At 42.7% G+C, this 71,441-nt stretch overlaps 3 protein-coding genes and 1 long non-coding RNA gene across 9 annotated transcripts in view; 3 read left to right on the top strand and 1 right to left on the bottom strand.

Moving 5' to 3' along the window:
• znf395a (zinc finger protein 395a) overlaps window positions 1–8,952 on the top strand; it is a 10,423-nt gene extending 1,471 nt beyond the window's left edge. The window contains exons 2-11 of one of the 4 annotated variants that reach the window (XM_026176687.1): window positions 576–652; window positions 3,272–3,432; window positions 3,582–3,679; window positions 3,771–3,880; window positions 3,985–4,178; window positions 4,282–4,382; window positions 4,732–4,996; window positions 5,077–5,166; window positions 7,243–7,313; window positions 7,574–8,952. In XM_026176687.1, coding sequence (XP_026032472.1) covers window positions 3,274–3,432; window positions 3,582–3,679; window positions 3,771–3,880; window positions 3,985–4,178; window positions 4,282–4,382; window positions 4,732–4,996; window positions 5,077–5,166; window positions 7,243–7,313; window positions 7,574–7,685 — 1,200 coding nt within the window. In that variant the 5' untranslated portion in view covers window positions 576–652; window positions 3,272–3,273 and the 3' untranslated portion in view covers window positions 7,686–8,952. The remainder of the gene's footprint in view (window positions 1–575; window positions 653–3,271; window positions 3,433–3,581; window positions 3,680–3,770; window positions 3,881–3,984; window positions 4,179–4,281; window positions 4,383–4,731; window positions 4,997–5,076; window positions 5,167–7,242; window positions 7,314–7,573) is intronic. The other 3 variants (XM_026176682.1, XM_026176672.1, XM_026176663.1) reach the window with 3 other exon arrangements.
• A 382-nt stretch (window positions 8,953–9,334) lies between these two features.
• On the bottom strand, window positions 9,335–11,677 carry gtf2a2 (general transcription factor IIA, 2). The gene is made up of 4 exons (XM_026176699.1): window positions 11,453–11,677; window positions 10,268–10,372; window positions 10,024–10,181; window positions 9,335–9,472 (listed from the first exon to the last, which is right to left on the bottom strand). Coding segments are annotated over exons 1-4 (336 nt in total). The 5' UTR covers window positions 11,525–11,677; the 3' UTR covers window positions 9,335–9,471.
• A 20,167-nt stretch (window positions 11,678–31,844) lies between these two features.
• LOC113027115 (uncharacterized) lies at window positions 31,845–61,953 on the top strand. Of its 3 annotated transcripts, none has more exons than XR_003272988.1 (4): window positions 31,845–31,866; window positions 39,258–39,357; window positions 40,657–40,741; window positions 41,442–42,702. It is a non-coding gene; the product is annotated as an uncharacterized LOC113027115 (long non-coding RNA). The 3 variants fall into 3 exon arrangements; XR_003272987.1 differs by lacking the exons at window positions 31,845–31,866; window positions 41,442–42,702 and adding exons at window positions 33,074–33,470; window positions 61,140–61,953; XR_003272986.1 differs by lacking the exon at window positions 31,845–31,866 and adding an exon at window positions 33,074–33,470.
• LOC113027109 (forkhead box protein B1-like) lies at window positions 45,895–48,575 on the top strand. Its single transcript, XM_026176633.1, has one exon. The coding sequence runs from the start codon at window positions 46,619–46,621 to the stop codon at window positions 47,540–47,542; it is 924 nt and encodes a 307-aa protein (XP_026032418.1). The 5' UTR covers window positions 45,895–46,618; the 3' UTR covers window positions 47,543–48,575.
• Window positions 61,954–71,441: the final 9,488 nt, after the last annotated feature.

The following is a 71,441-nucleotide window of genomic DNA, read 5'->3' as shown; positions in this document are numbered from 1 at the left end:
CCGTCAGCTACGTAGAAAAAGATCCTGGTGTAGAAAGTAATAATAAATAAATTCTAACAACAGCTGATCAAGCTTAAACGTGCTGCTGTTGTTCAGCCGCTGGTTTCCTCTTTCTGGTGCAAAGTGGGCCAAAAGCAAACTAGAGACACGGACTCGCACAGAAAAGCCGATCAGCTGATCGTTAAGCAGTTTCATGATTGAAGTAGCAGCAAGAAGAGGCAGTCGCTTGTTAAGCTTAACGCAGGAATGCTTTACATTCAGAGATGGACTTACACACTTGCTTTACTTCTCTCGGGGATAACTTTGTCGGAGATGAAATGCCAGGTTGCTAGCGAAGCTCCACATGCTATCCAGACCACCGACAGGTCCCGCATGCCACAGCCGCTCTATCACGTGATGCATTCTGCTCCGACGTGCTAACGTTCTGAGGTGAGTTACGGCAAGTTTTGTGAGGTGCTTTCGTGATATTTAATGGATCGGATTACATTTTTTATTTTTCTCCGATATCCGATCCAGTAATTTAGGTCAGTATCGGACCGATACCGATACGTAATATCGGATCGGTCCATCTCTAGTTTGCACTTCCTGTTAATTCCATTTTACAGAAACTGGCTGCAGTTCAGCCAGAGGAGAAACAGAGCACGCTCTCACGGTAAAACTCGGTGAATATAGGCAGACAACTTCTAATATGATCAGTAACTCTATGGAGACGCAGGACAGAAATCGAAATACCACATTCATGAGTGGCGTGTTTCTGAGACCGATAAAAATTTACTGATTTAAACTAGAACTAGAAAAAATTGCATTTCCTGCGAAAATGCTGTGTGGATGCCTTAACGCGTAAGATGTCTGCTGAAAAAAGCTGAAAAAGTTAAAAAATTGCAAAACGTTGTATGGCAGTGAAGAAACTGAAAATTTTGCAGAAAACAGGTGAAGAAGCAGAAATTGTTTGCTGAAATGTGGTGAAAAAAAAATGTTGCCCTGAGCAGGATTTGAACCTGACCCTCCTGGTCTCAAGGCAGCCACTTGTCTCACTGAGCCAAACTCATTCTGACAAAGAGCATGTGGAGAGACTGACAATTTTGCTGAAATGAGCAGAAGCTGCTGAGAATTGTGCTGATATGAGGTGAAAAGGCTGAAATATTTGCAGAAAAGAGGTCAATCAGCAGAATTTCTGCTGAAAACAGGTGAAGAAGAAGAAAGTTGCGCTGAAAAGAGATGAATAACCAGAATTTCTGCTCAAGAGTTTTTTTCTGAAAACAGCTGAGATTTGTGCTGATAAGAGGTGAAAAGGCTGAAAATTTTGCAGAAGAGGTGAATAAGCAGAATTTGGGCTGAAAAGAGTTTTTTTCTGAAAACAGCAGGAAAAACTGAAAACTCTGCTGAAAATGGGTGAAAAAGCTGAAATTTGTGTTGAAAAGAGTTAAAAAAGTTTTACTGTTAACTGAAAGAAATTTTGCCATAAGCGGGATTTGAACCCCGGCCTCCCAGTCTGAGAACGGATGCTCATCTCACTGAGCTAAAACACAGGTCAACCCGGCAAGGAAAATCAGTGAGGCCACTGATAATATGGCAGAAATGGGCAAAAAATATTGCAAAAAAAAATTCAATATCTCAAAAAGTATAGAAGTTATGAGCACCAAAAGTCATAGCACGCATTAGCAGAAAGAGCAGAATTTTTTAAAGAAGAATAATTTGAGGGCATCCACACAATAAAATAGAATAGCCCTTTATTGTGATTGCACATGTAGATAACCTCCAGCTGGGTGTTAGTGACGCTCCTGACCTCTGCTGGAGACATTGTTTGGAAACAGCTGACGTCCTGTCCCAAGTCATTAAAGGTACTTCATGTGAAACAGCCGTGCAGCCGAAACCACTTTCAAACCTTCTAAAGTCAGTGAAACGTGTGTTTGTGCTGCAGAGAGGTCGCCTGAAGCTAAAACACGGGCGGACTGCGCTCTCGTGTAATACCACTGTGAGCCACAAGGTGTGTAAGACAAGAACACGCCAACAATATTTAACCGCGTGTTAGCGCAATATGTGTGTGTGATTCGTATTTCCACCACGCTTGATCTCCGTGTTTGACCGCTGCACTGAAACATTGTTGCAAAGAGCTGCAGCGTTCTGGGGAAAGTTTTCATTGGAGAGTTTTTACAAAAAGCGTCTTTAATACTATAATACTGTGTAGATGTGTGTGTGTGTGTGTGTTTGAACTTTAAGGGACACTCTGGTGCTTTGGTCACTGACATCACCAAATAGGACACCATTTAAAGAAGTCAGCATCAGAAAAGTGTGCAGGGAAGAGTTCAGGATTGCCTTAAACTCCAACATCTGAAAGCCTGAAGTGAAGCTAAAGTATGTGGACGCCACCCCTGACAGCGCTTCCCTGACTGCTCGCTCTGAATGACGGGAAATGGAGAAATTGTTTATGCTGCAGCTTGTAATGATCATCAGCCATGGCCTTCCAGCTTTCTACCAGCTGTTTTTCTCTGCTCATTCAAGATGACAATCACCCCCCACCTCCACCCCACCCCACCCGAGGAAAGAAATACACAGAGGAACATGTCCACATACTTTTGGTCACACATGTTAACAGATGTAAACTGATAAAAAGAGGCTGATGGACAGTTACACCCATTTGCTCTCTTCATGTTAATCCTCTACGCTGTTAGTGACAGTGATAGTGAGCTGGTAATGACACACACACACACACACACACACACACACACACACACACAGCCTGACTGTAAATGACTCTGCAGCCTGTGACTCACTCAGATTTAATCCACAGCCAACGTTTTCCCAGCAGAACGATTCAGATCCTCCAGTAAACTAAAAAACAACAACGATAAAAGTACACAACGTGTTTGTGTACTCGGAGTGGATATCTGCAGACTCACAGTTAGATAGGTAGTCCACTGGTGCCCAACCTGTGGGATGGGCCTCTCAGAGGGTCAGCAGATAAATCTTAGCCGTGAGTTTGTGCACAGATGCAGTGTTTACACAAAGGCGGAGGTGTGGCGTTGGTCCTAATCCAACACGGCGTGGGCGGGGCATGCACGGTCCCTTCAGGTTTTCTTATCTGAATCATTAAACACCGTTTATAAATTTCTCCTCTGCTAATATCTGTGACCGAAGCAGACAGTGATGTCCTGCTGACGAGCTGCTGGACAGCCACAGCCCTGCAGGTGTTTTTCTTCCAGCCACATGGTGGTTTCCTTCACCTGCAGCTTCCTGGCTGTGCTTACAGAGACTCCTTTGTTTCTTGCAGACATGATACCAAAGGCTCGTCTGGGGAAGCGTTCTCCTCTTGGGGCACTTGTGACCTCTACCTGTCCGGGGGTCAACCTGGAGACTGGTGAGACTGTGGTGACGATGGTGGCAGCGGGACAGCAAGCGACAAGCAGAGCAGACGGCCATCTTGGATTAAAGGTGAGTGCTGGTCCTGGATGTTGAGCTGAGCAATAATGTGGGGAAAACGCAGCGTCTGTCCAAATTAAGAGTATTTCTGTTCGTGGAGGTTTGTGTTGACTGGCAGCTTTCTGAGCCAATCACAGTGAGCCGTGTCTGTCTGATCTCAGATGTATTTCCAGTGTGGAGGAGCAGGTGAATCTTCAGTCGACAGCTCGCCTTCATCCTGCAGCAGATCCGTGTCCTCCAGCATCGATGTCCCGAAAAGGTCAGACGCGTCCCGCCTCTGGTGTTTATTTATCGTTTACTCTGTGTTTACCTGTAAACGTGTTTAAACGCCGCTTCCTGTCGTCCTGCAGTCAGAGGAGTCCTCATGAGGTGGACATGAACGAGCTGATGGCAGCGATGGTTCTCAGCAGTTTGTCCTGCAGCCCGCTGCTGCACAGCCCCGCCCAGCCTGACCTCGCAGGTACACAACATCAAACAAACAAACAAGCAACACGTTTTTCCTCCACGAAGCGAGGCTGGAGGTGTTTCTCCCTCTGATGGTTTTTGTTGTTTTTGCTGTTTCAGCAGCTTCGATGGAATGTGGCGGCGGCGAGCTCTCCGACAGCGGCTACTGGAGCGTCGGCCACGCTCACCGAAGCCCGGCTCCTTCCCCGCCAATCAAAGAGTCCGATGCCAGCCCGGCCACGCCTCCTGATGAGGGTGTTGACATGGAGCTGGACCAGGTGCTGTTTGATGAGCCAGCACCACGGAAACGCAGGGTAAGTGGCGGTTTACAGCAGTCACGGAAAAACGATTTATTGATTGTCGAAGTGTCGAAGACCACGAAAGCTGCCGGTGGTGATGATGCGTTTCCTCCTGCAGAACTCGGTGAAGGTGGCGTACAGGTGTCTGTGGCCGAGCTGCGGTAAAGTGCTGACGTCTGTGGTGGGAATTAAACGCCATATCAGGACGACACACCTGTGGTAAGCCTCACCGGACGGCGGCTCCATTCTCTGGCGTTGCTCAGCCTCAGGACGAGCTAAATATGGAAGCTCGTTACTGCCAGAAACATTTGAAAACTTCAGATTTATATCTTTACATTTTTATATCAAGTCTGACCGCAGCTGCTCCCACACAGATATGCAATGTGTTCATATTTACATTTATTTTTTAAATCCTGAAATTTCAGCATTTTAATGAAATTTCTGACATCAATGGGCTTCCATATATTTTTAAAAACTGTATTTATATAAAATTGTTCTTCAGAAAGTTTTTCTGACAGTAAGGAAGGAATTTGTTTAATAATAACCTCTGACCTCTGACCTCTTACAGCCGTGGTGGCGAACATGAGCGCTGTTCCCGCAGTGAGGAGGATTTTTACTACACTGAGATCAACCAATGGGAGCATCCGCAGCAACGGTCTCCTCCCCATTCTGGACACAGCGGCTCCTCCCCCGCCTCACCGGCTTCCTCCCCGTCCTCGCCTTCCAGCCCACCAACACCGTCTCCACCGTCTCCCTCCTGTGCCGCCCTGAGTTGCTCCGCCCCCTCGTCTTCTGGCAGCTTCTGGCAGGTCCAATCAGAGCACTCCTACCAGGTGTGTTGATGTTTTTTCGGCTGTAAAATATTAATGATTACTTTTATTGTTATAGCTAACTCGTATTTTTTTGTTTTTAGGCTCCTCCTCCGAGTCAACACGTGGTGTCAGCGGCAGCAGCCACACCATCCTGCCGTTGGACAGCCCCGCCCACCACCTGCCACAAACAGGTAAATCTTCAGAGCAACTAAGATCTGTATTTATAGGAACCTGAGAGAACTCGTTATTAACGGGTCGCTCCCGCACATCTGGGATCTCCATGTTTGATTTGATGTGGTTTCCACGTTTTTACGCCATCACGGGTACATTTATCCGGGCTTATGATGCCGCGAGGAGCACGCTAACTTGCGATCAGGGATCTGAACCTTTGTTATCTGTGAAAACATAAACACAGAAGTATCTAAATAGTCTCTGCTGCGGGCTCAGCACGCCCACAGAGGATAAACAGCGGAGCTCAGCAGGCGTGGGTGCTGCCCGTCTGCAGGCTCAGCTGATATCGCCCCCAACACGACGCGGATACCTGGATGTAAAGTCAGAGCAGTTGTTGATAAGCTGAGTTAATAATAGAACTTTGGCTGTTTTTAATCACACGGCTCTGCAGTAGGTGTCTGTGTCGCTGTAGTTGAAGCAGGATGCAGCTGCTGCTGGGGGAGGTGTGAGCTTAAAGGTCGAAAAACAAAAAACAGTTCGATCAGAAAGTTTCCCCAAAATTCAGACTTCAGTTTTTTAATAATCAGGTTTTATTGTGAAGGTGTGCTGAGCTCACACTTTGTGTCCTCGAAGCTACCGAGGAGCAGCGTGGACAGTTAGACACTACAGCTGCGTCGAATGGGCTAAAAAAAACAGTATCCGGTTACCATGACGTCTGGCACGAGATGTATCCTTCAGTGAGACCCACAGTGTAATTGGTTGGGTCCACGATGAGACCAGCTCACCTGTCCCCCCCCCCCCCAATTCAGAAAAAGGATCGTGAAGCAAACTTGTTTCATCCCTTTAATCCGACAGAATGAGTCAGACTCATCATTACTGCACCACAGAAGTTGTTGCTTCCCTGCTGGAGCGTTCGTAGGTATTTCAGGATCCATCAGAGAAAAAAGCTTCAATTAAAGCAGGAAAAGTTTGCTGCTGCTACCATGGCAGCACCCGGACACCGAACGTCTCTCAGTCTGAGGTGGAACCGACATAAAAACTAAAAGCGTCCCGCAGCAGGGTGTCAGAGGTGTAAGGTGAAATTTTGGCTCACTTGTGCTTTGGGCACAAAAACTCGGCGTGACAGAGCTCTAACGAAGCTGCTGCCCTCGGCCGGGTCTTTACGGCGGAAAGTCCACAATTAACCCAAAGTTATCCTTAAAGAAGAGTGAAGGTTTTGTCCTAACAGTGTGTGTGTGTGTGTGTGTGTGTGTGTGTGTGTGTGTGTGTGTGTGTGTGTGTGTGTGTGTGTGTGTGTGTGTGTGTGTGTGTGTGCACAGTGAGGCTCTGTCTTCATTAAAAACAGACTTTTCTGTCCCCGATCTGCAGAGGAAGCAGCACGGAGGACTTTCCCTGAGAATTTTAGGTTCTATCCAAGTTTTTAAAGCTAATTACGGTGCATCCCCCCCACAGCCGGCTCTCTGCCCTCACTTCTCCAATTCGGTGTTTTCTCGGTGAGTGTGCACAGCAGCCGATTGTTTGCTTCCTGCCACCGCAGCCTGTTCAAACTGGTTTCATTCTGGAGAAAGGAGGGTGCGTACTCCTCCCTCATGGTTTCATTCAGGCAGGAAAATCCCCTCACATCATTTGTGATTAATTCTCCATGAGCTGTGCGCTGCAGAGCAGCGCTGCCACCTGCAGGCCGGCAGAGGACACTGCTCAGCGGTGATGGCTGTAAACAGCTGCTTCATGCACGACTGCACGACTGAAAACAGGCAGCTGGGCCTGAAAATAAAAACAAAACACCTCCTGACGACGAGCCAGACACACAATAACATGAACGTGTGGAGGCGTCTTGTCTTTTTCATCCTTCTGTGGCGATTTTATCTCATGTCTTCGATTCTTTGTCTCTGCTTTGGTCATTTTATGTTTGTTTTTTGAATTATCGTGCTTCTCTTTGACTTTCCAACGTGGAATATGAACACTTTAATCAAGGCTCCGTCCCCGAGAACGGGTCACGGCGCCCTGCTTCTGTGTTTTTTTGTTCGTGCTTCAGAAAGCAACAGAGAAACAATGAAAAGCTCCAATCTGACCTCCTCTTCCTCTCTCTTCTTCAGAGTCTGTCATTCCGGGTGCGTTCGGTCAGTGTGGGAGAGCAGTGGCTGCAGCATCAGAGCGCCCCCTCCAGGTCAGTGCTTCTCTTTTGTTGAACAAAGACTGTATATATGAGATGGCTGTAGTCTATGAGATCCTCCCATTCAGCTGATCGCTGAGCTCAGTGCACACGTCCCTGATAACGAAGCCACGGGAGGAAAACTCGATGACACAGTGGCGTCTGATTGGCCAGCTGCTGTCCTATGTTGACTCGAGCTTACAGCTTCCTTTCATGTGCGTGAAGCTTTAATCTTGAAGTCATTCGCTGACCCTTTTGTCTCCGTGTTTTTTCAGAAGGATTCGCGGCGAGGCCAAAAAGTGTCGTAAGGTTTACGGCATCGAGCACAGAGACCAGTGGTGCACAGCCTGCCGCTGGAAGAAAGCCTGCCAGCGCTTCCTCGACTGAGGCGATGGGAAGAGGCAGGAAGACTAGGTGGAAGAACAGAGGCTGGACTTTACTGGTGGATGTTTCTTTTAATGTTTTTACATCTGGAACCAGAAACGGTCCCAAACCTGTGCGATGAACATTTGGCAGCTCTGAAGCAGCTTTACACGTCCGCGTCACTTCCAGCTGAGCGCTCTGCGACTAAAGGAGCATTTCACGGTTTCTGCCGCTCACAGCAGCTGCTCTTATCTCTCTGTAAACACTTTGACTCTACTGATCTGAAGTAACTACACTCGGAGGTCAGTTTATTAGGAACACAGCAGCAAATCTGCCATCATAGAGGTTTCAACACGTCGGAGCTGCTTCACACGTATCCTGCTCAGCGATGTCGACCAAATAACAGAAACGGACGCCTGAAGTGAAGCAAAGGTTGAAGGTTACGTTTTTAATGAGTCAGATTTACAGACTGTCCAAGTCTGGTTTGGTGCTAAAAATCCAAATTTAAAAGAAAAGCAGCACACGTGAGATCCTGGAAGTCAGATTTTAGTTTGAAATCTCAAGCTCAGCGTCTCGCTGTGAGAGGGTGAAGAGAATATTTACAGGCAGTTTCTACAGTTTTTTCTTTTTTAACAAAAATTTTAAGCAGAAAATTCAGTGCTGCTTCCATTTTTTAAACTTGCTGCTCCTAATAAACTGGTGACAGAGTACGTAACATGTGCGTGCATATATACAAATAGAGCTATAATGAAAGAGTTCCTCTTGGAGCTAACACCTGGCACCTATTTTTTTGTTTCTTTTTGATATGTTGTATAAAGAGCAGAACTGACCGTCAGCAGCTTCTGATCGCTGAGACGTCGGCGAGTTTCTGAGAGGCTGAAAACACTTAAAACGAGACTTTTCTCGAGCAGGTTCTGCTGAAACGCGGCCGCTAACGTCCCGTTTCTCAACATCTCGTCTGGATTAAGTCTTTTTTTTGTAATGTTTGGAAGCTGAAGCCATTTCCGTCTCTGTGCAGTATTGATCCGTTTACACAGAGTTATAATATCTATATTTTATATCTGCTCTTTTCTGAGATGTACATACAGATGATGTATTATGGGTCCAAATATGACGTCAATAATCAGTCTCACCGCAGCGAATACGAGACAAAGATGTGTTGATATTCTGCTTGTTTATGAGGCAAACGAGGAAGCTGAGGAGCGAAATCGTGTCGTTTTTACCGTGATTTCTTTTCTACATGATGTCAGTCCTGATGTTGTAGTAAATAAAGCAGAAAAAACTCTGGAAACGTCTTCGGTCCTTTTATAATCTGAACAAATCGCTGTTTAAGACTCATTTAATTTTGTGTTTCTCACAATCTTATTTTCACAGATCCGAAGCTTTTTATGAATCTCAGTTTTTGTCTCTTGGTTTAAGGTTTTTAATTCTCGCAAATCTGAAATTTTTTCTTGTAAATTTGAGCTTTTTCTCACAAATTTGAGGGGGGGGGGATTTGCTTTTCTTTTGAATTTAAAGCTCAGAATATCAACCCCCACCCCACCTCTTTTTTTAAAACCTTTGTCCGTCATGATACCTGATGGAACAGAAGATCTCGAATGCTCAGAGGTTCTTTGTGTTTTAAATAAAGTTTTTATTCATGACTCAGTAATCACAACAAACTGAACAAAAACTTCCGTAAACAATAAAAAACAAAGCAAACTGCCGCACACACCCACACAGGTGACCGCTGTAATAAATTATATGTACAGTCCAGGTCCATCCGGGACTTTGTCCCACAGAGGAACTCCCAGAGAGCCGGCCGCCCAAATCTAAAGAGAAGAAAAGACGACATTAACGACGAATAACACCGGCACAGAAGAAGAAAATGTGAGAATCTGCTGGAGCAACTTTATGTTGACTGCATCTTTATGCTGTGGTATCAGCATCTACTTTCACAAATCAGATCTTAAAGCCTTTTTTACTTATTAAACAGCATATTTATCTGTGGATTTTATTGTGAAAGGTCAAGGTAGGAAGTAGCTGCACTTCTGCATGTGTGTAAATGAAGAGACAGCAAAGTGTTTTTGAACGTTAAAACACGCACGCTGAGATAAAGGATTATTCTGAACAATCATGCAAAGCTCCTCTCAGAGTCCAAGCATTAAAAAAAGAATAAAGCTGAAGCACAGAAACACAGCAGAACGTCTGCCGCAGAGCACGAGGAGCTCGTCCCTGCTGCTGCGTCGTGTCGGCAGAAAATGTTTTAATGAACAAAAACGATTTTAGTACAATTGATTTTTAAGAGCTGCACTCAAATAAAGTAAACAAGGAGGGCCGATTCTGATGGACATGCGCACGTGTGTGTGTGTGTTGTACTTGCCATTTATCAGTTTTGTTGTGGGTCGACTCGCTCTTTCCATCACAGGCGACAATCTTGACCTTGTCGACCTTCACGAGCTCGGTGACCTCTCTGAACTCAACGTCATTCAGAACGAACGTCCACACGTTGTCGCAGAACCTGTATGTGTTCAGAGATCCCTGAGAGGTGGAGACAGAGACAGAGGCGGGGTTGGATGATTTTTTTTTTTAGGAGGCGGAGCTTGAGAAAATACAGATGGACTCACCCTGAAATTGACCCTGTTGCGGACTCGGTTGGCGAGCGCTGTGTTGATGGCTTTATCGAACTGGAGGAGGACCTGAAGAGCGAGCTGAGGAGTTATCTGCTGAGTCTGAACACACACACACACATTTATTAGTTTAAATTTAAGATTTTTAAATAATAAACAGCTCAAAGAAATGGTGGGAACACGCGATCATTGTAGTAAAACACAAAGTCAGGTGAACATTCGAAGAAGAACCCACTGAATCTATTTCACCTGCACAGGTGCAAATGAAATGAGATGAACTCGAGGGCAACAACAAGACAACACTCACAAACAGGAATGTTGTAACAGCTGATGGCACACGGAACAAAAACAGAGAATTACTTTTGTTTGTGTAGTTACTCTCCTAATTTTATACCCAGTTCCTAAAATTATAGCCCAGCAGTGTGCTGCCACCATCTGGTAGAACTCGGTACAACAGTGAAGTGCAGCCATTCAAACTTGTGTTGGCATCTTTGCCAACACGAATTGTTTTTGAACTAAAGTCTTAACGCTTTGTTAGTTCTAAAAGGTTTAAGACTTTTTTGAAACAAGACTTTACAGAAAAATCAGAAGCACAATTTACATTTTCAAGACAATTTTTTTCTGAAGTGATTTAAACAGATGTGCTGTACTCAGGTCATCTGCCACTTTGCACTAAAGTGGTTTGGTCTTTGAGCACACAGGACTTTCCTCTGCCTCTGGAGGGAGCACTGATTGGTCTACGTGTAGTTAAAGAGTCAGATGTTTCCTCGTATTTCTCACCACCTGAAGAACAAACTATACTCTCCCACAGTGCGGCACACCTGAGAGGGCGAGTGTCAGAGCATGATGTGAGGTTCAGACGTGAAAAAGAAGCGTCAACTCGTTTAATTAAAAGGCTTTCTCACCCTTGAACCAGGTAAACAGAACCTTCATCACTGTTACAGAACAGTAACTTGTACGTCTGTGAACTTTGACCTCCCCGCTTTTATTCATCTCCTACAGCTCACACCTGCAAAATTGTAACCCCTCTCTGGTAAAAACTTGATTTTTTTTGCTTGTTTTCTGGAGTCTGAAACATGGTACAGCTAGCAGGCTACTGTTAGCTCATCCGGCTAACAGGCTAGCGGGGAGCTGAATGCCACCAACTGGCAGCACTGGCTCCGTGTCCGCGGGCAGTGTTACCTGTATAAGCTCGTCCAGACTCTCCTGCAGGCTGTTTCCCAGCGTCGTGTTCCTGTACAGCTGATACGCCATTATGGAAACTCCGAATGAGCGAAAACCAGCAGCGAACTATCCTCCAAACACAGGACGAGCAAACGGAGCTAACTGCTTCCCTCCACAACAACAGCCTGAAGGACCACAAGCTAAAAAGCTAACAACACACTTCCGCTAAGATTTTTCGAAATAATTGTCATTCTGACTACGTAAAATAATTTATGCTTTTAAAATATCAAGTTGTTAGTCGTTGACATTTTAATTTAATATTTTAAATTCATTTTATTAATTTAGTTCAAAAGGTATTTTGAATATGTCAACAAATTTACTTTTATTAGTTTATAATCAATAAAATATTTCCTTTATGATTTTGTTAAAAGTTATGTATATAATTTAAGTAATTTTTATTATTTGTTTAAATATTTTATTAAACATTTTCATCTATTTTTAATATTTTAAGAGATTGTGTTACTTTATTCACCTTTTTAAAAAATAATTTCATGTTATTATGTTACAGTATTTTCAGGACTTCCGACGAGTGGATGTGATGATGTTGTGTTTTTGTCAATACTCATGTTTGCTCAGAAAGGATTTTTTATTTTGGAGTTTTATTTTGGAGGTGGCCTCTTCCTAGTGTGTATTGCTTACTTGATGCAGAAAAAGTCTGTCTTTTTCCTTCGAGTTTTCGTCCTTTTAAAAAATGATTTCATCCACGTTCGATTTCTACTTTGTTTGTACCAGTTTTATAGGGTTTCTGGTTATTTTTCAGTTTTTTGCTCGTCTTGTTTTTAAAGTGAAGCTGATGAGATATCACAGCTGTGATTGTAATAGGAAGCACTAGATGGCAGCAAAGCTTCAAACTGTAGAAACACTAACCTTCCTCTGCAGCTCCTTCATTTATGACAGCGGTTCCCAAACTGTTTTTGCTAGGCCCCCCTTTTGTTTTACAAGAAAAATGTTGTCCCCCACCCCCCGGGCGCGCGCGCACGCACGCACAAACACATCCTCCAACCACACGCGCCCATTTTTTGCTCCATTGCGGTTTATTTCACAGCTCAAACATTTAGTAAACAATTAAGCAAATACAAGTAATCTGCAATAAATCACAGGCAGTAATAAAATAAACTTCTAACTCTTTCACGCTGCGTCCGCACCTACACGGGTATTTGTGAACACGCAGCTGTTTCGTCCACGTAAACGGCGAATCACCGAAAACGGAGATTTTTTTAAAACTCCTTTTTGCATTTATGTGTGGACGAGGAATACAGAGTTCTTCATGCAACGTCAAAGGTATATATGCGCCTTTTTCACGTCACGCTGTGCGCCACATTATTGTTTACATGAGATGAATGGCAGATGGAGACAAACTACTGTTAATCTGACTGTCTGCAGGTTTTACACGCAGTTACTGTCCCTCCATTTAGAAAGGCAGAGGCGTCACGCTGTGATTATTTTATGTGTAGTTGGGTTTTTCCTGTGTAATAATATTCAACATTGCATCAATACATTTTTCAAAAAAAATGCCTCTCTGTGCAAAATGGGTTTAAAAACATAAACAGCTGTGGGATCCTGTTTGTCCGTGATTTGAACCGGGGGGGACAAATCATGTCAGGATCAGCCTGATGTTATTTGTATCCCGCTGTGACTTTACTGTATAAAGAGCAAACATCTCCAAAATGTTACAACAAGTGTTTGTGAACTAAAGATCAAGAATGTGGGATCCTGTTTGTCCGTGATTTGAACAACCCAGCGCTGCTCCTGATGCAGGGAAAACCAATCCTGCAGGGAGACCTACCTCTGTACCTGTGCAGGTGAAGCCAAAGGGAAGATTTGCTTCACCATATTTTCTAGTCTTTGGCTTAGAATGAAGTTGGTTTGGAAACGTATTCAGCGATGCTTCATCTCCTGCTTTGTGTTTGTGTGGGCGCCCCAAAGCGTTTGTTTTTTTTTTTCCCCTTTTCACACCGCCCCCCTGCAATGGCTGTTCGCCCCCCCAGGGGGCGGGCCCCAGACTTTGGGAAGCTTTGATTTATGAGTTTCTCTGTTATGTTGCCCTGAGACACTGGCCCCACCCATCAATGCCAGTGGAGGTGCTGGAGCCTATTCCAGCTGCCACAGAGTGAGAGGCAGCGTGTATCCTGGACAGGTCACAGGTCTGCAGCCTCTTGGTGTCAAATTGCAACCAAAGTAAAAAACTTTGTGAAAAGTGTGGAAAAAGCAGTGTGGCTTACCCCATCACTGCCCCTCCTGCCTCCGAGAGAGGAGGCACACAGCACTGCTGCAGTGCATCATGGGACCAACACCAAAGAGTGTGTGATCTGGAGACAGTGCATCAAACTGTTCTGAAATAATTTCTCACAGATGCCTCAGCAGTGTCGAATTATGACCTTTATTTACTTTTGTTCCTTTCCAGCGACTGCAGAGGCGTCTCGTATCTCCTTTAGCTCGCTCTTCATGTGGTCCAATCACAGCTGAGGACACCAGTGTGAGCGACGCCCACATTTAACCTGCAGGTGGAGGCCATCGTCGGCCTCAGCTGCTGTCACAGAGGAGGTTATGATGGGATGTCATCACTGAACAGATCTGTTTGGCCAGCCGTTCTAGTGACCTCTGACCTTGCTGCAGGTAAATGATAAAAATGGCGTGTTAATCTGGAGCCGTCTGTCGCTGCTCCAGATGATAACACATCAGGTTTCACGTACCCCTCACTGAGCATGCCCAGTGACTCCCACCCAGAACAGCTGAGTAGGCTGGTCTCAGAGAAGGTAACGACCAAGATAAACAAGTTAGAGGAAGTACCTGATGATGTCAGCACAGGTGAGAGCTGCAAACAGCCACTGATGTCCGAGTCTGAGCCATCCCTTACCTCGCACTTCAAACAAATATGTAGAACTGATTTTTGTCATCCGATTAATTAAATCATTAAAACGTCTCAGTGATGCTGAACAACTACTTCATGCTTTATTACTTCTGGACCACAGTAATACATCATCAGCCTGTTCACTCTATACATATACATATTTTAATAATGATCTCGTCTGTGTGTGTTTATTTTGTAATGTTTATATTTTTCTTTAGTTTTTATTTTAATACTTTTGTGGTTTATTTTTCAGTATTTTGACAAATTTTATTTGAATCGCAGATATGAATTTTTTAGTGTAATTTAGGTAGTATTGTAGGAACCTCTTAATATCATTTAGCATATTTTTGGTCTTATTGTAATTTTGCATTTTATTTATTTTTATTTATTTATTTATTTTGCATACTCCTCCCATACTGACTTCTCTTCACTGGCTTCCTGTTAAATCCACAATTAAAGTTCAAAATCTTTCTCCTCACATACAAAGTCCTGAATGATCAGCTTCCACGTTCTCCTAAAACACCTGAACTGAAGGCAGCAGGACTCCTTCCTGGTTCCTGAAGATGCTCCACCTCTCACTCAGGTGTTCAGTTTTAAAAAGACTTAGGTGTTTTCTCTTAGGTGTAAAACCTGGGACCGATTGGTGAATGTGAAACATCTTCACAAACCAAAATCCCTTCGTTGTTGGGATGTTCTCTGTGACGTCACAGTCGTCTTACACAGCACTCGTGTGAGCAGCAATAAAACTGAAGTCAGTCACAGGATAGGAGACTCTTCCACAGAGGAAACGAGTCTGATCGTAGTCACTGCTTTGCCTCAATTGTTTCCATTACAGCAATGATTCCCATTGGGTCCCCCTAGTGGGCCACAGAGGTACTGCAGGTTGAAATCCTGCACAAGTATGTACAGATCCATTTTCATATAAATAGGAGATGGTTAGTTTGATATATATTAGATATTGCTCATTACTCTTGTGTACCAGTGGCAGATGGGTCGCACACTGACTTTAACAGCAGTAGTAGTTATTTAAAGCCAACAGCCTGTTTGGTTTATGTTTAAAGGAAATCTCTTCCTGTTCTGTTTCAGTTAGGGTGAAGATTTCAGATGCGTGGACCCCTGTGGGATTTTCTGGTCTTTAAGTTGTCCACAGTGCTCTTGACTTTGGAAATCTGTTCTCTATATTTGCTCTATCGACTTTAGGACAACAGAGAACTGTAGCACTTTGTAAAACTCTAATCTGGTAGAAAAATACAATAACAATAATGTATGATAGAGTGTCTGTTTGTTCATTTAATCCTTTGAGCTCGTGTTGTGTGTTTGTCATAGTTTCTGTCTCCTCCGTGTTGTCGCCTTCACTGAAGCGAATCAGCCTTCGCTCTCTGTCTGACCACACATGCGTCACATGGACGGAGACTTGACAGATGGTTCAGGTGGAGATTTAACAGCTGATAGTTTAATTGTGGAGCGTTTGCTGTGGGTGCGAGGAGGTTAAACAGCTGATTAATGCGAGGCTAACAGCGAGCGGCTCCTGCAGTGGCTCCTCCGTCTCTCGCCGCTGTGATAATGAGCTCATTCGATATGCAGATTCGATCCCCAGAGGCCTCGTACAATTAATTGTTCTCGTTGACTCGAGTAATTGTTTGTTTGCAGGTTTAATTTGGAGATTTAGAAAGCGTCACATGACGAGCGCGAGCCGAGCTTGATGTAATGAGCGGCAGCTGATCTGTGACGTCATGTTATGGCCCAAATGATGGCCAGCGCGGTTCAGTTACAGCCTCAGCTGAGCTTTGGATCACATGTGTCACAAAGCAGGGGTGTGTCTACAAGGGGGGCAGTGGTGGCACCAGCCAAGCCATCAGACTCGGGTACTGTTAATCTTACAAAGTAGCTGAGTACATTTACTCAAGTACTTCTCTTAGGTTTAATGTTCTTGTACTTCAAGTATTTCTATGCTGCGTTCTGCTTTTATATACACCAGGTAATGAGGGAGAGGAAACAGGTGGGGGCACAGCTGGAACTAATGACAGAAGAGGGGCTGTTGTGATTTGGCACTTGATGAGACAAGGGAAGCAGAATTGAGAGACCAGAGACCATCAAAATAAAACAGGAAATGACTAACAGATATGACTAAATCTCATATCCCGATATAAAACATCTATCGTCCGATAACGATATAAATCACAAAAATGTAACATTTTCTGTAAATTCTGTGAATCTCGGGCAGCTGAAGTGTTTCCAGCTGGGCGTCGTGTATCTGGAGTCGAGTGTTTTACCGATGCATGAAACTACACATTTTTAGACGTTTTCTTTGCGGCGTGCTGCAGGGAACAGCCTGTTCTAACGTTTGAGTCTAAGGTTTATTTTTTAGCACCTGACGCCTCTTTTTTGCTTCTCATCGGTAAATAGTCTGCATACTATTTCACATGATTCAGTTTATTTTGAAAAGTCTCAACAGGATCTTGAGCTTTATTGTGAAAGGTTTATGTGGAAAATAAACAAGCAGACACGCGATGGTTTTACCATTGTTGTTGCTAACGACAACACATAAAAACAGGTGTTTGTCCGTCCATAGTGTGTGTGTGTGTGTGTGTGTGTGTGTGTGTGTGTGTGTGTGTGTGTGTGTGTGTGTGTGTGTGTGTGTGATCTGCTTTGCTAATAGTTTATTTGAAGGAAAGGCTGAATATCAGACATGGGAGAATCTGATGAATTGTAAATATGAAAATCATGAATACGTATATTTCTTCAGGAAAACAAAATAAACTAGTGATAAAAAATATTTTCACTTGATATTTATTGTTAAAAGTTTAAAGAAATGTAACTAAATAATAAAATAAATAAAATGTGCTAAATCCACAAAAATAAACAGTAACAAATGATAATTATATTAATTGATGTTAAGTATATTAAAATGGGTTTTAAAAAACTGCACTTTGTACTTGTTTTTGTTGCAAACTTCTGAAAGTATATTTACACTACAACACCATAACCTGAAAAGTAAATCCTGCCCAGAGACCGAGAGGTGCGCTGGCGGAGGCTCGACCCTCTGAGTGCGTCTTGTTCTCAGACCTGATTGGTCAGTAGGCGGTGATTTCATACCTGCCCTCTTATCTGGAAGATAACCCTGAACAGGAGGAAATACCACAGCATCTCCAGGCTCCACATGCTCAGTGTGAACCTGTGAAAAGGACAGGGCACCATGATTGGTCCTGCCAGATCAGGTGTTCTCAGGTGAATGCTAGTTAAGCTGCATGGCACTGGTCTGTGAGCACAGGTCCTATTAAAGGTCATCAAGCCCCAGTGCTACTCTCGTGAAGTCCCTGATAGCTCGATCAGACACATGCAGTGCTTCTCCTCTTCCTCCTCGCACAGATACCTGTCCTGCTAACAGCCCCTCTCCTGGTATCTCCTCCACACTGAGCCTGTGCTTGGAATCACAGCAACCTTACTGTGACGGCACATACAGATGTTTCATCCTCCATGAGCTGGACTACCTGTGACACAGTTACACACTGCCAGCTGCGAGGACACCAGCAAAAAGCAAAAGTAGAAGATCCATCAGGGCGATCGGAGTCGATGTCTCTCCGGTGCACCTGTGGTCACTTCAGTTTCCACTAAAGCAGGTGAAACGTTCTCAACGGAAGTGCATCCAAAACAACTCTGACTCCGAATTAAAAGAAAAAAACTTCTGAGTTTAAAATCAGATCATGAACACAGACAGTATCGATAGATTTTTAACAACTTTTCTAGAACAAAAATGTGTGGAGATCAAATAAAGATTTGCAGGTTAATAAGGATCCACATAAAGAGCTCTCACTTCAAAGGGAAGCTGGTTGTTGCTAAATCTGATTATGAATGTAATGTTCAGTATCCCAGGGCGTGTGTGTGTGTGTGTGTGTTAGTGGTCCAATATTTCCTCAGACAAAGGCAAACACTTTGTGGTCTGTGTCATTTTGGTGGCTTACTCCTTTAATCAGGCGGCGCTCTGATCTGGCAGAGCAAACATGGCTGCTCTAATTAACAGCATTAGTATTAATTAGCTCCCGGTAATCTGAAGTCAAACACACTGAACTGTGTCTGTGTTTGGTTTGTTCATGAGATTCATCCACACGCTGATTTCATTCACATAATATTTAATGACGAGTAAACGCCGCGATAGAGCGATTTACGTCAGGAAAATCAGAACAGACCACGAGCAGCGAACGCATCAGAAATTCTTCGACTCTTCCAGAGCAGCTTTGCATGATTCACAGTTCAAAATAAGCTTTCTTTATCTGACACTGGGTCACTCAGTTCATCTCTGTCTGAAACAAGCTGTTGTTTCTCGTGTCTTTAAGGTCATCCCCCCTTTAAAGCCTGATTGGCTGGTTTCCAGAAGCAGAAAACCAATCGACCAAACTGACCAATCAGCACGCGTTAACTGAAAATCAGCTTCACTTCCGACATGTTACTGATGTTTGACTGAACTAAAACAAAATGTGAAGACCTGACAATTTACCTCTTTGTGCAAAGTGAGGAAGTTTTTGTGCGTTCCTCACACGGACGGGGTCTCACGGGGTCTGAGGGTTCAAGGCTGGAGGTCTCCATCGGCGATGGTCCCCAGAGAGATGGTAATACAAGCACGTGTGTTTCCTGTGCCACAGCTGTCCCCAAAAAATTAATTACTGTGATCCAACTTTTTATAAAACGTGTCGCTTAATAAGAGCTGAGACATAATTAAATTTGCAGTCGAGTGACCTTGAGAGTTAAAACATAAAAACATGATGGATGGGTAGACCACACACACACACACACACACACACACACACACACACACACACACACACACACAGAGAGAGAAAATATAGTATGAAATTATAAAAATGTCAAAATTAAAATATCTCCTTTATATTTATATTCTGACTGAGCGGCCCATGTAAAAACAGACACAGTGGAGAGGTCAAAGGTCACAGATGCTGAAAGTAAAATTTTGAAATTTTACTTCCTTCAAAAACCAAAAGAACAAATGTTACAGTTTAATAGGAGAAAAGCTTCCTGTTGAAGCATCAGAACTTGAATATGGTCATAAAATGACGATGAAGACTTTCAGTGAAATGCTGCTTCAGGTTGTTTTGGGACTTTTTTTTACCTTTTTAAAGGTTTCATCTTCACCTTTTTTTTGCTTTGCTCTGAGGTTTAAACCCACTTTCTAACTGGAATCGTGCGTTTTTCTTTGAAAAACAGTGCTTTCAGCATTCTGACATGATGAAATACCCTTTAACTATCCCTCAGTGTCTTCTTTGAGTTTGGTCGCCTAACAAACCGCAGCAAATTACATATTAACTTTCTTTTCCGCTGCTCTCTGGCTTTGTCTCATCGACTCGGCCGCTGTAAGTCATCTCTTCATACATGACGCGACCGACCTCCTCTCGGGGACTGTGTGAATGTAATCGGACCCATCGATCACAGTGAGACAGTGCGTTTGGAGTTAAATGGTCCTAAAGACTAATGACAGAGTGGGTCGAGTGTTCCTCCTAAAGTTGGATGAATTAATCTCCTCTGTCACTGCTCAGTCAGAGTTCAGCAGATAGAGCCATTATTCAGCTAAAATTCAATCACAGTTTTCCCGTGAAGTTCCCAGGCTGAGGGCAGCGACTTCTCCAGTTTAAACAGGAAATCCACACAGGAAGGAAGCTTAGATTTAAGGTTCACAGTCTGTTAGTTCAAATATTAACTGGTCTCTTCCTGTTAAAAGGGAATTCTTCCTCCACACCATCACCGAATGCTGTTCACAGCAATCTCTCTGTCTTCAAGACAGAAAGCAAAACAAATTGAACAACCAAACTGAAGCTGCTGCTTTTCCTTCTTCAGGTGACATGTTTCGTATCTCCTGAATACAGCTGCCTGCTACCTGCTCTACAGTTCTTGAACCTTTCTCTCCTGGTCTTACCTTCAACAGGTAACGTGCGGTCTACCTTCATGGCCCCGGGTCGTAGCATACAGTGCATATTGATGGATGATGATGCTCAGGGGTTTTTGAGGCCAGTGGCCAAGAGTATGAAGCTTTCTGGAGGTCAGTACATCTGTCAGGCGTGTCTGTCTGGTTCTTCAGTACTACGTCATTGGTTACTCGCTCTTTTCTCTACAGCAACAGATGGCAGCAAATGAGTTCTGCTGGTTCTTTGTGCACTGATTCAAAGGTTTCCTTTGCATAGGTCAGGAGTCCCCAACCCCCGGACTCCGGTCCAGAGCCGGAAACCATTTTCTCTTTCACTGTGTAGTTTGATATTTTATTCCTTCCAGCTGCCGTGGTTGACTTTTGAACAGGCGCGAGGGGGAGTTATGTGGGTCAGTAACTTTCTGGTCCACACTCCAAGCCAGCTAGTGGCAGTATTGCACCACCAACCACCATAAAAACAGCAAAGAAGAAGAAACTATGCGGGCCTTTCAACGGCTGTATCCCAATTCAGGGTCTGCAGCCTTAAAGGCCGCATTTTAAGGCCGATTACATCACAGCGACGCGACGAAGGCTGCCCCAATTCGAAGGCTGCTCGAAATGCGGCCCTCAAATGCGTCCTTCATTTCCCTGAATTTTAAGGATGTGGCGGTGTAGACTTCGTGGCCCAACATATCCCACAATTCATAGCGCGGCGGTGGGTGTGGATAATTTTGCTGCAGACGGCAGAAGCGGAGCGGCGAAGAGTAAACTGTGAAAAGTAAGGACTGAATATTATGTCACTTATTTATGTGCAAATGTTTAATAACGAAGAACATTAAACATTCCTGTTGGCCACATGTCGGCAAAGTCATGTGACATTAGTGACGTTTGTACTAACTTGGTTTTAAAGCCTTTAAAAATATACGCCGTTCAATAGCTGAGCTTAATCTTACAGAGAATGATCAAAGCTCATGTAGAAACAAACAAATGAACAAAAGATTTTCTCCTTCATTTCTGTCAAACACAGCTGTATGACACGTTTCCAGCTGTTAGTATCATGGTTGCTAGGCAACCTGGGCAGCGCGACGGACGCTAGACCGTCCCATTTCACAAGCCTCGCACTTCCGGCCTCAGCGGTCTTTGAGTACGCGGCCCTTGAGGACCGTTAAGGCTGCAGTTAACCCTGCAGCCAGCGTGGGTCGCTAAGTTACTAGCTTGGGACCTTTGCACTGGGAGGTCTGCACTTTGGACCACTGCAGCAGCTCCATTCTTGTTTTTCCAGCCATTCTTTTGGAGATTTGTTGCTGTTGTCCTGCTGAGGACCCAGTTTGGTCCAATTCAATTCAATTTTATTTATATAGCGCCAAATCACAACAAAAGTCACCTCAAGGCACTTTATATTGGACAGTAGATACAGAGAAAAACCCAACAATCATATGACCCCCTATGAGCAATATCTCACCCTGGGTCAACACACCTGAATCAAATGATTAGTTCATTACCAGGCTTCTGGAGAACTTCAAGACATGTTGAGGAGGTCATTTAGCCATTTAAATCACCTGTGTTGGACCAAGGACACATCTAAAACCTGCAGGACACCGGCCCTCGAGGCCTGGAGTTGGACACCTGTGCTGTAGAGTCTGAGTTTGAGCTGTTGGCTTTTTTGTTGTGTCTCAGCGTCTTCCAAAACACCGTCCAAAAACCAGGGGGTGGTTATGTCGCTTTAAAATCTAATATATGGTGATGCGCCTTGACAAGCTGTCAGAAGCTGGCCAATCTAAAGAGAGCGGACTTTTAGTGAGGAGGATATTAAAGCGATTAACGGCTTGTTTCAGATATAGCCAACCATTTTAGGGTAAATAGGGATTATTTTGAAGTGCGATTCATACAAAGCTACTCTAATGAAGTCTGAGATAAAAAGAGCTGTCTGTTAAAGAGCACAGAGATCCGTTTAAATCTGTGAGATGGTAACTCAAACCTTCTGCTCACATTCTTTAAATGTTTTTCTGACTACTCTAAGAATCGCTCTTCCTGTCAAACAGTTGGAGACGTCTGGTTTTAGCTCCGACCTGTATTCAAACGGCTCTCAGGTAAATATCATCGGCAGTCAGGTTGTGATGATGGCAGAGACGGCCGCCTCGGTCACGCCTGTCGCGTTGAACGAGTGCTTTCATTGAACTGCAGCAGACGTGTGATCAGCTGGAGACGATCTGTCTCTATGTGAGGCTCGGCTCATCGTTCAGCAGACTGAAGGAAAACCCCGAGAGGAGCAGCTCGGATCCAGGAGGACTCGGCTTCAGCAGAGGCAGGAGAAACGTCTGAGCAGTCTGAGAAACATCCCTGAAGACTGAAGCAATCAGCTTCAGTGAGATTAAAGTCTTTGTAAAGGAGTAAGACAAGAAAGGAGGTGGGTCCAGATATCAATAAATATATGTATGAAGAGATTTTAAAATTCACAAGTTTGGGGGTCCTGCGCAGTATTATTTTTTTACCATGAAGACTGACCCCTGCAGCTGCTCTGCAACATATTAAAAATCCAACAAAAACAGAAGCAGCACAACATCTTTTATAAAGTTTAGATGTTTCTTTTGGGTTTTCCTTGTCCAAGGTCTGCAGTAGGAAACGCACTTTCTCCACATCTTTGAAAGGTTTGTTCCTGCCAGGCTGCACTGAGGGCTCAGCTTAGCGCCGGGCAGTTCATTGAAAACAAACTGACGTAATCTTACCTGCGTCAGTTCATTTCTTTGTTACTGAGTTCTGTTAATACTTCCCCTTCATATCGTCCCTTCAAACAAAGAACAGTTTGTGTCACGTGACTTGTTCCCGTGCAGCCAGTAACATGCACGTTTCTGTTGTTTGGACACATCTTTGGATTTAGTAGCGACGACGTCAAACAAAAAGATAAAAACAGAAAACTAAGAAAGGTGGACCAGTCTGTTGCAACACAGTACAAAGCTGCTGAACTGTGAGGCCAAGCAGCTAAATATGGCATGTGCTGATTGTTAATGAAATCAAACTAATAATTTCACTGTGTCATACAATCATACAAACACAAACAGCTAATCTTAAATCATAACTGCCTCTGATTTGTTTCAGTTGAAGCTTTTTAGTTTTTCTGTCTTGTTATTTTGCTGAATTTCCCCCTGAATCTTTTTAAAGATTAGTTTCCCCATTACTATAAAAAAGAATATCCTGTGAAATTTTTCCTCATTTAGACAAACAGCTCGTTGAAATATGTTTTTATTTCAAACTCAAATGTATCACTTTATTGTCCTTTTTTAGCCAAAAACTGTGATGACGGCTGATAATGTGGCGATATTGTGCAAAGTCTAAGGCATGTCTTTAGCCACTGTTTCATTGCTGCAGACAACCCCACCTCCAAGAGGGTTAGAAAAGGTCAGAGGTCATCACTCACTGACGTGCAGTTAGGACACTTTCTGTCTGAGCTGCCATGTTTAACACTGCGAACTTAAAGATCAGCGGACCGATCAGGTTCCTCGAGTACATCAATCTGAAAAATCCACAGACATTGGCACAGATCCGTGTGTGCTGAGACATGTGTGCTGGTCTCACTGCTGATGTGGGGACAGAAGTGTGTTTAAACACTCTCATTGTGGGGACTGGACATAGGCATGCAGTCCTTTGAATAAATAGTCATTAAATTTTTCTTGGTGTAAGATTATTCTGCAGCAAGTGAGTGTGATGTCCTCTGAAGAGGTGGAAACATGACTCTGTGTGTGTGTGTGTGTGTGTGTGTGTGTGTGTGTGTGTGTGTGACAGATGGCGGGTTAATGAAGGCCTCGTGTGGCTGACATTTCAGTCGATACAGTATTGACGTCCCAGTTAAGCCGACAAACGAGCAGATTATTGTGTCGACTCCTGTTAGTGAACCGATCAATCAGCTCACTGTCTGTCCATTTATCAACACACACACACACACACACACACACACACACACACACACACACATACACACACACACCTGACTGTCACCGTGTCTTGTTAGGCTGCTCTCATTACATCTGCTGCTTTAACCTGTCATTAATGAGCTAAATACACAGCTGTATGCCTCTAGTGGTGTTCTGTGGAACTGCAAGAAAAACTGCTACAGGACTGAAAGGTGAAGCTGAAAGCTGCAGTTCCTGTGACGTCCAGCAGGGGGTTCCAGCAGCGAGTTAGTCCCCATAGACTCCCATGATAAAACTTTACAGCAGAAATAAACATGTTTACAGCCTGATACACAAACTGTGTTGGTCTATATGGATAATTTCCCCCTTTATGAAGACCGTATGGAAAGTTGGAGGGATGGTTAATGTCTTTGTAGGGGCGTGGCCTCTTTGATTAACAGGTGGATGGCGACACGGGTGGCTGCTGGGCTTCACCTCAGCCAACTGGAGTCCCTGAACTGGACCTCTGGACCACGTTTGATTGTTTTAATGACATCATGTGACCAATAATATGGCTGCTGGGAGGTTACTGTCCTAACAGACTGTCCAGGACGACTGAGCTGCAGTTCTGGTGCAGGGTGAAATTCTGGGTATGTGATAAAGTTGGCCAATTAGGAGGAAGTACATATTACAAGGTATCTGCTTTTTAAATGAGGTAATTGGCTCCACAAAACCAACTAAATGGCGTGGCCAAAATCCCAATGTTCGAAATGTAAAGGCCGCTATGGTGTCATGTTTTTAATGTAATTTCATATTATTTAACATAGTAACATAATATATATCTTTAAAAGGCAAAGGGGAAACTGAATATACTCGAAGAAAAGTGTGTGTCGTCCTCTTCACATTAATGTTGACTTAAATCATGGTAACTCCTGCCAGAACGTGCCGAGGGCCAAATTCGTCTCCGGGGGCCAGAGGCAGCAGAGTAATGGAGGACTTCCTCCCTGGCTCTATTTAATAACCACCGCTGCTCCTGGGTCCCACGGTCCCTGAACACATCAGAGCCGTAATGTTGGCAGATCGTCTCCTAACAGGTCAGGACCATTTGGATGCTCCGACCCCCCCACACCTTGTTAAATCCCACTTTGTTTGCGTCCCTCGTCCTCTGACAGTTAAAGAAGTGACGGATGGCCATTATTATGGAAAGAAGGTTACTTTTATACACGGCTCGTGGTGCCGGATGAGGGGGGTGCCGCCGGCCGCTCCATCACTGTCAGGGAAACTAATGATAAGATATCATAAGACACAGGACGGCCATGTTAAGATGGAGTGGCCTCCCAGCAAGTTTTCATCAGCCGGCGTCTGTCTGAGCTCAGCATTCATCTTGATTCTGCATCCACTTGCACTTATTTTGCTTTACACCTGCAAAACTGCATCAAACACCCAGAGCTGCATGGATTTATAAACGGACAAATCTGCAAATGAATAATGATGATGAAAGCAGCTTTATTTCTGCACGATGCCACTGTTCTGTAAATGAGGAGTCTACTGCTGCCTGTTTGGGTATCAGGCGCTGACACGCTGACAGGAACAACAAATAAAGTTCAATCAAACAGTCTCAACACAGAATAAATACAAAGACAGCAAATAAATCTCACCAATTTTGGGTCAAAATAAACCATTAATTTGTTTTAATTATAGATAAATGGACTGAGCATCTGGCCACCACCCTGAGGACCCTCCTCCTGATATATATCCAACACACAGACATGTCTGCACACACTCTCCAGCTACTCCCAGAGTGACAGTGCAACACAAAGCACAAATGGTGGCCAATCTGCTTCAAAATAAAGGTTCCACCTTTTCAAAAATGTTGGCTCAAACTGAGTCTTTTACTTTGAAGGCAAACAGTCGTCATTTCTGTTTTTCTACGTTATTTTTCAGTTTTTGGGCGAGTGACAGCCAGAAACGTCCTAAAAGCGCTCACCGACGACTGGTGGAGTCGCAGCCGGAGGTTGTATCACGTCCAATATGGTGACAACTCTTGATCAATGTGAGAAACCTCTATTTGGGGCTTTGCGTTGTGCTCATTGTGGCTACTCGAGCTTTACAGCAAGTTAAAAAGACGACTGCCTTAATGAACTCGGCGCTCGGACCAGGAAGCAGGGTTGATATTTCATGACTTAATAAGCAGATAACTGAAGCTGAAAGGGCGCCATCCTTTGAACGTCCGCTCTTTGGAGCCAACAGAGAATCAGGAAACGAAATGAGCATCGAACAACCATCATTACACATATACAGCGTTAAAGCATTGCTAGAGCCCAAGGTTTAAAATAAGGTGATACACGCTAGACCAGGGGGTGGGCAACTCCAGGCCTCGAGGGCCGGTATCCTGCAGGTTGTAGTTGTGTCTTTGATCCAACACAGCTGATTTAAATGGCTAAATTAGCTCCTCAACATGTCCTGAAGTTCTCCAGAGGCCTGGTAACGAACTAATCATGTGATTCAGGTGTGTTGACCCAGGGTGAGATCTAAAACCTGCAGGACACCAGCACTCGAGGCCTGGAGTTGCCCACCCCTGCGCTAGACTAATAAATTTCTTTATTCATTTTTAATTATAATAAATCCCAAAAGGTTGATTCTGTTCATCTAGACGTGACGTTTTCAGTAGGATCATGGAACTGAGCTCCCAGCCCAGTGTTCCTTCAGTGGTGCTGGTTTCAGTCATTGTGCAAATGTCCTGTTTATAAGGTTGGAAACCTGCAGTCAGCTGAGACTGAAGACGTCACCTGGATGACGATGAAATGTTTCTCCCACTGAAAGCGTCCAGATGAACAGAATCAACTATTTGGGAAAAAACATGAAATCCACCAAAGTGTGGGACATGATTTAATGTTACAGACAGAAATCTCACATTTTTAAATATACTTTCACCTCACTACAGCATCAGCACAGAGAACCGCCGGATTTTTAGTGTTTTCAGACCCACAATGCATCCGACAACCATCGTCCTGCAGCTCCTGCGACACCAGAAGAAGAAGAAGACGAAGACGAGTGTAAGTTTTAATGAGTGGATCGTCTCGGACTCTCGCCTCTGATGGACGGATTAGAGGCTCAGATTGTTTTCCTGCTGCAGTTTCATTGAAGTTTCCTGTGAATTAATTGAAAGCGTGTGCTGCCTAAGCCCTGGAAAAACATGCAGTTTTCACCGGTCGGTTCCCAAATCTGCCCGCGATGTGTTTGAGGAGGATTTTGATTTAATTTACCGCACACATCCAGGAGCGGGGCGGCGCTGTGCTGCTCTTAATTTACAACAAAATCACACACTAATCTTCTGATAATTAAATCTTTATTTATTAGACAGCTTTTGTTTAATCGCCAGCGAGGGGAGATGAAGTTCTGCAGCAAATATATGCACAGACAGGCAAAATAAAACCTCCGATCGCACCGCTGTGAACAAAGTGAACTGTTAACAGAAACTATACGAGGGGAGAGAATTCATTTTTATCATCGTCGTTGCTTACAAGACGATTGGGGACGTGAATGTACCGGGAGTATTTGAGCAACACATCTTCTTCCTTTGGGTTTAAGATTTGGGACTTTTAATGTGAAATAAAGTAAAAGGGACAAAATATGGGACAAAGGCAGAAAGACTAAAATCAGTTATCAGTCCCGCGCAGCTTTCTGCTCTGATTGAGATGGAGAGACGACCGTGCTGGCAAAAACAAAAATCGTTTTCTGTAGGTTTCCTAAATGCCTGGAACGTCAGTGGCCAGGTTATTCCTTAAAAACCCTACATAGGTTTGATCGACTTCACATCCTCGAAAGGGCAGAACAACAGAAAAGTGCTGTGGAGGCTTTGATGTAGTGTTTTGAATGTTGGTGTTGGGCCAAAGTTCTCCAGCTTTCTGAAGGTGTTTCAAAGTTTTTCTGATTTTTCACCCATTTTCAATCCAGTCCTGGTACCTGAACAATTTCACAGGAATGTTTTTGTCTGTTAATACCAGTCTATGGATTATTCAGGAAGAAAAAAAGCTCCTAATTCAAGAGATGAGACAACCTGGCAAATAACCCTTATTAAATTAAATCGGGCATAGCAGGTTGTCACGAAACGCTTAATTTGGTCTCTTGACTCGTGTGATTAGGTAGAGGATCAACAGGGGGTCCATGACCCTCTTGTGGGACACTCCCCTAGGACTTAAATCTGGGACTCTCCACCGTTTGACCTTAGAACTGAAGAAGCTTCTTGGATGAGAGGTGAAACATCTTCAAGCAACTTAACCCTTTAAGACCTACCATAGAACCAAGTCCGCCAGAGCTGATATCATATTTTTACATGCTGTGGAGCCATTTTTGGGAACATTTCAAGTTGCTATACATCAATACAACCATTATAGCCCAAATTTTAATAATATGTCTGCATTAAGTGCATAGTAATTACATAAATTGCAAAAAAGTGCAATTCACTACAAAAAAATTGAAAATCGTTTTTGTTTTTTTAACATAAATTTCTAGTTAGAGAAATTTAAGAGGCTTATCCTCAAAACTGTAAATACAAAAAAGTTGCACAAAATAGTTTCCCACCACAGGAAATTTATTTTGAGTGTCTTCATAGTTTTGTTTTTGAAATACACCAATTTTTATACACTGAAAGAAAAACGAAAATAAATATTATACTGCAAATTTGCAAAAAAGCAGCATATGCATCAAAATAAACTATTTCCAGCAGTGCAATATGAGTCCTAAGCATCCCAGAAACGACACAGAAAGTCATAAAGTCAAAGACAACTTTTAAAAACACCAGTATAGGCTCATGAGGCCCTGATGGTAAAAAACTAAATTTCCACGAAAATGACGTCACTTCCGGTTTCGGGCAGGTAATGGCGGACATGCGAAAGTTCGCTCTGACGTCTATTCCAATGTAGGAAGTGTTTTGAACAGCTGATCGGATCGGCAAAGCGTGTTTCTGGATTATTGTGTTTTTGTTGCTGCAAGCACTTTTTATGCAGTTTTTGCAAAGCTATATGTGGAAGGAAACCGTGACCGAGGACAAGCTGATGGCATAAGATGTAAGTACAATTCCTCCGGTTTCATGTGCAAAAAAATTATTGCGCTAGCTTACGCGGTTGCAGTGCTACCGGGATTTAAAAATAGTTACGCAAAACAGAGCGTGCTGCTCCGATCGGTTTTAAAGGGTTAAAGAAGTCCAGACGCTTTTCTTTCCAAACTCCTTAGACTACCATGATCTGGATGACTGAGAACCTTCACAGACATCATTTGGTCCAGTTTCATTAGTTAAATAAAGAAGCTTTTATTCACTATGTTCACTGAAACCTCATCAGAAATAGTCTCAGTGGAAGGGCGGCTGTCAGGAAGCCATTCTTTAAGAAGGGAAACAGGAGAAAATGAAAATGATACAAGAAGATCAGAGGAGCAGATCTGATGGAGCGATGGATCCAGATCATGGTCAGTATGTACGAGGAGGTCCAACAGTGACAGTCTGCAGCCATCTGTGAGGCTCTGTCATGGTTTCAGCTGCACGTCAGCCAGTGGTGTTTATAATCTGTGTTAAAAATGATGAATTATGATTTCTCTAAAAAGAAGCCAGGCAGTATTTTTCCATCTATTAACTCATTGTGTGATAAATGCAAAGCAATGGAAAGAACCCTAGGCCACCTTTTCTGGTGCTGCCCTACACTCAGGAGTTTCTGGGAAGAGATATTTAATATATATAACCAGATTTATGACTTAAAATTAAAGTCAGATGGAACTTGGAACATCACTGGAACTTCGGTGTCCTCTTCAGAAAGCCTTAATGTTTGTCATGATTGAAGGTAAAACACTTATTCTTAGAGCCTGGAAAGCACCACCTCCTCCCTCGTTTAGGGTTTGGCTACGTGAGCTGATCACATGTTTCTATATTGAAGAGGTTTGTCATCGTCTGGCTGGCACATTTGTCGAAATCTGGACCCTTTTCTCAATCACATTAACGGGGATTCAAGATCATCTTTAACCCATTTGACTGCGCTTTGTGTTTATGTGAAACCACACTTCTGTCACGATCCCGGGTCTCTGACCAGCGTTTTCAGTTTACGTTTTGAGTTCTTAAGTTATTCCTTGAAATATGTTGAGTAATAGGATTATCATTTGGTTGCCTTAAGTTTAGTCTAGCTATGTTTCACTCTTCTGTGTTAGTCTGTCATGTTTCTTGTCTTCTTGTTCATGTTGTCAAGCTACTTGCTGTTTCCTGTTTTATTTTGAAAGTCTGTCTTATTTCAGTGCTTTGCTTGCTTTGTCTCGTGTCAGATTAGCCTCAGCCGTTTCCCCGTGTGTTTCCACTTCCCCTGATCACCTCATGTGTGTATTTAGTCTGTGTGTTTTCTTCATTCGTCGTCAGGTCGTCCGTTATTTCTCGCCATGTTTCATGTCCAGGTTTCTGTCAAGGCTCTTTTTATCAGCCTTATTAAACGGCTCGCCTTTGTTCATATCAAGTTTTGTTCCACCTTCTTTTGTGTCTGCATTTGGGTCTATTAACAATTCATACAGGCTGCTTCGGCACACTGTGACAACTTCTGCTGGACCCTGATTCCTTCCTGGACGTGTTCTGAACATCTATTGGACTCGGTGAACTCTCTGCTGCCCTGTCTAACTTTACACGGAAGATCATCTTCTTCGGACTCCAGCATTTGTCTCAAACTTTTGATTTGAACTGACTAACTTGGTTTTGTTGTTTTTTTGGTGGCACGGTGGTTAGCACTGTTGCTGCACAGCAAGAGTTCAATTCCACCATCAGGCTGGGTCTCTCTGTGTGGAGTTTGCATGTTCCCCTTGTTTGCGTGGGTTCCCTCTGGGGACTCCGGCTTTCTCCCACCATCCAAAGTCTTGCAGTTAGGTTCACTGATTAATCTAAACTGCCCATTGGTGTGAATGTGAGAGCGAATGGTCCCTGTGTGTTAGCCCTGCGACAAACTGGCGACCTGTCCAGGGTGTACCCTGCCTCTTGCCCATGACAGCCAGTGTTGGTCAAGTTACTTGAAAAAAGTAATCAGTAACTAATTACTGATTACTTCCCCCAAAAAGTAATCCCGTTACTTTACTGATTACTTATTTTCAAAAGTAATTAGTTACTTAGTTACCTTTTTAAAAACACGATTTACAACCTGAAGAGGTGATAAAGCGATAGATCTTTCAGCCCAATTCTACTTTTTCTACATAATCATCATACAAAATGTAATCAGATGGAAAAGTCTCTTTTTAAAACTTGTTTTATCAGTTTTAATCTTTTAACTTTATGCATCAAGCAAAAATGTAATTATATGCAACATTCTCTGACTGGAAGAAATTAGTTTAACATTTAAACCTATTTTCTGCACATTCCAGCTCATAAAATAAAATATTTTTTGTGTTTACATTCACTCTTTCAAATAGATGCAAGTAAAACACAGCAGAAAATAAATAAAGTCAAAGACTCAGCGGTCCTGTTGCTCTATTTTCACCTGTAAAGCAGGAGTGGGGTAGGCGGAGGTTTACCCTGGTGCAGGTGTGCCGCAGTCAGTGGAAGAATCCGCGAGTTTCTCTGTGAGTTTCCCATTACTTCGTAGCTACTCGGTGCTTGTTTGGAAGTTTAGGGTTTTTTTTTGCTGTAAAAAGAAGTTTTCTTCCCACGCACAGCGGACACTAATGTTTTTGTCACTTTTTATGGAATCAAACTCAAAGTAAGGTCAGTACTTCCACGCTTTAAACGCTGCACGCTCATACTCTCTCCCACACTCGATATATGATCCACTGTTGATCTGCACACAGCTGTTGTTACGAACGGCGCACTCGCTTACGTCACTGTCATGAGACATTCTCGCAAAAAATCACGGTTTTAGTAACGCAGTAACGCAGCGTTCCTACGGGAAAGTAACAGTAATCTAATTACCATTTTTGCAATAGTAATCCCTTACTCGTTACTTGAAAAAAATAATCAGATTACAGTAACGCGTTACTGCCCATCTCTGATGACAGCTGGGATAGGCTCCAGCACCCCCCGTGACCCAGAAAAGGAGAAGTGGAAGTGGATGGATGACCTGTGGGGGGTTTTTTCTTCTTTTTTTGCTGTTTTGTTTTCTCTTCTCTGTGCTTGGATGTTTTTGTTTTTTAATTTTTTTTCCTTTGTCTGGAGTGATTTTAATGTAATTTTGAACTTGAAATCTTATAAATTAAAAAAAAAAGATGAATTATGAACCGAGAAAAGTTTGAGCCATTACGCAGTAACATCTGGAAACATCTGATTAACAGCAACTTCATTTTTCAGCATATAGTGATCCTAAAGTCACTGTGAGTGCAGTAAAAGCATGCCTGGATAGAAACATGCGCAATGAGCCACAGAGCTGTGGTTAGGCTAACAGTTCCCGTGCTTTGGGAAAGTCAAACGCTGTCATGGCAGGAAGAAGGCGGCAGACCAGGTTAATCGTTAATGTATTGATAGCTTGATATGACAGCTTTGCTGGCCCAGAGTGATTCTTCCACTTGTACCTATTTGGTGTGACGCCACCACGAGGCCACGGGCTGCAGCTACATCACGAGATTTTAAGCACGTTTGGAGCGTGTCATAAATGTCTTCCTCCCATTTCTTGTGTCTCTTTAGTTACAAAGTATTCACATATTTCTAATTCAAAGTTCCCGCAGATACGCTGAACTCATGTGTCTCTAAGTCGAGACGTTTCTGTGTGAATGACAGAAATGAAAGACCTGCAAAACAATAATAATAGCTTTTTCAAAAAAGGGTTTGTGTCTGTGTTTGTGCTGTGGACCGCTCCTCAGTAAAATGTTTCCTCCTCAGAGAGGCCGGGCTGAAGGCTTCTAAGCCTCACAGGTTAACGAGTGTTTCTGCTCCGTGCCGCCGCCGATCCTCAGTTCGCAGCTGAGCCACCTTTACATTTACCTCCACTGATCTCCAGAGCTTTTACTCTGAAAAACAGGCTGTGGGCTCTGTCAGATCGTATATCAACACGTGTCTTTCTCCCCGTGTTCTCGCCGCCTCCTCGGGCGCCATCAGGAGAAAACAGATTGGAGAATCAGTGGATTAAACCCACAGATCACCTGCAGGAAATCCCCGCCGCCCGCCGCTCTTTCAGAGCTTTACAGAGTTGTCTGAAAGAAAAATGAAATAACGGGCTTCTTTAAGGTCAAGATTTGCTGTGGCGGGCTCAGCTCAGGCGTAAACGCTCAGTAACACCGGCTCGGCTGATTGCTTTGCTCTCTAGACGATGTCAATTTTTGGCCGAGGAGCGCTCGGTATTAAGGTGGCGGCGCATCGAGGGCCCTTGTTGGCGGCAGGTGAGTCCTGAAGCTCCGCTCTATTATCGGCTGAGCCCAGAGGAATATCTCACAGAGTAATAGCACATTACATTCTTAATGCGTCTAAAACACGAGGCGCTCCTCACACAATCCCCCCGCCATCTCTGCACAACCTTTTTGTTTTTGTCCTGTTGTTGTTTTTGTCACTTTGCTCCGGTCTCCCAGCGGCGTTTTGGCTCACGCTCGCTGGGCCGCGGAGCATCCATCAAACCGGAACTACGTGCCGAGGGAGCGTTGGCCAACAAGGAAGTCATTAGAGAGGATGAATCTGTTGTATTTACTCCTCTGTTATGCAATAATAAAGACAGAGTGCAGCGCAGGACAAAAGGAAATGATGGTCTTTACACAGCGCTGGTTGGAGCCGCTGTGAGGGGAGCAAACTGCGTCTCTAAGATCAGGAAGAGGCTCCGATGTAAATGCACCGCGCTGGACCCTCCAGCTTTACCAGCACCTGTCTGTACAAATGAGAGCGTTACCTAAAACCATTAGGACGTATGAGCAGCTTAATACGCCGGGCAAAGACTCACAAAGTGCTGAAATACATTCACATCCATGATTGTTAGTAAATGTGACGGATAGCTTTAAAATGAGCTTGAAAACAAGAAATTTCAACTTCCTGGTGTTCATCTGGTGCACAAACACATCAGTAAATGGTAAATGGCCTGTATTTGTATAGCGCTTTACGCACCAGTCATCCACACATTCACACACTGGTGATGGCAGCTACATTGTAGCCACACCCACCCTGGGGCGCAATGACAGAGGCGCCACCGGCCCTCTGACCACCACCAGTAGGCAACGGGTGAAGTGTCTTGCCCAAGGACACAACGACCGGGACTGTTCAAGCCGGGGCTCGAACCTTGGACACTTCATACGTTCTAAGAACACACGACTTGGTTAAGCTGAGGCAGGATTAAGTGCCTCTCGTTTGGGCCCATTTATCTGAACAATACTCGCTCCAAACACAAAATATACTTACGTACGCAGCCATCGAGAAAAGCAAGTGACAGACTGTCAGTAATCCACGAGAGTTTAATGACAGCGTTTAAAACTCAAGCTGTGCTCTCTGCTATTTAAGTTATGTTTTGAAAAAGCTCCAACCTGCTGATAGTCTTTTAGGAAGTCCAGGAAAGACGCGTAGCAGTGATCCCGTCGACTGGAGAATATCTACAGTTTAATTCCAGGATTAAAATGTCAGCTTTTGACCTCGTGACCTCTCGTGCAGAGATAAAAGATGTCACGTCCTCTTTTCCTTCGTCTCTCTGTATGTTTTGGGTTTGTTTTTTGGCCTCCTGTGATCTGCCAGTCATTAAAGCCTCTGGTTCGACCCAATTGTTGAGGAAACGGCCTGTTTTAAGCCTTTAGAGTCAACACAGACGCCTCCTCGGGGAGAAACGAGCGGCAGTTTAAGTGATTTCTCTCTGAGCGGCCCCATAAGTGCAGCAAATATCGCCTTTAAAGCCCGAGACCTGTAAAACATCTCACTCTGAGGTCTTTTTTTCTCTCTCTGACGCGTCTTTTTAGAAAGCTCAGCGATCACCGCCGCCGTCTGAGGAGATGAGCTAATTAAATTGGTACTTTTTACAAGTCTTACTCAATAAATCTGAATAAATTAACAAGGCATTACTAAGGCTGCTACATTAAATTTGCATAGTGCATTTAATGAATATGCAGCCGCGACTGGAAAGGTCTGCCACTGTGAACCCCGGCGAATTAGCATAACTACTTCCAGCATGTTTCTTAAATAATGCTCTCATTTGCACATCACTGAGTTGGCTAATTCTGGCTTCGGCGAGGGCGGCCCCGTAATTAAAGAATCTCACTTTAATTTTTAATGAAGTTTATGTTACATCAATCCTGACAGTAATGAGGGAGACATGGAAACAAAAAGGCTGCTAATAATTAAATTCACAAACCAGTTTGAGGGATAATAACTCCTGAGGAGGAATTACATGACTAATTATTAATTAAATATTCATAGTATCATGCAGCAGCAGCAGCAGCGGCGGCAGCTCCTTACCGCACGCCGCCGGAGCCCAGATGCCAAACGGCTTTTATCTGTGGAGGACCTGAGTGGATCATAACGGCGCTCCAGACTGCCATTAATTATAATGACCCTACAACAAAAACAGGCTGTAATTGGTGGGCGTCCGCCACGTCCATGGATCTGTCTGGGAGGCTTTCCCTCTGATTTGTGAAGCTGCAACTCGTCCCGGCGCCTGAATGGACTCAAATAGCTTTCATTCAGTTCACTGTTAGCACTACATTATTGTACTCATAAATATACTTTTTGAACGTCTTCAAATAAATTGATGCATTCTCATAAACTTATTAGATTAAAAATAGAGATGTTAGCCACCATGTTGCCCCGCCATCTCGAATGCAGTGGCAGAGACGTACCTCGCCACGTGTGGCTGGAGACGGGTGAAACAGCAGCGCTCGCCGATAGAAAACTTAACGATATCTCCAACAAGTCGCCTGCTCTTCAAGTATCGATGTCCTCGGACAGACGTGAGCTTCACGGACTCGTCCACTCGCAGGTTTTACAGCCTCCTCCAGGGCAAGGCTGGACTGGGACAAAAAATCGGCCCGGGCATTTTGACTAGAGACCGGCCCACCAGGATAAAGATTGAAAATGTGACGTCATTCAAGGGTAAAACCGCAAAGGATTCTGGGAACTTGTGGCAAGACGTACTAGCGCACGCAGGCTTTCAATTGAAATCAGTCACACAGCGATAAAAAGAAACACAAAAAATGGCAAGAAGCCGTTGTATTATTAACTGCAATAGCCGGTCGCATGACAGCCACGGGAAGCCGACGGGTAAAGAGATCAGTTTTTTTCGGATTACGTCGTTGAAGAGAAATATTTTAAGCCATGTTTCCGAAGTAAGAGCCGACGGATGGTCTGGATATACCAAATATAACATCTCAGAACACTCCAGCTCACATGTTAGTCTGCTCCAAGCATTTACACGAAGGTCAGAGTTTTGTAGTAGTTAATACGTCATTTTTCTTAACATAATTGGTGATATAGGTTACAAGCAAGTCTGGCGCTGAACAGAAGTTGTCGCGCTATGCTCCTTTATTTATTGTGCATAAATAGTGAATTGTCCTGACACAATATTGCGTTTCGCTTCTGTTATTATGGTACATTGACAAAAACATATACTTTTATTCACAGGATAAAACAGGTTTTTTTGTGTATCACCAATTGTCCAGTGCGATTACAGCATACAATATTATTGTCACTGCTACATTTCTGTAACGGGTACCAGAAATTATTTCCACTACTAATTAATTACCGTTGAGCTCAAAGGTCCTATTAATAAACGGTTAACGAATGTGTATTTATGAAGACGATTTGTGAGACTGGTAAACTTACCTCTGTTCGTACGATGGTCTTTACTTTCTACACGGTGCATTTCAAGGTCCTGCACCCATCCGTCAGTAAACTGTACCTGGACTTGTTGCAGTGACCGGAAGTTACTAAACTTCATGAGTGTATGCACTCACTCCAAGAACCGTATAATTATAAATATGAGCGTGGTGAAAGTTGGGCAGCACGCTGACGTCTTTTGTCCCTCTGTGTGCTCGTAAGGGTCTGACCCTTTCACTGCTTTGATTTTTTCCTCGTATCTTTTCTTTGTCTTTTCGTCGAGTCTGTCTTTGTACGGACCGGCATTGTTCTCCTTTTGTTTTGTACATTCCTTTTTTGTACGGCAAAGAAAAAGCAAGAATTTATTGGAACCGGAGAATGAACGTTTTGCGGTGCTGCAAACGCTTGCATTTGATGCGGTACTTGGATTGTTTTGCCACGAGTTCCCGGCATGCAATGCGCGAAAATCACGTGATTGCTAAACAAGGGGGAGGGTGCATCCGGCCTCCTCGGCTGTAATTGGTCCAGCCCAGAGTCGATCATGACCAATTGGCCAATCCAACACCTTTCATTATATATACCCTTCCTAAAAAAATAAAAAAATTAAAAAAAAAATCCATCGGCCCATAGAAACAAAAAATCGCCAGCGGCCCACCGGGCAAATGCCGGGCATACCGGCATTTGCCCGGTATGCCCGATGGCCAGTCCAGCTATGCTCCAGGGTAAAGAGACGTGGACACCCGGCATGAGCAGCCGGACAAAAACCTTCATGGAAAATCACGAACACATTTTTGTTTTTTTAAGACGAAAAGAAAAAAGATGTGACAACTGTTACGTGACGTTTTCTAAATTTAACCTGAGATGATAAAATATGGAGATAAAGTCCGGCCAGTGTGGAAGTCCTGTTCTATTTAATGTCCACCAGGAGGCGATACCTGTGGTTAAAGAAAGAGTCTATGGGAACTCAGTCGTGACCTCTAAGTGCTTTCCTGATGAGCTCAGTTTGTTTTAATTCTGAAGTCCATTTAATAAATGTTGGTGATGCTGATGCTGCTTCCTCACAGGAAGCGATTCATCTCAAATCGCTCTGCAGTGACTGTTGGTCGCTAGCAGGTGTTCCAGGCTACAGTTGCCTAGGCAACTGGTAACCTGCGTTTTCATTGGTAGTTGAACCTCATAAACGAGGTCAAAAGCTGTGTCCCAAAATGTCGGCTGCATCCTCCGGAGGCCGCATTTGAAGGCCGATTACGTCACAGCCAGGCGACGAAGGCTGTCCCAATTCGTCGACTCCTTCAAATGCGTCCTTCATTTCCCGGAATTTGAAGGATGGGTTGGGTGTGTCCTTCGTGGCCCACCATATCCCAGAATTCATAGCACGGCCCAGCCTAATTTCAGCTGCCAACAATGGCGGCAGCTACTGAGTTTTAAAATTACTCTTATTAATCTTTCTGGGCCACAAAATAAACTTTTAACATATTTTCAGGCGAGAAAGTAGCTGTGTAAACATCAAATATCTGCTCGTTTATCAAGACATCACATATTTGCAAAAGTGTGCCAACGTTTTCAGAGACGTCTGTTACCCACCCACTCGATAGCAAGCCGGGGGGCTCAATGGTCACTCGAGCCGGCGAGAGCAGCGGACTCCCGGCTTCATCGTTTTCAGACCCCCGCTGTCTTTCGCTACTCAGGTTAAACATGATATATAAGTCTCTCAGATAACTTAAAAATTTAATTTTTTACCCTTTTTCTATGTTTTATTTGTTCCGGAGTAAATCGGTTTGGCTGAGATCAAAGTTATTAGATTAAATAAAACTTTATTAATCCATCGGTTGGGGTCCTCCGGGATTTTCACACAGCTGAATAAACGTCAAACAGAAAACTGATTAAACAGAAGTGTGAGACGGTCGAGAGTTTACTCCAGTGCCCTGTTATATTTTAGATAGCAAGGAGCAGACGGCCGAGTTTATTAAACTCCACCCACACAGCGGTGACGCAGATCTGAAGGCTAGACCGTCCAATTTCACAGCCTCGCACTTCCGGCCTTCTCGGTCTTCGAAGGACTCAGCCCACGTAGACCGCGAAGGCCGGGTCTTCCGAAGGACGCAGCCTACGTTTTGGGACACAGCTCAAGAAACAAAATTCAGGCAAAAAACTGTGAAGTTCATAAACAAGGGTGTGTATATATAATGGCTGATCAGACCACTATAACACAGCAGGGGTCACTAAACACAACACGATTGCAAGCCACAAAAACGATGCAGTACAATCCAGTTTGTTAATAAACTCAGCACCACAGAAGAAAATCAAAAACACTAAAGTCTGAATTCACATATTTAGTTAAATACAAATGCTTGTTTAACTGAAGAAAATACACATTCTCCCCCCTTCAGCAAGACGTGGTGGTGCCCTCCAATCAGCCCCTCTTCGTATTAAAGTGCTCTAAACCCCGGCCACCATCTTTTGTCTGGCAACTCCCAGGGATCACGGCAGGTAAGAAACAAAGAGCAGTCACAATCACAACCCACAAATAAGAAATGAACTGTTATAAAATCACAGGCAAACTAAATGTGCACGCTTGCAAATAGAACAAATGTATTTAACCAATCAATAAACTGCAAACTAAGGTGTGTCGTTGTGTTTAGATGAAGCAAAGACTAAAAATACATGAGAGTTACTGACTTTTAGAGTCAGTCAGTAACAGCTGGAGCTAGGAACTGAACCCACAGATACTCGTTTTCTTGTGGAGTCGCCCTCTGCTGGACATTACAGAGAGTGCAGGATTGAGTGCTCAGCACTGTTGGTTTTTGTCAGATGTTGAAGGGGCGTTAGCGTCTGGAAAACACCAGCAGACTTTAAACTGAGTGACGGTTCAAATGTAAATGTGTCGCTGTTGGCGGGACTGAGTCGTAAGCTCTTCGGTCTAATCAGAGCCGAGAGTTTCTGCCATGTTTAAAAGTTAATTTCAGAGGTAATGACTGCTGAGCTCCCGCTAATACGCCACCGCTCTGAAATCCAGCACGAGGAGGCCGAGCCCGTCTGTCCTCATTACAGGCAGCAGAAACATCCTCATCGCTCCTCTATTTAATTGAGCTGCAGAAATGCAGCATCAGGAGGACTTGGGGATAAATAGGAAGCGTTCCCATTGGTCCCACAGAGGAGCTATTGATGTTCCATAAATCCCAGTCAGGAGAAATTTAATTGAGTTATACCACACTGAATTACCTTGCATCTAAATGGCACCCAGATCCAAGCAAATGGAATAATTAGGCGCCGGACAAAATGTTAGGGAGCGCTATCCCGAGCGACGAGGCGGCTGCCGATATTCATGCATGTTAACGCGATCGGCTGCATTTATGAAGAAGCTAATCAGGTAACAGGGCCGAGCAGGGAGCACTTCACAAGCTCAGAGGAGGAAGACGCTGAAAATAACGATCCACACTAATCCTCCAGCTTCACAAATACCACGGCCACATTTAGACTTTTAATTTATGTCATGATGTCTGTGGAGATTTCACTTCGTCACATGATCTTCAGCAGATGGTGGAAACTTTTTAAATGTGTATGTTGGAGCATCGGGTGAGAGGACGCACTGAAGCTCCTTCCTGCCGCAGGAAGGAAAGTAAATTTCTTGTAGACCACTTCTGCGTTCAGACGCATATCACCTCTGCCCTCCAGTATATCTCATGATTTATCAGAAAGCATGAAATCATTTGTCTTTTCCCAAGTTCTGTTTATTAGCTTGCGTTTGTTAGCAGTGGCCTCACTAATCACAGATGTTCCCACCTGCAGTGATCAGGCTATAAGACTCCATCCTGGGAACCCGCCGTGCTTCCACGGAAGCAGGATGACCTCATAAACGAGCGCTGGATCGGAGGTGGGTTTCAGAGTGGCTTGCAGATGTGGGCGGGATAAAGCAACTTTAGTGGCCCCTGTTAAAGAGAATATCAGCTGATCTGGTGCGACTGTTGCAGAAACTGACCTCATGTTGCTCCTGAACATTTTTGTAGTTGTTTTTGGCCTTTTGTAGTTCTTTGCTCCTCGCCGGGTTTGTTCAACCCGGTGTGTTTATGGGTGATTTTGGCACCTTTCTGTGTATTTTCTCTGTGGGATGGTTGTTTTGTTGTTTTATCTGCTGTTTTTAATATAACTTTATTAAAATTTGATAAATCCACAATACAATGAAATCAATAATAGGGGAACACTCCCCGTCCTTCATACTCCACTTGAACCTGACCATTAAAGGAGTCAGGACTAGTTTGGCACTTCCGGGGTCCAAAACAGGAATACTGGGTGCACTTTGGAGGAGATTTGAGAAACAGAAACAAACGAGTCAAATTAGTGAACTTTAGCATTTATATATAGACTTAATAGGTTTCTACGTTAGTCAGCCGTGGCTCAATTTGCTGTCCACTCTGTGCTTTAAAAAAAATACTGCCGTGAAAGAAAAAGTTAGAAATGGCACAGAGACAATGCCTCTCCTCGCTAAAGCTCAGGTACACTTCAAGAACACTCAAACCAAACTTGATTTCCTCATTAACGGTGCTTCTCAGTATTAATCGGATGTTTCCCATCAGGGTAAAAAGGTCCAAACCAGCCGCTGCAGGAAGGAGCTGAAGATGAAACACGAGAATTTGATGATAATAAAAAGTCCAGGATAATGCCTCGAGATTGAAAGGAGCCTTCCTGGACGTCGTCTGCGACATCTCGCTGTGACGCGGCAGCATTTTGGCAGCCCGATGGAGTAATAATCTGTCAGTGTGGCTCTTAACGAGCGCTGACGCCTCATTCGCTGCTCTTCACACGCTAATCGCCTCACTAATTAGCAGCAGCTCTCCTGAAGGCCGCTGCTCGTTTACTAATCAGCCTCCAATCTGCTTAATCAGCGATTTAATTGAAGTGATCGCCTCCCACAGGCAAAGAACCACTCGAGCATGAGAGAGCTGGGAATCGAACCTGCAACCTCAGTCTTTAACCCAGGCTCAATGGCCTTTGACCTTCAGATTTTAACAGTTATATATATATATATATATTTTTTTTTAATATTTTTGATCAGTCCTTTAATTTTCGCATTCTTTGTGGTGAGTTGACTGTCTGTAGTAATATTGGGATAGTGGAGTGTCTGTTTAGCCCCGCCCAAGCCGCTGTGTCCAAACACTATAATTGAGTGATTTACATTGTTTTGAATTGTGTCCTCCTCCTGATAAATCAGCAGCTCTAATGGAGGCCAGCAGCTCCGACTGGGGGTTGGAGGAAGGTGGGGGGACGGTGGGCGACGTGCTGGGCGGTAACAGCTATGACACGTTCGGTGGCACCCATTCATTCATTTCATAATAAGGGCCTGGCAAATCTGCGGCGGTGGGAGGGTCGTCATTAATCCGTCACAAATTGGTGCCTGGATGAGGAACATTTAGAGGAGAAACACGGGTTCAGGTTAATGAGTTTGTGTCAACGTGACAGAAGAACCACAAACAGATTTTTACTTTTTTCCTGTTTGTCGATAAAAGTCCGAAACAGAAATTTCCTCTGAGCTTCTGGGTTTTTGTTTCCCGACACCATTTGAAATATATGTTTGAAAAATAACAACAGTTGGGCAAAAAGAAGATGATTATTTGGAAAATGGGGGGTATTAGTTTGCAATGTGCGCACATTTATCGGACACCTGGAAAGAGCAGGACTGGTTTTAGAAGTATGGACGTGTATTTGCAGAAGTTTGGATGTTACCACAAAGATTCAAAGCTCTGTTTGTGACATCAGACGAGGGTTTGGGTCAGTTTAGGATCATATTCCAATTTTAGGGTTAATGTCCCAGGAATGCATTGTGTTAACGAAGGTCCTCACAAAGACAGCTGTGTGTGTGTGTGTGTGTGTGTGTGTGTGTGTGTGTGTGTGTGTGTGTGTGTGTGTGTGTGTGTGTGAGGTCGTGCTTATTTCCTGAGTGCAGCTGAAGTGTTGGTAGATGATGAGAAGCGTGCTCAAGTACCACCGCCACTGCTGCTCTGCATTTTGAATCCCCTCAAACACACACACACACACACACGTATGTTTTTCTGCCTTTGTGGGAGCCTCAGTAACATAATGCATTCCTGGGACGCTAACCCTCAGCCTGAACCTGAACCTTAAAACCAGACCTTTGATGCTCTATCACAGAGGGAAGATCTCCTCGGGTTCTGCAAATGTCCCCGCAAAGTTTGAAACGTGAACGGGTCCCCACAAAGTCAGATAAATGACAACACACCCCCACATGTAAAAGTGATGGGGAATGTGTAGTCCCTCATTTTTAAGAGCCCCCACCCCCCATTAAAAAGAAATCACGGGAACACCCCTGGAGAGTACAGCATTATAGCTGAATAACATCAAACCTTTTCATACTGAAAACAATTTTACATGAACTGATTTGAAAGCAGATGTTAGAAGATTTGTTCTGATAAATGTTTGGTGGCATGCCGTCTTTGTTCAGAGCTGAGACAGAAAACCTCGAACATGTCAGGGAACATGTTGGGGAACATTTCAGTGGACCGTGGGGATGAAACCTGAACAGGGTTAGGTGTTCCTCCTCTTCCTCCTCTGCTGTCGGCTGCTTTGAGCTCTGCTTTAGTCAGTTAACAGAGCCGTTAATGAGAATCCTCCTGCTGCTAATTAACTGCAGCCGGCTGAATATTTATACCTGCTGATGATTGTTATCGTCATTGCAGGTGCTATTAATGTTTGCATCACAAACCTGTAAGTGATAATAATAATAATATTAGAGGTGGTGTTTAATTCAGTTCAACTTTATTTATCTCAGTCAGAGGTGAGACCAAAACAGCTTCAAAAGCTCCCGGCTGTACCTGCCAATAGTGATCAATACATTGATTCATTAATAGCATTAAAAGTGAAAAGGCTGTTCTTCCCTTTACTTGTAATTCTGATATTATTTGTCTGTTTTCAGTGTAAATATAATTAATAAAGCATATTACGTAACGAGGATTAATTATGATAATTGGGATTACAGCTTCAGCAGGTTAGGAGAACCTTTAAAATATGTTTTTCATTTGCTCACATTAAATAATAATAATTAAAAAAATGTAAAAACCACTGCTGCAGAAAAAATATAAACTGGCTCATTCAATATAGTATGGATAATTTTTATAAGAATGAGTCGTATTTATTGCATTTGTATTCAATATTTATTATGTTGGATATTACTTTTAAGTGAACACTGATTTTATTTTTTACAAGAAAAAATTGTTTTGTCAAACATTTTAAACTAAATATACATTAAAACAGTTTTTATTTTATAAAAAAAAAAAAACAGCGCTCAAAGAGTTTTCAATAAAACCTTAAGAGGAAGCAGTGACCTAATTTAACTAAAACTATCACACTGACCATAAAATCTGCAGCTACGTGCTGAATATTATCAATAAGTCATAAATCACAGAACTTATTACATTCAGCACCAAAATAAAATCACATCATAAAAAACTGATTTTATCATTTAAATTCTTTTAATCAGTTTTTGAAAACTAAATTTATTTTATTTGTATTTAAGTCACCAGAAAAATTAAACTCACAGCCTAATGCAACATGAATGAATGAAATCATAAATGATGATACAAGAATTAAATGACACTGAAATGAATTTTCATCAATTTAAAAAATAAACAAAAAAACCTAAAATGAAAACACCTAAAATGCACTGAATAAATAAAATAAAATATAAATAAAAAACAGAGAATAACTAAAGTGATGAGCACCAACAATAAGAGTAACTGGAATAAATGATAACAGGAAACTGAAACTAGAAAATGAAATGACCAAAATCAAAAATATTAAACAGGAAACAAGTGGAAACAATAAAAAACACAATATAATTCTGTATGAAACCCTCTCATGTCACATTATCAGCTCACAGGTCAAAGGTCAGACGTGTGAAAGTAGCTGTTTGGTGTCACCCCCCCCCCCCCCCCCCCCCCCCCTCCTCTGGGACTGTTAAACCCCGGGGCTCCTCCAGTTTAATCCTCCTTCTGCTGCACTTTAACTGACACGATGAAACGATGAAGAACAAAAAGAAAACAATGGACATGAAAGCAGCCGTTACGTCAATAATTAATGACCAAAATATGAAGAAGAAAATCAGATTTAATGCTGCAGCTTTTTAGAGTGATCATTAGTTTTGTTTTGAAGAAACAACTTTAGTTTTTACTGATAACTGATCGTATTGTAAGATCATAAAATCAGTCAACAAATTAACTCATCATCAGATGATTCTTGCACAAAAATGACTTGAGAATATATCAAGTCTCAGAAATAAGTTCTGCAAATAAATACATTTGGTAAAACATTTTTCAGTGTTAATATAATAATAATAATAATAATATATGGCAATATATCTGCTAGACTATTTCCTTTATTTTAAAACTGACAAGTCTTTTTTCAGGATGATGAAATCATTCTGTCTCTTTAACGATCAATAAGATTTTTAATTGTAAATTACTAGATAGAATAAATGTATGTGCTACAAATATCAGATATTAAGATTATAATACGTTAATTAAATTGCATTATATTAGAGTTATACTGACAGATCAGTTCAGATGAAAAATGAAGCTTTGCTGAGTAAAATAAAAATGATTAAGAACTTTAAGGCGGAACCTTCAGATCCATCTGAGGAAAAAAGACTCAAAGCTTTACAGGCTCCTTAAAAATATCTGCCTATTATTTTAGAAAAAAAAGATAAATGTGGCATTTGGGCAAAAACGGGAGAAAAAAAGCAAAAAGGGTTAATCGTATGAAATTAATCGCAGAAATTATAAACTCATTGTTTAAAGTTCAGGGTTGTTGTTTCCACACAGAGCTGTGGATAATAATTATAACATTAATTTGTTTAAATTTCGTGGAAATTCCCTTTAATTCCGTAGTTCAAGGAAAGTGGAAAAACAGGAGCTTATTAAAGGAGTTTCTCTCCCACAGTGAGAGAAGTCTCGTCTTCATCAGCTCAGACTCTGTGAAAGATACCTGGATGTTTGGAGAGAAGCTTCGTAACGGTTCTGTGAACAGAGACAAACGACAAAAAGACAAATAAAACAAATTAAAGCGCTCACACAGCAGCTCTCAGCGGCTCTATTAGTCAATGCAAATTGGTGCGAGAGGCCACAAACAACCCCCCGACACACACACACACACACAGACACACACTGCGCGTAAAACGGTGCCAACACACCTCCGCTCAGCGCACACGTTCCCGACAGTCGTGCTCCTCTCTTTTGCTCTTTCTCCGCTGCAGCTTCAAATGAAAGACTCGTGTCGGTTCACCGTGTAAATGACAGTACGGTGTGCCCCCCGCTTCCCCCTACACCCCCGCCTCCCTCCTCCTCCTCTTGGCTGTGATCATGTGATGGCGCAGAAGTGGCCCATTAATGAAGCTCCTCACCGGGGGTCTTTTCTGCTCCTGTCACCGCGCACGGGACAGATCTGAGAGGGGCATGGAAGAGGCAGCAGCAGCCGCTTAGCGCAGCTCACCAGCGGGCAGCAGGAGGACGGACACCGCGCTGCACCTGCCACCCAAGCGGAGGAGAGGAGGAGCACCCACCGCTTCAACTTCTCCCAAAGTTTCGCTACCAGCTGTGCGTAAAAACTGGGAGCATGCGTCCAGGACAGCCGGCGGTTTCCGTCTCATGCGTAAAGGCGCAGTGAAGAGTTTGGAGAAAGTTTCCGAAAACAAAGCGAAGAGAGGCTCTTCTGACGGGATCCCGGTCCGGCTCGGCAGGACAAAATGCCGCGCCCCGGGAGGAACACGTACAGCGACCAGAAGCCTCCGTACTCGTACATCTCCCTGACGGCCATGGCCATCCAGAGCTGCCCGGAGAAGATGCTCCCACTCAGCGAGATTTACAAGTTCATCATGGACCGGTTCCCGTACTACCGGGAAAACACGCAGCGCTGGCAGAACTCGCTGCGCCACAACCTCTCTTTCAACGATTGCTTCATCAAGATCCCCCGTAGGCCGGACCAGCCCGGCAAGGGCAGCTTCTGGGCTCTGCACCCCAGCTGCGGTGACATGTTCGAGAACGGGAGCTTCCTGCGGCGCCGGAAACGCTTCAAGGTGGGCAGCATGCAGGCCGCGGACCCGCTGGCCGCCAGCAAGCCGCAGGATGCGGCGCACTACCTGCAGCAGCAGGCCAAGCTGCGGCTGAGCGCGCTGCACGCAGCCGCGCACCTCCCGCAGATGCCGGCCGGATACAACCTGAGCTCCGTCTCGCAGCCGTCCAGCTTCAAGCACCCGTTCGCCATCGAGAACATCATCGCCAGAGAGTACAAGATGCCCGGCGGACTGGCGGCCTTCTCCACCGCCGGGTACCCGCTGCACAACCAGCTGACCCCGGCCTGGCCGCACATGTACGGCTCCGGAATGATGGAGACTGCGGCCCCCATCTCCATGGCCGCCAGCGACTACTCGGCCTACGGCATGCCACTCAAGACCATCTGTCACGGCGGGCAGACGCTGCCCGCCATCCCGGTGCCGATCAAACCCTCCCCAGCCTCGGTACCCGGCCTGCCGGGGCTGCCCGCGCACATTCCGGCTTTCCTCGCGAACTCGCCCCAGTCTCTGAGCCCCACCTCCCCGCAGACAGCCACCGGCCAGAGCAGCCCGGGCGGCCCCGGAGAAGCGCTGCAGTCCGCGGTGGCGGTGCACTGACGGGGGCTGCTCCGCTTTTTCTATATTTAAAAACAAAAAACAAAAAAAAAAAAAACTTCCACCGCAGAGAGTTTAGGAAACCGCAGGCTGACCTCTGACCTCCACAGAATTAATCAAAATGATCGACTGGCTTTCTTTTCCACCGAGGTCAGAAACAAATTTGCTCCACATTCCTTCGCTTCACCGTGACTGAGTTTAACGGCTCGGTGGATCCCGCACAGACAAATTATCCGGATCTTTTGTGTTTGCAGCCTTTTCTTCTCGGACTCAAAGAAACCCTCAGATTAATGACTCCAGAAGATTTTTCTCCCTCTTGAGCCTCTCCGTTTCTTTTCTGCCCCCAAAACAAAAGTTAAACCTAAAAGGAGGTTAATTTGATCCCATTTGTAAAACTCAAGAGGAAAATCTGCCTAAAGAAGCCGGCAGGCGTGTGAACAACCAAATATGTCCCCGCTGTTTTTTCCTTTCTCAATCGAGTTTATTTTGTAATAATCGATATGAACAATCGCAGAGAAGATGAAACGTAAAAGCATATATTTATGTCACAGTCTAAAAACCCACCGGAGAGGTTTGAATGCAAGGATCTATGTCTCTGAAGCACTTTTTAAAGACCAACTTTAGATGTTTTTTATTGAGTAGCGAGGCCATGTTGGTTTGATTTAAAGGTTTGGTGTTACAATGAGCCGCTGTCTGTGTATTTGTACTGCTGCATGCTCCTCCGTCTGAAAAGCAGAGAATAATCCAGTGTTTGTATGTTTTTTTTAAATGATTATTTTCATTTGGGGGGCATTGAAAAGCATGAACATGACTAATGGGCTTTTTATTCCCTTCGCTGTGTCTGCTCATCCAGATCCATTAAAGAAACCTTCATGGGCAAAAATACAGGAAATAAAACCAGTCCGAGTGCATTTTTAACATTTTCAGCTTTCGTGGATTTGTGCAGTTATAATTCAGTCCTCTAAGTTTGTACATTTAACCTCTAACCTGCTGTTTTCTCCCTTTCTTAAAATCACAAAGTGACATTTTTTATTTGAGTGGGATATTTATTATATTTCAGCCCAATATCACAGCAGATTGTGAAATAGTCACAAAAAACAAATGAAAGTAGAAAAAGTTATGACTATTTCACAATCTTTGTTAAATCAAATTAAAATTAAATTAAGAATAATTTAGATTCGCACCTTTAATCTCAGTAAACGTGGCTCTTAAAGCTGACTTTCTTTTAACTGCAGAATTCTTTTTAAATTTATTTTTCTTGTAACCTGAAATGTGGTTTAATAAATCTGCTTTACCAGGTGTTACATAAACTCAGCAGTTTACCTGGTAACAGCTGTATTTTCTTTGAACTCCTCACTCTGTGAAATTTCACCTGTTCAGGTATTTTAACAGCCTGACACTACTTCTTGTTTCCCTTCTGTTATATATAAACCCAAGATCAAAGGTACCTTAAATTCAAACCGTTTTATCAAAGTGTAGGCCTCCTGTCGTGAAGTACGAGTACGTCTGTATTCCTGAGATTTGGAGCCGGAGGCCTCCGACAACAAACCAGTTTTAAAATGAGATTTTACGGTTTCTCTGTCTCGCCCGTTTTATTTTTAACATTTCTTTGTCACTTTCACAAAGCAGCAGCTGAGAAACTGAACTTCTGTCAGTGATTTATAGGTGATCATTTCAGTGCAGCCAAATATAAAATCAGAGTTCATTTTGGGAAGCTGAGATTCACATTTCAGGCTCAGTGTTATTAAATCAGGATTAAATGAACCCTCAGACTGTTTCTATTGGAACACATTAACGTGCTCAGATATTAAAACTGGACCAACGCACCGTCTCACACAGTTCATCAATGCTGCGCTGCATTTTAATGCTAAATCATTTATTTAATAAGACAGCAACATAAAAATACACACTGAACTAATGGGCGTGAATAATCTTAACACATTTTTAGTTTAGTATCATAAAAAAATCATTTGAAAAAATATTTAATGCACACTAAAAATTCTTTATTCTTTATAATTTGGTAAGTAAGAAAATAAAAATGAGTGAAGCTTTATTTTGCTTTGTCTTTTTTTATATACACAAAAAACATTTACAATAAATGTGAAATTATGTTTAACCTGTTCAGGTGGCAAATCTGTTGAGTGAGACAACAACATAAATATAAGTTTAAATAAAGGTTTGAATATTTTTCAGTCACCTGTGACTGCAGATTTGTTCTTGTCATAGTTCACTGATGTTCGTGCAGTGAGCTGATATCAGAATCAGGTTTTTGACTGAACGTAAAAGTCCCGTTGAGCAGACCCGACATGTTTCATTTAATATTACGCTGTAAGAAAACGTCATCGATAAACTTTGACTCAGTTTTAACGTCTAAATGTGAAAACAAACAAAATGTGAAACAGAGAGTGAACACAGAACGAATTCAAAAATAATCCTTTCAGTTAATAACTAAGATTTTTTTTGTTAGACTACAAAACAAAGTCAGTTTCTTTGGTTTTGTTTTCTTTACATCAGATGAATTTCCACGTGTGTGACAGGATAAAAGATGCTGAGAAACAGGAAGTGGCGCGTCTTTCATTTATCGCATTAAAAAAATAAGATGGAAATGGAAAACCTCGTAAAAACATTCACAGTAAATCAACATAAATGTGACTCCTTTATACATCAACTCGGATATTAATAAAATATAAATGCAGCATGTACTGATGTCAGGAGAAAAATCTCTTCGTACCAAATTTATTTACTAAATATTTCACACTTGTGAGGATCCTCAACATGTCGTGACTGTAAATCAGAAGAAGACCGAGTCCCGCTTCACGTTAGTGCCGAGTCACATTAATATATTCTCAGGGTGTGAACCATCAGTGCAGCACGTTCACATGGAAACGCTCCACAAACATGCGTGTTACACACGAGTGTAAAACATGAACCATGGACGATGACTTCCCTTCAGATAACATTAACCTGGTATGTCGAGCGGCCGCGGCACTACAAACATTTCCATATCACATTTAGCAGGAGTTCAGTGCTCCAATCATGTGATCCATTATTTTCAGCTTTTGTAACTTTTATCTTGTTGTCATTACTGTGACACAACTGCAGCATTTAACCTTTTAATTAAGCGCCTTTAGCTTCTCATTATCCTTCACATTTACTTGGAACCTGAAGAAAAGGGGCAAATAAAGTTGGATACTTCAGCTTTCACGCATGTAGTCTGACAATGATAACACATTTGTACTGTTGGGGCATTTTCTTATGTAATTATCTGACCAATAATGCGGCTCCTGTGCGATTAACGGCGCTAACAGAGCGTCCAAGAGACCGTGAGCTGAACTTGGCACTTCCTCCTCTTGCTGAAGCGGCACCGAGATCCAGTTCAAGGCAAGATTTAACTTGAACTGTGATTTATGCAAAGCTGCTCTAGTAGAGACCAAAAGTAAAGTCTGCAGTGTCAGTTTTGTCTAGAAAAAGCGTAGATGTCACCATGACAACCAAGAACCCAGAGCTTAACAGGAAGTAGGAAGTGTTTTAACACAAACCAAGCCCTCTTCCTAAACCTAAACCGGATACTGAAACCATGTCACTTGAATAATGTAAACATAATCAAGTTTATTTGTGTTTATTTTAGTCGTCTATTAATTAAAAACGGTTCATAGCCTGTTCATAGTTAAACTGCAAAAATTTCATGTTTGAGTCAAAACTATGATGATTCCCACAGCAGTTTGTGAAAAGTCACAGTCTACGTCAGAAACATCTTTATTGGATGCACAAGTTTGAATTTATATTTATGCCTTCCAAACCCGGTTTTGATGTGCGTGGGATCCAAGCGCAAGTTTCAACCATCTAGCTGTTTATCTTTTGAGGTGAAGTTGAAGAGTTTGGATGTAGACCTCCTCCAACATTGTTCCATCCACTTTGTGCAGCATAGCGAAACTGCTGCCACCACCAGGCCTGACAGTTGGTACGGTGCTCCTATCTTTACTCTTCCAAACAAACCTCTCGTCATTGCAGCTCAATCTTTGTCTCGTCTGATCGTAGAACTTCGTGTGGGCAGCTGCAGGTGTCAGTCAAACTTGAAGGTGTTATTTTTGGAGCCAAAACCAAATTCTTCCCTGTACGTGTCCATGGTGATGTAGAGCTGGCTTCACTGTGGACAGTGATGCTGGTGTTGCAGCAGTTTACAGTTCATGGCAGAGCCTTGGTGGTTCCTCTGTTATTAACATCCTAACCACTGGGCGCTCATGAGGGTCCGTTTGGGTTTTCTTCCAGACTCTTGGCAAAGTGGTGACGCATTAAAATAACTTCTACTGAAGTATGTCTGCAGCTGTTTAGCAACGACTCCACGAGACCTTCACATCTTGTGTAAATCTACAATCATCTTTCTTAGATGTTCATTGACTCCCAGGAGTTTCACATTGTTTTGAGTGTAAATTTTGTAGTAGATTAATGTGCAGACACTTATGGCTGCATTGATTCTGCAGTTAAAGTTTAAGGTGTAATTTATTGTTAAATCCTGGGAGTAGCTCAGCATAGATCCTGCAGGTGGTTTCTGTTTAATGGACTCTGTTCCTCTGAGCGCTGAGAGCCAGCAGCTCGTGTGAAGAGCTTTTCCTCCCCCCGCAGTGACCGAGCTCTGGTGTGTAAACACTGGCCGGTTTGTGCGGAGCAGTGAATTAGCAGCGGGCGGCGTCTGGGCGGCCGTAAGGGATTAGCCAGTTAACACTTTCCTGGTGCCAAACACAATTGTGCTCCGTCAATGCGTACGGGTCTTTGAGTGTGTTGCCAAGAGACGGCGACTGTTACCATAAAAATGTCCGTTTCTGAACACCCCTGCCACCACCACCTCCATCCTCCTGAGCTGTGTGACCACACACAAGTAAAACAAACCGACTTTAAAGGGAAAAACCTCCACAGACGTAAAAGACGAGGTTAAAATAATCACACGGGTACAGGAGGAGGAGGTGCTGGGAAAGATGGACCTCCAGGGGACAGAAGGAACAGAACAAACACGACTTATTACTCCACATTTATTGATTACTATTGATTCCACAGGGACTAAACTTTGAAATCAATAAAACTTTATTACACGCAGCAACAGAGCAGTCAACAATATCTAAAGTTTTTTTGGCATTTGAGTTGAATTGCAGGCGTTCATAGCAGGTTTGATTATTTGTGGCTTGTGTGCCATTCCTACATGGGAATTCAGCGCGTTTGTTTTCATGGTCAGACCCAACAGAGGCTGGAAGCTGAGTTACTGAGTAAGGATGAACATGTGAGCTGTTTTAAATCCTGCAGTTCCACGTTTAACCCTCGCAAACATTTTAATACGCAGCTGAGAAGCTTTTTAATGCCTCGACTTCAGTTTCAGTCGAGTGAAGCTGGGAAATATCAGGAACACGATTTAAGGCGAAGATCTGCTGGATGTCCAACATCAGCTGCTAAACTCGCTGCTCGCTGAAGTGCAATTAATCATGAGCCCCTCGCTGCTGTTCGTTAATTAGAGACTTCAGGAAGAGGTGTGACAGCGTTAATTAGCAAACTGTACAGACGATCTGTGGAGAAAGACTCAGAGAGAGAAGAAGAAGAAAAGAAGAAGAACGTGGCGATGATGATGATGACAGAGCGTGCCGTCTGCTGTCAGCCGAACAACACATGGCTTATTTACACTGACGAACTCGTCAGATGATGAAAGGCTGTGAAAGATTGTTGGTCCTGAAACACGACATGAAAACGCAGGACGGCAGAAAACACAACTCGCCGCTGCTTTCATCATCGAGTCATCTCCAGTTTGGCTGAACAAATATTTAAAGTCATGTAAGACGTGGTTCTGATTTATGTTAATAACAGAAATAACACAAAGTACCATCCAGCCAATAATCCTAAACACACAAATATGGTTTTTCCTACATTAGCCGTCGTGTCGCGTCCTTCTATGAGCCAGTCTCAACAACTGGCAGCCATATTGAAACACCCCCAGACTGTTATTATGATGTTAGGTAAAATATGGTCAATTTTAATGGTCCCCAATAATAAAAACTGGATCAACAGAAAGCTCGCAGGTTTTTCAGGTCCCTTCCTTCAAATTGAGAAATTGAATTTTTCCCTCTTTAAGTTACTTGGTCATGTTTGCTGTTGCAGAATTTTTCCACAGAGGTTTTTTAATTAGACGGTCTCTGGTTTTATTTTCTTAACATTAGAAAATAGAAACAAATAAAAACATTAAGCTCTTTATAGCCAACCAACAGCAAGAGATTATCTAAATATTCATTCTACCTTTTCCACATGTAAGAAGGCAGCAAGAAATATTTGTCTTAAACTTCTGGTTCAATTACCCAGACGTGTAAAATTTGTCCAAATGTTTCATGTGTTAAAACATTTGTCGCATCTCTCTTGGTCTGTGAAGGCCTCAAAGTTTCAGATCCAACCCCACTTTTTATTTTTCAGCCTTGGAATTTGAAGCTTGGACTTTCTGATTCTTTCTCAGGGCTGAAACACTCGTATACGGTGTTTCAACAAAGCTCGGATGATGTTCTTAAGATGATTGTTGTTAAAACAAGAGAGCCATGAAATACCTAAAGATGTGATGTGCAGCTCATATTTGTGCAGTACCCTGAGCCTGCAGCTCAGACCCCCTCGTCTCCGTCCTGATGTGGAAACTGGTTTTCCTGTCAAAACTGCTCCAAACTCCTCCAGGGCTGACGTGGCCTTTTTCCCAGCTGCAGGAACGTTTAGCTCCTTTCAGCTAATGTTTCTACCCTCCCTATCATAATCTATGAGACCTCACGTATCTGCACATCTTTCCCCTTTAAGCGCTGGGCAGGTTTTTGGCACCTTGGCAGCTTTGAAGTGCGGCTCTGAGGTGTTAGTTTACGGGCTGAAGGTGGAGATAAGATTCCTGAATGGGTCGTAAATTAAACCCATCACTACAGAGGTTTAAAAAAGAGGCTGGAGGCAAAAACACACCGAGGTCATTAAACCTGAAAGTCTGTTATCAACTCGAACATTCTCCAAATACAAGAGAAGCTCTTCAACAGCCTGACCCGAAGCTTTACGTCTGTTTGAATAAAGTTTTTACTCATGACCTCCAGTGTGTGAGCTGTTCACATTTATTATCTTCATGTCATTTCATGTCCTGGGGCAGTGAGAACAGAAACTACAAAAAAACTTCATATAAAATAAAACGATGAGTCGTTTTTCAAGCAAAAGCTAAACTGACACTAATTAAAATGCAATTATCTGACAGATAATTCTGAAAACGATCTCCGTTATCTGCAGTCTGCTTATTTACAGAAGTCCAGTTTAGTTGAGTTAAATTTGAGGATTTCATCTGGGTGTTGCTCACTAGTCGCTGAATGAAGACACAGCTAGCCAACCATAGGTTACAGTGCATACAGCCGCAGCAGTTGTATAGACTGTATATAAAAGATGGACTTATCCACTGTGATGTCACACCAGGGTCTGTAAAGTCTCATTATGAAGCTGCGTGCATCGTGACACATCGGGTTTAATGTTTTCATTTTTGCCGTTTTGTTGGCTTGAAACTGGACGTGATGAGCGAGACTCTGAGCGATGCAGCTCACACGTTAGCTAACGAATGACGGATAATTTAATCTGTTAGCATGGCTGGGTTTATTGTTTTAACCCAAAATTGAACTTTAGTTTTAAACTTTGTGTTTTTTTCAGTGGGACTTGAAACTTATGAGAACAGCGATGAGCTCAGATCAGGCTACCAGCAGGCTCACTAACATTTACAGCCAAAGAAATCACAGTGAAATATTCACAATACACATTCAGTGATGAAATGTGCAGATTGTGTTTCTAAGATTAATAAAATCTTTTGTATAGTTCAGTTTTAGAATATTTAATTTGCCACAAATAAAGTGAAAAATGAAATGAATTAAAAATGAGTCTTGGTGATGAATTTTCTTGTTATCGGGAATTCTTTGAGCTACGATAATCATGCCGTAAAAATCTGATATCCCGGAATTAGTAAATATTTACATAATTAAGTTTAAAAATGTGACGCATGCCCTTTAAGAAAATAAGTAAAATAAGTAACAACGCACGAACAAAAGAAAGGAAAATAATTAAAATAAAATAAAAGCCTGTTTGTAGGTTTGTTTTTTTAACTTTTGCAGTTTTTGTTATTTTAGAAGTTATTAAAAAATGAATTGTCATATTATTGAACTGGAAAGCTTTTATATTTTATAAAAAGCTGAAATTTTCACTAGTTTGATATCCTCTGTGTTAATGTTTTGCTTCATATTTTGGACTTTCCTGACATCACGTTTTCCTTACTTGAAGTTTACATGATCATAAGTTTCATATTTTTAGATTGTTTCTGTTATTCTTGTAGTAAATTGGGATCTGTCCTGGCGTTGGTGATCCTGGTTCAGGATCAGTTTGGGGTCTCAGAGTTCAGAAGTTCACTGACAGTTTATGGCTAAGTTGAAGCACCTGATGGCTGCAGGGGGCGACACCCCCGTCAGTGCCGTGCACAGGTGGGTTACGGGAGGGCGGAGCCGCCTGCCACAAACCATTTAGGGTGTAGAGAGGGGAGGCCAGGGGGAGGTTAGTTAGTGGGCGTGTGAAAAGAAAACGACACTAATTCATTGGTAATAAAAGCACCACCTCGCCACCTCCTCCCCTGTCTGTTCCCAGGCAACGCCATGCTCAGCAGCCCCCATCTTCATCCCCTCCATCCTCCTCCAACTTCTATGACTAATCGTAAGACATGTGGGGGAGGAACCCGCCGCTGTGCTTGCGACCAACACGGCTCATCAGCATCATCACAAACAAACAAGCAGCGAGAGCCGGACGCCGCACACAGGAAGTTTCGGGTTTCAGGCCTTAGCGTCGACAAATAGCAACTGACGGTAAAGGGAAGTCTGAAAACAAAGATCTCAGGGGGGCGGGAACCTGGATGACACATGTTTCTGATGTTGGTTTCAAATGTGGATCAGGTTCGTTTCCAAACCTTTCCAGCTCTGGTTTATAAACTTAATCGAGCAGTTTCCTTTAACCAAACCAAAGACTGACTGAAAAAGAACATCTAATGAGTCCCACCCAGTATACTTCATGAGAACCAAATAAAGTCCATAAAAGCTTAGAATTAGCTTAACGATTTCAAATATACTTTTTTATTTATATGCTAAAGTCTTTTCTTGGCAAATGCATTTGCAGGAAAATTCACCAGGAGACAGAAAGCTTGTGTTGTGGATGGATTTACTCCATTTTTGGTGTCTTCACCAAGGACCTCAACTTTTATCAGGAACAATTTACCCTTCATCCTCCATCTTCCCTGTGCTAATGTGTTCTAATTAGCCTGACTGCAGCTATGAAGCTGCGTTGGTGTTTAGTTTTCTGCCTTTGTTTATTCCCAAAGTTACTCCAGAGCTAAATGTTTCATGTTGAAATTTTTATATTGAATAAATCCATCATCAGTGGATCATCTTTACATGGAAGGTAGCAGGTTGCCAACTTCTAACTCCCCTAAACCTCTTAAATCCTCTTTTTCATGGATGTTGGATTTTATTTTAAAAGCTGGGCAAACAGCCACACCCATCACTTATTGGAGCTCAAGTTATTTTGGCTGTTTTTATAAAAAGTAAGCTCAGTGATGTCACTGCGATAAAGAACCGGAAAGTTTCATTTTCACTGCTACGATTCAATAAAAAGTAAATAACCTTAACATTTCAGTTTAAATATTAACTCTGGGTTTACGGCAGTTACTTTTTCAACCAGCTGCTTCGAAACCCTGAAAACACATTTTATTCTCAGTTAAACTGCTATGAATCTTTTAGGCTCATAATCTCGTTCTCGCCAGTTTTACCTAACTCTTAGCGAGGAGTGCCGGTGAAATATGAATAAAGGTAATTACTTGGAAGGTGTAAAGTAAATAAAACGTTACATCGTGCAAAAGAAAAAGCAACATAAATGCGTGAAGCAGGTCAGCGATGGCGCGCTGACCCGTCGGGATGGACTCGTTTCTCCCCGTCGCTGCATCATTTACACCGTCACTCAGGGGAAGCCGTCTTATTTGGGTCACACATGAAATCAAACAGCTTCACCTCTAGCTGAGACGGATGATTTATTCAGACGCTGGCAGCCGCTCAGCACGGCGGCAGATTGTGTTCTTGGTGATCTGCCTGAAGGCGCCAAAGGGAAGCCATCAGAGGACGCTCTGCAGAGACACGGAGGTTTGCTGCGCTCACAAACCGGGAGCTCGGAGAGCGCTCGCTCCTCTGACAGATTTCAGTTTGTTTCTTAAACAAAGCACGACGTGTAAAAGAGGCATATTCAGAGACCACGTCCAGTCTTCTCCTGGCTGCTGTCCCAGCTCGTTGTCCCGTCAGAGAATAAACTCACATCTGCAGGTGATGAAGACTCGAGTATATATTCAGCGTGGACCTAGAGCCTTACACATTATGAGAGATACACCACCCTCTTTGATTGTGAAGTCAGGGTCTGTGGGGCTTCTGCCACACTCCAATTGGAAGTCTGACTTCAAGGAAGTTCCAGTTCAAAATTCCGACTCAAAAAGTTGGAATTACCGATTTCCCAGAATGCAACATTAGGACCTAAAAGCTACTCGGTCAGTCTTCAGGCTCTAAAGACCAGGCTCGCTGGAGGAATCTTGAATTGACATGGATTTTATCTTTATGACCTGCCGTCCTGCACCTGCATCCTTTTTATCAGGCGGAGAGGACGAACCGAGGCCGCACACATTCACATGTACAAGATTAGGCCCAATTCAACCTCCTTTCTTCCTCCACAGCTTGAAAGACACGACGAGGGGAGGGACAGACGAGCCGAGAGGACTCCTCTGGTGTTTTTTTTTTATCTGCTGGAGGGTGAAAGGCAGAGGGGGGAGAGAAAAGAAAGAGGAGGCGAGGAGACAGAGCCCTTTGTGTTTCTCTCAAGTGCTAATTCACAACGGATTCCTCTTAATGCACTCGTGAGGCTCTGGTAATGGTCTGAGTTTGCATTCAAATGGTGTATTTGTAGCTTTATAATTAGTCTTTTTTAAAAATTGAAACGAGATCAGTTTAAACACTTCAGGAAGTCTAACTGGTGCAGGATGCTGTTGACATTGAAAAATCACTGCTGAATGACACTTTTTTTTTCACTTGATATTTGCTGTTGGCAGAAAAAGGAGCTCCAGCACTTTCACACTGTATAAAACCAGCAGGTTGACTTGTTTAGCTTAAAGTGTCATGGTTTGCTGCTTTTCTTCCTCTGGACCTCAGCAGCCCATAAAAACACATTTCCAAGTTTGTCGAGCTATTTTTAAAACTGAAGACCAGCTGAAGTTGCGAATTGACCAAAACAGGACAGTAAATGTATATTTGAGAGAAGCTCAGATTAATAACTACATATTACGTAGAAGCTGTTTTACCAAATGAGGATAGAACAGTTATGATATCCAAGGGTTTATTTTAATTTTGCAGAAACACTAAATATTCAGTGATGTTTAAGAAATACACAGTATTCATTAGGGCTGGGTATCGTCACTGATTTCTAGAATCGATTCAATTCCGATTCACAAGGTCCCGAATCGATTCGATCCACGATTCGATTTAATTCGATTCGATTCTATTTAAATCTGGGAAATTTTGACAGTCAGAAATATAATTCAGATCAGTACATTTACATATTTTTGTATCAATAAAAAGGAAGCTGACACACGCAAGACTTTATCACAGGTGTAAGCGTCACAGCAGATGCCTTTGTGTCAAAGTAGCTGAAGATAAAACACAGAAAAACATGAAGGTGATTTTCCTGGCCTGGGATTTTATAAAAATATTCTGCAGTACATCAAAAACGAAAGAAAACCATTAATCAACATATGAACATTACCTCTGACGTTACAGCGGTTTTATTAGAGACACGGCTAAGCATTTTGCATTTTGAATAATTTTAAAAAGTTTAAATTTGTTCAGTATTGAACAGCAGAAATGAGGTTTTCTTTTCGGAAGAATGTAAAAGGGAAAAAAACAGCGGCCAACAGCCTGTAAACAGCGGTAGACTTGTGCGTAACAAGCAAGCGAATAATGAAGAAAGGGAAACTGTTCTTGAAGTACAGAGAGAGAGAGAGAGAGCTGCGCATCGCGATGGAAGCAAAACAGTAAAAGTCAGAGTGAATTCATGACGATGTTTATGTGAAGCATTTGGAATCCAAACCGAACCAGCAGCAAAAGAAGATCCAAAGTTTGGATCTTCTTTTGCTGCTGGTTCGGTCAATATTGTTTGGAGAGACATCAAACTAACAGCTTTAGAATCAGCGCATAAAGGGCGTGAACACAAAGCGCCGACCCGCCGACAGATCAGAATCAGCGAGCTGTCGGCTTTCAGCCCCGACTGTGAGAAAGGCGACATCTAACTGATTCTGATCCGCGGGTCGCGCTGTGTATTTAAGTCTATGTGCAGAATCCCTGTACCTGCTCTCATTTACTGTCTTAACTGTTTGGTGGTTCTTGAAATTTTGTGAGATGTCACCAGAGATTCTGGCATTTCGGGCAAAATAAATTTATATTAAAAAATCGATTCAGGATTTTAATGAATCGATTTTACGTTATCCAAGCCAGAATCGATTTTAATCGATGAATCGATTATAAAAACCCACTCCTAGTATTCATTATGTTCAGCTAGCATAAACAGATTTTCCTTGTCAACACGCGAGCGAGATGAAGATCCAACTAGATATTTTTTTGTAGTTCTTTATGTATTTAGTTAAAACATTCTGTATTTCCCACATATATACTTACTTCAGCGACGACCTTAGCCGTAGCTTAGTTCAAAATGTATAACTGATTTAATAATAAAAAGTCTGGGTAGCTTAAACTCAGATTTCATAAATAGAAATATGGGAGAAAAATACATTTTTAGAATAGAAATGTTAGCCCAGCTTAAGCATTAGTTAGCTTAACTATAGTTGGATTCATGTTAGCTAAAAGTTAGCGGCTAAAACTCTTAAGCAATTTAATAAATATAAGTTAACAGTTAACTTTAGAAGCAAAAACGGCTTATTTCATGTTTAAGCAATAATTTAATGGTTCAAATTGTCTAAAAGTTTTGTTAGCAGATAAGGCTAACGGTATATTTCAGTTTTTCTTGGTACTTTTTGGTTTAAGGTGATTTATATAGTTCAAATTCATTGAAAGTTGTGTTTTACACAAGCTCTGATATTTGTATATTTTGTACACTCTTATCGGTGATATTCCTAGAAGAACAGATATTTAAAAAAAATTATTTTCAGTCATTATTTTAAAAAAAAATTGAGGTAAAAACAAATTTTTGAGCCACGCATGAAGTTTTACAACATTTTCCCAGCATTATAAAGCGAGTCTGTCCTCTAAGTGTGTCAGTGAGTAAATATTAATTGTTGGAAAATTATCTCAATGGCCTCTTTGTCTGGAGCTAAGCTCTTTTTTCCTGTTCACTGTTAAAATCGGTAAAACTAACAGTCACTTCCAGCCGTATTTGCTCACAGCCATTCAGCCGCACACAAAGCGCAGTTCAATCACGTTCATCCACAAGTGGGACTCACGTTTTGTTTCGACAAAATAAACTACCGGAGCCGTCTTTTTCTTTCTTTCAGCCTCCTCGCAGCTTTTATTTCACGGCTGCCCCGAGTCTCAATGGGAATGTCAGCACTGAAGAATGCTTCGCCCTCCTCCTCCTCCCGCTCCGCTCGCCGGGATTCAGCCGCCGTCCAGCCGGCTGACAGCTTCCCCACCACATCACCTGGCGACTAAAGGGACCACACACACTCCTCGTCCTCTGTGCCCGGCTAATTCTTCTTCTTGGCTTTTCTGGAGGGCGAGACTGTTTTCAGCCACAGGTCTTTTCTCTCTGGCAGCTTTTCACCCTCGAGGACTTCCAAACAAATTTCAAGCATGAGTGTAAAAGCTGTCGAGTGTTATTGGACAAAAGAAATGTCCCCCCGTTTGTTCCAGGTCGAAACTTTACAGCACTCAGATCTGTGTTAGTCATTCAGCGTCCACAGCAGAGCAGTGACAAGTCATATTTTGCCAGGACCACACATGCAAGACTTTATTATCCCAGAGGGAAATTTCCTCTGGACGTACAGTAAACAAACGAAGCGTCCAATAAATTCATACTGAAATAAAAAAGAGACGATCAATGAGAGAAATCTTTAACCTAAACTACAGCGTCACAGTGTGATACATGCCAGCATATATACGAAAGAAACATGTCTCATGTCAGCATTTCTAAGTAATATATTTTAACAGTAGTACATGCAAATTCATGTTTTTTTGTTTTATTTTACTTATTTTTGTGGAGGTTCGGCTGGTTTAAATGCTTCTACAGTTAACTACAGCTATACTAGCTTTGAGGTTTGCTTCTTTAAATGCCTGATGGTAAATCAAAATAAAGTAATTTATAAGTGATTGAATAAGTTGAATGTAATTGATAACACATGCTATTAAGAAAGGATTCTACATGGTTTAAAACTGCCAAAATCAACCCTGTTAACAGAAAGGGAAGAAACAGTCGCTCTCAACGGCTTCCAAAATGATCTGCGTTGTGATGAAGAGACGTCAACTAAACTCGAACTAGTGCTGATCTGTACTTCGGTGTATTATCAAATTGTACCACAAAGTGTTGCTGAGACTGACAGTAACCTTTATTAGATCGAGTTAGTCATGCATTCTTAATCACAGTGGGGAAAATAAATAATTAGATTGTGAATGTCCCAATATGCATTTGTGATGCTTTTGTTTTGAAGGAGTCGAGTGAGTTTGGACTGGAATAATTGTTTAGGTATAAAATAACTAATTGTTAGCCAATAAGCTTGCAGTTTCTCTCCGTCTGATTGTTCATTGATCGTATGAAAAGCTTTGCTGGCTACATGGCGTACATGTTCACTGTCACCAGGGGGCAGCGTCAGAAATACGTGCTACAATCAAACTGCTGTGTAAGGCGAGGTTTTCGACGGTGGATCAAAACAGAATTCGATCACTGCAGTGACTCGCCACATTGTTGTGTAGCTTAGCTCATGCTAAGTGCTAATCAAAGCCTGGTTAGCTTTAGCCTGGTAGGCGACTGGTTACTGTTGCTGCTGTTAGGATAATCCGGTCATTCAGTCTGACGTCACTAGCCGTGTCTGGGCCTAAACTCCGCTGCAGGTCCATATATCAAACGATCACTATGGCATTACTGAGAGTTGAAAAACTGTCTAAAGTCTTTCATCTTTAATAAAATGATCAGCGTTCTGCTCTACCAGGTGTAACAATTGAGTTTAACATCCAGGCATCCATGAAAATGGAATTTATGACATTTAACGGAGTTAGAAGTTAGCAGGGAGTTAGCTCGCTAGCTTCTATCTAAATACAATATAGCATGTCCTGACTGCGGGGTTTTGGAAACAAATTAAAACGTACAGCTCTGCTATCACTTCCAGCATAAATGAAGACAGAAAACTAAACAGCAGTGACGTTTGTAGGGTTACTGAAGTTGGGTTAGCTGGTATATAATGATGTGCTACGTGACCGCTAGCGACACAGCTATGTTAGCATAATATAAACAAGCTAACTTTTTTTCCACTCGATAAAAGTTAACGTGAGTGTTCTCGGTGGTCAGGAACAAATGTAATCGCATGGCAGGATGCTGTAAAAGGACCAAACCTCAGCCAGGAGAACAACTGAGATAATCCATCCACAAGTACGAGGTTAGTCATTAATATACTGCTGCATGGGCTGGGCTGTAGCTACATCCTAAGGTTTTAAAAACTGAGCTTAAATAAATGATTAGCGGTAATAAAAGCCGAGGGAGGTCAACAGGGATCACTGACTGTTTTAGGAGCTTTTTGAGATCAAATAGAAGAAAATACAAAATATTAAACATGTTAACAACACAAAAGCCACATTAAACGCAGACTACTTTAGGCCCGGAAGTAGGATTCGTCATGTCATCACTTAACGACCGGATTGTGTCACCAAAGTCACGCCCAGTCTGCTCCAGAAACCTAATTTGTTCTGCTCATGTGGAAAAAAAGGGCTATTTCCTGTTTCTTCCCATTAAAATAAGACTGTGTGACAGATTCTGGGGTTAGAGTAAAATATAATCCTTGATTGTGATAATTATGAAATGGCGCTATCACTATTCCTCCCATCAGGTAAACTCTTTGTACATAAACCGCATATATGATTTAAAAAAAACAAACATATTAGGAATGGCAACTTATTCCTAATTTATGTAATTAAAAAATAAAATGTAAATATTCTTTATACATATTTTATAATTTTCTCTGCTTAAATGAAAAGCACAACATCTCTCTTTATAAAATGAACTGCTGAACATCAGGCGCGCCGGTGTGTTTCCATGTTGTGACAATTAAACCCTCTAAACCACCACGTGGTCCGCCTTATTTTGAAGGGTCGGGAGGCAATGCACGCTTCCTATGTCAGACGCTGTGTGCTTTATGGCCGACAGTAAAACATTTTAGTGCCGCAGAAATTGGGCTGTTATTAAAATAGCGGGCTCGTATCTGTCACAGGGAGACGTACAGTTATCTTTTGGTGACGCCGAGACATATTTTATCATAATCTGCCGAGCGGGGCCTTGTACACATCATTGGCTTTTCCTGCTCGGTTAGATTGTGAAGGTCAGAGTTCCTGCAGCCTTTTATGGCTGTTTAACTTTTAAGAAGGATTGCGAGGCGGCGGCCGAGGCGATTTATCTTCACCTCCATCAGTCAGTCAGGGCGTCGTGTTTGGACTTTTACAAGATCTCTCTGTCAGTCCACGAAACGTCACTCAGATCAGGGGCTCCAGGTCAAATTTAGCAGATAAATAAAACACAATTTTCTCTTTGAATGGCTCTGAGTTTAACATGTACGATATACAACCATGTAAAAATGATCAGATTGTATAGAATAAGAAAAATAAGATTTTATTTTGAGAATTTAGTGGAAATTTTGGATCAAAATAAGACTTTTAGTGTTGCTGCCTCTACAAAACGTTACTTCAAAGCCAGGTTTAGTAACCAGGATGCACTGATTCATATTTAGGCATAAATGCAGTGTGGTTATTAGGATTAAGGGAAAAGTGCACCAATAGCCTGCACAGACATATCCAGATGTATTGGCGCCCTCGCTCTGTGACCTCAGTAAACACTTCCTGATGAGTTTATGGTCTCAGTCGCTGGTTTTAAGACTTGGCGAATAAAGCCAGTTTAATTTGTAGATTATCTTTCTCACATAGCTGAAAAAGCTCAGCTGGAGACTTCATGCAGACTTGGGAAAACTGGCGGATGAGACCTTGCTGTCTGTCCTTTTTTCAGACTATGGTAAGTTTCGATATTTTTCCTCCTTAACGCTCTTTTCTTTGGATGTCGTTTCTTTCCACTGGTCCTTCGTACGCTGACTGATGACAGATTAAAATTTGACTCGTCGGCACGTGAACACCTGCGACTTCTCGTCTGTGTTTGTCGTGGCGCTTTCATAACACACGATCAGTCAGAATGGTGACGTCTCTCTCGGCCACTGTATTCAGGATGGCGGCAGCATGGCGTCCTCCATAAGCCGGTGCCCGCTCCTATGTATTTCTAACAGCTTAATTCTAAGTTTAGGAGATTTGTTGGAAGATGTAATCACACACTAATCTGTGTATATTTTTAAAATAAGCTCTAAAAGACAGACGGTTCCTTTAAAGTTTCATTTACAGTTTTGTCTTCTTACACAAAGTGTCTCTAAATCTGCAGCAGACTTTGTGGAGACCGACTGCATCAGGCTGAGTCCGACTGTGGGTTCAGGTTTAAAAAGCAGCTTTGCAATAACTGAGCTGATAAACTGACATCGCGCCGGCGCTCCTTCACATAATGGACTTCCTGAAGTGCCGGCCTCCCGTCAGGCGGTGAATGTTTGGCCGGTGGTTTCGGTCTCACGGGACCAGCAGCGTCTTCTTTAAACTCTGAGCAGCCGTGTGGGATCGTCTCCGTTTCATTCGCTTCCCACCGCCGGTTCCCTCTTTGTGCTCATTAAATATTTAATGGGGAGGTTTAAGCGGTCGGCGGGATTAGCTTCAGTCTCCGGGGGAGTGGGCTGCATTGTTTCTCTCCACGGCTGCAGGTTTAGTCTGTTTACATCTCACAGTTTAGTCGTTTTGTTGACGCTGACGGTGAACAATAAGCCGAAAGAGTCTCAGTTTAAAGAGAGGATACAGTGTGAATGGTGATGGACATGCGGCGGGTGGTGTTTGGATGAGCGTGCCAATTAAAACCATTTAGGCGGAGCTCCGAGTTTCACAGTGATTCTCATACACAGCTTCAGCTCTGTGTCACATGTATGAGCTGCATCAGTCGCCAGCAGGACGCTGAGGTGGGTGAAGGTTACAGTGAAACTTCAGTTTGGTTGACCTCTCTCTCAAGCAGAGGTACCTGCAACGTGCAGGAGACGGAGTCTAAAGGGGGCCACGAGCGGACTAACGCTACAATATTGTAACTGTAGCTAAAAGACAGTATTAAAGTAAAGAAAGATCATCATCAGACGATGAAGTCGCCGTGTCCTCTGCGTTGGCAGTGCTCGTTGTTTACTTGTGTGGACTTGAACCCAGTTTAGCTGAGTGGCTCACATGTGAGCGGCAGTCCTGCTGTCTTTGTAGTGGCAGAGCTCTAAAAACTGACACCCCGGGGGCCTCGGGGGCCCGGGGACGTTGGTATTGGGGGACTGCGGGGCCACGCCTTTCAGCCACCATATGCTCCAGATACCAAGTCAAACACGGGACTCTTTTCTTGGCTCATTAAAATGTTCGACATTTGGCAGGAGACGGCTCCCTGTCTTCCTGACCCATTTTCATGCGCGGAGCTGTGAACGTTTCACGGGTTTAGTTTGAGAGACTGATGCTGTCAGATATTCCACCAGACTCTGAGATTCCTCATCCTCTGCTCTTCAGAGGCCTGCAGACTTCACGCTCCTTTACCGTCTGTTAGCAGCTTGATTATAATGTTGTCTCTCCGAAACAGGGCCACTAGTTCCACCCTTAGAGCTTGTTTACTTTTTAATTGTAAGCTGCGGTCTTTATTCTGGATTTTTTCTGCTTTTTTAAATTTTCTTGTCAAACCTGGTCAATTTTCAGTGTACATTCAGCTCCAGAAACTCAGTTTATCACTTTTTCTTATTCTTGGATCTGTATGATGTCACAGAGATGGCTAATATTGATTTTAAAAGGGGAGGAGCTAAAACAGCTTGTTTCAGACAGTTCAAACTGACCTCCAGGCTCAGTCTCAGATAAATAAGGATTACTCTGAACTGTTAATCATGCAAAGCTACTCTAGTAGAGTCCAACCATCAAACTACGAAGCTTAAAATGATCAGAAAATGTGCACTTGGACGTGAACTAAAGATGTGTGTCACATATTGTTCCTGCCTCAAAGTGCAAAATTAATCAGAAAAGATTTTCACTCCGACTGAAGGAAAACTAAGAAATTCACAAGAATCCAGCAGTCACAAAACAAACCAATCACAGAAGCACAAATGATGACAGAAACTTTGACACTTGAGTCACATGATCACTGCTTTAGTAAATTTTTATTCATTTAACTCTCGTCAGCAGGATTCATTAAGAATATGATGATATAATGAGCCAAACACAATGTGAGGCACTAACTCACATATATTATTTTTTAAAATAGTATTTTTCAGACATGTTTTTATGTTTATCTCTGTTACAGCTGCTTTATTGCTTTGATTGCTATTCAATAACTATGTTGGCCGTTTGCATTGGATCTTGGTTTGTTGTCTTAAATTGAATATTCTACCTTTCTTGTCTGTTGAAGCACTTTCCAAATTTGGCACCTTTATAAACAAAATCTTTTTATTGTGGGGACTTCTTGTCTTCCGTATGCGTGAGCATGCTCTAAACTGTTACACAACAAGAAGTTGCTCTAAATGCAGCCCAGAGTTTAAACGTGTGACCCTGAAGTAACGTACAGATGAATGGACGCTTTCTTTAAAATCAATAAAAACTAAAAGGTAAACAACAAACTAAAACAAACATGGCTGAATTAAAGTGAGCCGATCTGTCTGTGCGTGATGTTATTATTAATATTAATAATAACATCACCTCCTCCTCTTATTGTCCCAGAGGAGCAGCGTCTTCTTTTATTACCCTGCAGGGTCATTTACAACCTGTCCCGTCTATTCATTGGTTGAGGAGATAATCCCGTGATAAATCCTCGCCGTGCCCTTCACAGTTGTCATAGCAAGACCATAAACAGCATTTATAACAATCTGAGGAGGGAGGGCGGGGGGCTCTGCTTAGCATGCAGAACAGATTAAGATGGGACGGGGCTGCTTAGAGCCCCTCGCCATCCGTGACAGACAGACGGACTCATGGGAAATGTTCCATCGCCGGCCCGTTTATTCTCAGTGGGAAATGAGCTGCAGAGACAGCGCTCGCCCGGCGGAAACGCAACTTTCCTTAAAGTGGAAAAGAAAAGCAACAAAAGCAGTCAAAAATATTTTTCATTTCCTGCACTTGCAATTTTTCAGTTGGTTTATGTGTGCATGAAGCTTTAAGGAGTTTAAGACTTGGTAACAGTGTGAATGTGTGCACACGAGTGGACTCGAGGCGCTCAGTCTCAGTACGGTCTCAAAGACATTCATTCTATATTTTGTCCTATTTTTGTTACCAGTGAGTAACATTTGGGTGACGTATGTTAAATATGACAACAAATGCAACTGTATAACACAACATCTCTTAACATTACCAAGCAGTTTTTAATATGTGACTGTAACCAGTATTTTATAGCACTCAAAAAGAGTGTTTAGCAGGTAAACCTTTGATGGCATCATCATCGTCTTCTGTCAGAATCTTTGGCTAACACTGGAATTGAGCACACAGCATGTTAGCAGTTCACACCGTACAGGAAACTGTTTGTTCAAGGCTATACTGTCCACGTCCCATCAGCGGTGTCCTTCAGGCATTACTGACGGGACCGCTGCTATTTATAAATTATCTTCTTCTTCTAGGAAATATCTTCATTTTTGTAAACGGTTCCAATTTATTTCTTCTGTTATATTTTATGCAGATGACACACAACTATATTTTCTACACACCCCAGACCTTCTCTTCCTGTCCGTTCCTCACCTCCTGCCTACAGGCAATCATTACTTGGCTCAACCTTAATGACAATAAAAGTCACGTTGTCCTCATTAGTTCAGAGGATCACCTACACAAAGTCTACTGACCACACACCTGCTCTCATCCAGCTTCACTGGCTCCCAGTTCTTCAGCGTATTAAATACAAGAATTTATTTCTCAAATCTGTCAGTGATTCTGCACAAACCAGTTTTTCCAGGACTGCCTCCTCCTCACACGCTCTCCGTGCTTTCTGCTCAGCTTCAGCTGTTCTCCGAACTTCTCACTTCAGGCCGAACACCGTGGACGCCCGAGCCTTCAGCTGTGCTGCACCTCATCTTTGGAGTTTATTACCACTACACCTTCGTCAGCTTGACTCTTTGTCACAGTCATATCAGCCATAAGCTTTATGTTTTACATTCTTATTATTCCTGGATTTTAAATGTCCCTAATGTTGTTCTTGTTGATTTGGGTTGTAAGGTGACCCTGAGTTGTTATTATTATTATTAGTGACCCTGACCCATACCAAGTAGTCTTTATGCCTGCCTAGTCAAATGCCACAAAAGTAGAAACTGTAGAAATAAGAGCAGTGTGATAGAAATCATGCTCAGGCTAAAATAACATAAGTGGGAATTTTTGTGTCCATAAACTCAAACCAACTAAAAAAAAGTCCTTTTATATAAAAACTGGTGTTGAGAAGTACAAATGAAAATGTCACAGTAGCTAAATATTTTCAGTATTTAAGGAACTGCTGTGATTGTGTGTTGTTGTTTATTTGTATATCTTTTAAAAATGATGCACAGCGTGCAGTAAATCATAAAAATGTGACGTTTCTCAGGCAGGTTTTTTCATCAGATGTGCGATTGTGTAAAAATACTGATGCGTGCTGCGCGTTCCCGGAGCCACGGAGTTGCTGCCAGATTAAACACGACATCAATAAACAGTTGTATTTACTGCTGTCTCAGCTCTGCGAGTCAAAACAAAAAGAGCCGTCAGTGCTCGCATCCTCCCCCTCCTCCTCCGGCTGCTGAACGTCACCATGTGACAGCGTTTAGCTGCTGGCGTCCGGGCTAAACACTGCCAGAGGACTCTTCCCAGGTACGCAATTAATCTTAATTAAAGCAGAGTGTGACAAAGGCATCCCACACAGGCCTTTGTTCTGCCTTCAGTCTGCATCAAAGCTGCAAATTAAAATATACATAGCTCTGAGATGGCGTGTCAAAGCTTTGTTAAAACAGAAAAGCACAAAATATGCAGAATAACAACAGTAATTAACTTTAATAGAATAAAACAATAAAAAATACATTTGAACTATTCAGTCTCGGGCGTAGATCCAAGCAAAAGTGCCTCGATAGCTCGCTATTGAATCAAATAAGTAAAACCGAAGCACTTTAATGTTGCGTCTCCTCCAAGGAAACACGTGAGATCTCGTGAAGTGCTGTCCTGTAGATCACCACGGACGCAAGTGCGAAAACACGGAAACATGTCCTGCATTTTACTTCTGGCATTTAGACCCAGAACTTTCTGGAAAGATTATTTATCTTGTTCTGACATGAGAAGAGCTCAGCATCTCCAGGAAGAACAAAACTAAAAGCTAAAACCACTACAGTATTAAATGCTCCATTACAAGAAAACGTTCAGAAAACGAGTGTTGCTCTTCATCTGCTGTTAAGCCAGTTGCTCAGCTGATGGCATCCACATGTCTTATCAGCATGTCTTTGTATTTTAATTTTCAATGTAAAAAGGAAACAGGAAGTCAGGCTGTCACATTTTTCACGTCTTTAAGTCTAATAGGTGGTGCGGCCCTGCAGACTCTCTGCTGACTGCTCTGTAAAGAAAACAAAGGACAAAAAAGCAATTAAGTCGGGCAGTAAAAGCCCAAGTACCATAACATGCTACATTAAATATCTATTGGGCTCCATAAATTAACACCAAGCAGCTTCTTAAGCACTTTGTCTCATTGAGGTTGTTTACCGGAGGAACAAACTTGGACTCTTTCCTGCAGATGAGCCTGAAATGTACGGAAGCCAAACAGTGCCAAAAATTGAGGTTACGCTGCAGGCATTATTATGACTACAATGACTGAATGATTTTAACAATCAGTCAGATATTATGTAATTGTAGAGAAAATGTTGTGACTAAAAGGATAAAAGAATGATGCTTTTATTTTAATCTTTAAAAAAAATAGACACCTTTATCTGCAGAAAGCTGCTTTAAGACGCAGCCTCACTGAGTCCCATTCAACCAGCGTCAAAAGTGCAGACTTCAAACTATATGCAACATTTTAAATTACTAGGCAAAGTAAACCCACAGTTATGGTGAATGTTTACCTCGTGCTTTTTCCTGAATAATGTTGTCAGGAAGAAATGGTAAAAACTGGATTTTCCAGGGAAGTGCACAAATAAACCTGTCCCTATTCTATTGGTGGGAAACTGCACCACTTCAACCAATCAAAAAACTGTGTGACACGCAAGCTTTGGTTGCCGAGTAAGAGGGGTAAACTGTGCGAGTGACGGCGGTGAAAGCGAGAAAGCGATGTTGATGGTGAGTTTTTAGATTTGTGAGGTTTAGCGTGATGCGTGTATGCTTGCTTTGTTCTGCAGTTCTGTTTTGTTTGTTAAATCTATGCGACGACTACTGAATGTGGTGCAATCAGCGAAGCTCTTTTTCAGCTGGAATAAGCCAAACAGAGTCCGAGCCACGCAGTGACAACTTTAACCAGGAAGTTTTGTTATGGGAAAGAGGAAGAGGAGCCCCCGGCATGCACACAGAGAAAGGTTCAGCTCTGAGCCCAGGAA

Source organism: Astatotilapia calliptera, chromosome 1 (assembly GCF_900246225.1).
Source record: "Astatotilapia calliptera chromosome 1, fAstCal1.2, whole genome shotgun sequence".
NCBI classification, from domain to species: domain Eukaryota; kingdom Metazoa; phylum Chordata; class Actinopteri; order Cichliformes; family Cichlidae; genus Astatotilapia; species Astatotilapia calliptera.
This window is presented reverse-complemented; position numbering and strand designations above follow the sequence as displayed.

Bases quoted from the DNA above. Each gene is read 5' to 3' on its own strand.
- gtf2a2 (XM_026176699.1), bottom strand. From the start codon at position 11,524: ATGGCGTATCAGCTGTACAGGAACACGACGCTGGGAAACAGCCTGCAG. The intron at 10,373-11,452 runs GTAACACTGCCC...GTGTGTGTTCAG, and splicing joins GTCTGGACGAGCTTATACAG to ACTCAGCAGATAACTCCTCA. The intron at 10,182-10,267 runs GTGAGTCCATCT...TCCACCTCTCAG, and splicing joins GCAACAGGGTCAATTTCAGG to GGATCTCTGAACACATACAG.
- LOC113027109 (XM_026176633.1), top strand. From the start codon at position 46,619: ATGCCGCGCCCCGGGAGGAACACGTACAGCGACCAGAAGCCTCCGTAC.